Source organism: Pinus tabuliformis, chromosome 6 (assembly GCF_031772625.1).
Source record: "Pinus tabuliformis cultivar Carrire ecotype Pingquan chromosome 6, CPIR1, whole genome shotgun sequence".
In the NCBI taxonomy this organism is placed as follows: Eukaryota; Viridiplantae; Streptophyta; class Pinopsida; order Pinales; family Pinaceae; genus Pinus; species Pinus tabuliformis.
In genome coordinates, this window is record NC_142292.1 from 2,050,003,083 (window position 1) to 2,050,075,171 (window position 72,089).

Below are 72,089 nucleotides of genomic sequence, written 5' to 3' on the forward strand. Positions count from 1 at the left end.
AGCTCTGTGAGAAGGTCGGGATCGATACAAGGTCAATGATTTGCACTTGAAATAGATTACGGGATCAAATGACTAATTTCTTCTGTAGTAAAATAACAAAATCCCCCTCAAAAGAACGAAAGAGTAAAAAGCCCAACAAAATTACGAGACAGATCAAGCTTTTCTATAAAAGATATATATAGTTCACCGGATCGCCTCAAATGTTCAACAAACTGCCTCCGCTTACAGGATAAAAACTCTTACTTCCTTCCACTTCTTGACCTTGAAACGCTGTCAACGCTGTCTATGCATATCTCATTGATATATATATATATATATATATATATAGTTCTGTAATTGCCCAAGCAACGAGCTTCTTTCATTTGAATCAACAGTCCTCAAGCGATCGCCAACACGCCATTCAAAAAGAAATATTCAGATAACCAAGGCTTCGACTCTTTTGGATAGCATATAGACCGAAGTTACGCAAAGTTGCATGGCTTCAACATTTGATTGAACGCAGGGCTACACATTCCAGCTCCACTTAACCGAGGTTCTTTTACCAATGGACTCATCATGATACTAGGCTGTAAGATCACACATAGAAGATTCCAAGTCTCTGCAGACAACCGTTATGGCAGAAAGCACACAAAGCTTATCTTGGACAGCGCTGGTCAGGCAGAAAAAACGCAGACAATGGAAAATAACACTTCAGCGTTATAAATTCAGGAATGTGCAGATGCGTTGGAATATGGAGCAGCGAATTCAGGCAAAAAATGCGCAGATGCGTTGGAATATGGAGCAGGTTACTACAGAGGAATAATGACTGAGCAGACTCAGAATGGTAGGACAGAAAATGGCAGAGGCAGCATGTCAGGAGCGCTGGAATTTATGGGAGAGAGCGTTTCGATTCTAGAACTGATAGAATGTTTTGATTACAACAGCCACTGAATGGTCTCCAGCAGCGTAACGCACCATTACACTCATGAACCGCACCATATACCATTCAAATGATTTAAAAACAAGGCAATATCAAGCATCAACCATTCAAATGTTATTATTCAAAAGCATTCCAACAAACATATATACCAGCGTATAATCGGTCTTCAAAATATATTTGCCATCACCATCTTACATATACAACCAGTGTATAATCGATGCGTAGGTTTACACAGGCCACAAAAAACAAGTGGCTCACAAAGGATTGAGCAGATTATGAACGAACTTGCTCCGATACCATGTTAAACTCACATGGACAGCAAGATACATATGAAAGATAAATCAGTGAGTTCGTTTTTTTTATTAACATAAGATACACATTTATAGTACAATAGGTGACTCTTGGGATTCAGATCCCAAGGTCTCTTGGACTGCTTTTGTCCATTCGAATTCCACACTAACCCTTTAGGATTAGGTGTCCAACAGTAATGTTTGTGTTTTTGTGCATATAACGGATTATTCAGGGGAAATCTATCATTTTCGACGAAAAAAAACATTTAGAGTCACCTTTAAGCTCTTTTCTGACTCCTGAAACATGAAAAGATTGCTGAGTGTTTCTTTTAAACTCGTTAAAACGGAATTAAAAGATGGTACACTTACAGCTCTTTTCCGACCGTAAAAACATGAAAAGATCGCCAGATTTTTGTCGTTTCAAATTCGATATCGATTATAAAACGACGTGTCATTGATCGCTTTTTTACTTTTTCGGATCAAGGGCACTAATGAAGAAAAGTACTCCTTGGTCGTAAAAGATCAAGCGGTTCTCTCAAGTATTATTTTATACTTTTTCGGGCTTGGGAGACAAAAATTTACGAAAAAGGTCAACCCTGGAGTCTTCTTAAGTTTTTCAGACTCTCTAAAATTGAAAACGCTGAGTTTCTCCTATACTGGACTCGTTAAAATTTCACAGTAAAGGACCTGTTCAATTACAAACAGGAACGAACCACTCCTTCTTAGGGTTCGAATTTAAACTAAGTTGGACTCATCCGAAGGATGAGCTTATAATTAAGCAAATGTTATCCTCCTCAAGCTTGTCAAAAATAAAGAGGTACTTGCCAGAAATGGTGGGGGAAAAGAGAGAAAAATGAGTTTGTTTGTCATACTTTGTAACCACTCTTGAACACGACACTTTTATTCACTTGGGTTGGGAAATCCTTTTCCTAATAGTTGATCAAACCACATTGAAAGTCTTCAGCCGGTTTCCGAGTATTAACTTTGGGTCAATTGTCACCAAATCATCTGTCGTGTCATGATGTGTTCAAGAGGTCACTGCATCTGCAAAATATCTGTCATCCATCTTGACCATCCCTGAGTCAATCCTTGCAATTAAATTTCTTCGACTTGATCTATGATTTCGTTTTGTGGGCTTGCCTACGATGGATCGCTTTCTATCGACATCAGCTCATTATCTAGAAAGATGATCTAGGAATCGTCAGTACCTTGAGATCTACATGCCTCAATGGCAAGTTTCTCGCCTTTGATGACAGTTTACATCATTGACTTTCGATCAAAGGATTTTGTGACATGTTCAACATCAACACATTTATTTGCATCTCATGGATTGTACTGGGTACTTTGAGAGCCATTGACATCACTGGTGGTTTCTCTCACACTTGTTAACAGTTTACATCATTGACTGGTAATCAAGTGGTTTCTACCATGTTCGACATCAACACATTCATTCGCATGGATAGAATCGTACTGTTTCGGGAAGTAGAAATGAAGACCCTGGATCTAGTTTCCACAATCCAGGCTACGAGGAATTTTGTATTCATTATATAATGGACTATTCATAAACAAATGGCTGCATCCATACTGTGTCCACCTGAGTCTTTACTTGTGATGTTTTACAAGATCATTCCTATATCAGAGCAGTAGTTAGTTTTTCTAGTCAGTTTTGATCTGAGTATGGGAATGCCTACCTCAGCGATGATATGATCTCATATATATATCTTGCATTGAATGTTTTTACAGGTTCCAACCGGGCTCTCCACAAGATGATCCTCGAAATGATAACGTACTTCACTCTTCCTAAATGATCAATGAAATCCGCATCTACTACGGACTTCGCACTTTAAGGGGCAATCTGTTACACAAAAATATCGTCACCATGATTATTTGCAGTCAGTATGGGTCTATCATCACTTGTACTGTCCTCCTAAGCAAGTCTCAGACCTCAGCTCTTCAAGTCAAGCTTTGGAAATGAGAGAAAGACATTAAAAATCAATGTAACTTTGGTTCCGCACTTTCTCTCACTGTCACCTGTGGTCCCGCACCTTCTGCGTACAAAAACTGCGAACCTTCCCACTCTGTCCCTAACGGTGTAGGTGCGGACCCCTGTGAAAGTCAAAAGGCACAAGTTTTATCTTAAAAAGCTCACTTTGGGTTAATTCTAGAGGTTTCTAGAAGGAATTTTGACGTGGATTGTTCGCTCTGAGGTGGTTCATGCATCCCAAAAGAGAAGGAGCTAATCACTTGATGAGAGGATCTATCCCTTTGAAGGAGGACTTTATCCCTTTGAAGGAGGACCTAGTAACCTCCCTCCATTGCACTATAAATACAGGCATTGGGCTGGTTGCTGAAATGGTTAGAAGCTGAACATTTTTGAGGGTAAATGCTAGTGAAATCAAGACTTCCTAGTTGAGCTTAAGAGGAGAGATCACATACCTTTTTGGCTTCATTGGGGAGTGAGTGAAACTTGTCAAAGTAGAAGAGATGTTAAGTTATGGTATGTTCTATGCTTATAACAGTTTAATTCTTTTTCTTATTATATTCCACAGATTAGCAATCACATGTACATAAAGTAAAGTGCAGATAGAACATTAAACGATCGAAAGAAAACAAGACAAGACAAGAGACACAAGATGTGGCGGCTAGCCAGGGACAAACCCCACAATGTGTGGGGAAACCCTTTGATCAAATCTTCTTTTATCTTCAATAATTCAGCAGAGAGAAATAGTACAATAAATCTGATTCATATCATCAGTAGCAAACCCTAGATTAGTAGCATCAGCATTAGCGGCTTCATTATCAAACTAGGGCAGACCATATCTCACAAACCGACAGTTGGATTGACTTCATTCCACCACCAAAAGTTTTGGCTTCCAGAGGAGGTTCAGATGAACCTACAACGCAGTTCAGATGAGGAGATCTTCTAGGCCACGCAAGTCAATCTTTACTTCTGCAGTTGCAGCTTCAGTTTCAGCAGTTTCCAGCTTCAAACTAGGGCAGTCGATATCTTGCAAATCGTTCGTCGGATTGACTTCATTCCACCACCAAAATTTGTAGCTTTCAAAGGAGGTTCAGATGAACCTACAGCACAATTCCAAAGAGGAAATCTTCTAGGCCACACAAGTCAATCTTTACTTCTGCAGTTGCAGCTTCAAATTCAACAGCTTCCGGCTTCACATGTGTGAGAGAGAGAGACCCATTTCAGCGCAGTAGAGAAGAGACTCATATATGCGCAGTAGAGAGAGAGAGATGTGATGAGATGAGTGTGTCTAAATGAGGAAAAGTCCTCTTATATTTATACACAACGTTGTTGGGTGAATAGATGCAATTGTTGGGCTTCTGAGCCTACATGAGTTGTAGGTCGGCTTGATAATAATTCCATAATCAAAATAAATTCATATCTCCATGAATACTTATCGGAATTGGATGATATTTATATCAATCCTACACCTCCCGATGAGAGGAATCTAATAAAAATATTATTAGCCATGAATAAGGTGACCCACATGAAGTTTTTCCCTGGTTGCCAATTTTAACAGGAGACTTCTTGCTGGACCCTGGGAGGAGCTTGTACAACATCAAGGCAAAGGTTGTAAAGTTCTTCTTCTTTTGAATTAATACAATCAAACTCATTTTTCTCAACAAGTATCTCATGTTATTTGTTTCATGGACTCCTTGACTTTCATGTTAAATATGTTTTATGCAATTGGCTTTTCAGGTGCTATTTAATTTGTTTTCCTTGTTTGTGTTTGCATATTCGCGACAAAGGAGCTCATTTGGATCAAAGGAGCGAGGGCATCCACAAGCTTGCGTTGGACCCAAGGTAGGCCCTAAAAACACTTGTTTGCCATTGTTTATCAAAGCATATTTAGAGAAAGATAGTGTTTGGTTGGTTTTCTTGTCATTAGGTCTTCTTTAGATTCTAGGAAGGTCTATCTTGTCCGCAAGATCGACTTATTCCGTGTGACAGGAATGGTTTTAAATTTACATGTATGATTATTGCAAATGTCTACGTAACATTCGAGAAGCAATTTCATCTGCTAATGTATTTAAAGATCTTGGAATATGCTGATATTCAATATAATCAAATTCACGTTCCAAGAGACGCACTCTCAAAAATAATCTTAATAGCACTGGATTTCTAATGGCATACACTCTATTAAGCTTTAATACAACGAGTTCAGAATCTAACCTCACTATCAAACTCCCAATCCCAAATGAAATAGATTCAGATAATAACTCAATCACTGCACTATACTCGGCAATGTTGTTCATTGTTTGACCGAGGCTTACCCCATGCATAGATACTAACTCGTCAAAGGGCGAATAGATAACCTAAGTTGCGGAAGAAATGTTCCGTGTATTATGACAAGCACCATCAGTGAAACCAATGTATGTTTGGAGAGGCATCGACATCTGCAATATCAAGAGTAAAACCAAGATAAGCAGGAATAATGACGAAAAAACACTCTCTAAGCTAAAGCACATTGTTCAAACTAAAACACACCAGCTAAAATCTCCACACCCATTCTTTAAGCATAATACCTCTTCAGGTAAAGACCATTTCTGGGTTTACCTAAAGAGTCCCCGTCAAAGTCCACCAATTCATAGGCCCATTTTGCTAGCTTTCGCTTGACAACATAGGGACCATGCCACATAGGAATGAATTTTCCACCGCCTAATTTATCATTAGCTTGATTGTAAACTAAGACTAGATCTCCTTTCGAAAAATTTCGAGGGGTCACATTTCAATCATACTGAGCTTTCATACGTTTTGCGTGAGTTTTGATCGCCAATGCAGCATCACGTCGATTCTCATCTAATTGAGCCAAGTATAACAAACGCTTTTCCTCTTTGGAAGTGGCTGGAAGTAACTCGATGGCCATTTGCAATGACGGGATTTCGCATTCAATGGGTAACACAGCTTCCATACCATAAACTAGTTGGAAAGGAGTGAACCCTGTTGATGTTTTTACTGAAGTTCGGTACGCCCAAAGCGCTGAAAATAGCATGTTATGCCAGTTGGACCAATGAATCCCAATGATTCGTCAGATCATGATGACTAAAACTTTGTTGATGGATTCAACCAGACCATTAGCTTGTGGATAATAAGGAGTTGAACTATTGTGATGCAAACCAAGCTGGCCTGTAAGTTCGGTCATCATAACGTTTCGAAAATGACGCCCATGATCAGTGATTATCACTTGTGGGACACCAAACCTAGCAATTATATGATTGAACATGAAAATTGCAGCTGTCTTGCCGTCTGCCTCAAATGTAGGCATCGCCTCGGCCCACTTGGTAAACTAATCTACCGCAAGGAAGATATATGCATGCCCCCCGGCCGAGTGAGGGTTACATGTAATAAAATCGATACCCCATTTGGCAAAAGGACCAATGGAAATTATAGGGTGGAGAGGAGCAGGTGGAGTGCACATCTTTCGATCAAAAATTTGGCAGTTATGGCATTTTAGGACCGCAGTAATACAATCTTTAAACAAAGACGGCCTGAAGTAGCCAGCGTGCAATATCTTTTGGGCTGTGGCATACCCAGACATATGACCGCCACACGCTCCAGAGTGATAGTCATTTAGAACCCTTTCAGCTTCCTCGTGAGTTAAGCAACATCGAAAAACAGAGTCTGCCCCATGGCGATAAAGAGTATCTCCAATAATCCTGTATTGTTGGGACTGGAATCATATTTTCCGACGTCCTGACCTTGAAATTTCCAGCCGAAAGGATTGGGTCTCGAGATAAATGATGATATTCCCATACCATGGATCTAAAGTGATGATTAGAAACAAGGATTTGTCCGCAATGGGCTCCTCCGCCACAGTTTCCGTGTCAGCACGCGGGAAATCACACATTAATTCCGCAAAAACTAAAGATTTCTTAGACTTAGATTTTTCAAGTTCCAAGTCGAACTCGTGCAGGATGACAATCCATTTAGAGTACTTTCCCCCTAGCAATTGCTTGGTCAAAATGTAGATCATAGGGTTGCAATCCGAAATCACTGTAGTTTTACGTAGTAAAATGTAGTGACGAAAACGTTGGACAACTTGAACAGTTGCCAATGCCAATTTCTCCACATGTGAGTATTTTAGCTCAGTTGGATTTAAAGTTCGACTAAGTTAATATATCACATTCCCAGTTTTTAATTTATCTTCTTGAACTAAGACCATTCCAATGGTGGAATGAGAGGCGGCGAGATACAAGAAGTAATCCTGGTCGTAGTTGGGAGGATGCAATAACGGTGCATGAGTCAACGCGTGTTTAAGTGCATCAAAAGACTTCTGAGCTATCTCATCCCAATAGAATGGAGTATTCTGTTTCAACAACCGGGTAAAACCCTTTGTAACCTCGGCATAATTAGGAATGAATCATCGTAAAAAGTTTGCTTTCCCTTGCAAACTTTGGAGTTGGTGAAGACTCGAAGGAGGAGGCAATTTGACGATAGCTTCGACCTTCGAGGGATCGACGCGAATGCCAGCTTTCGAAACTACAAACCCTAGCAATCGACCTGTTTCTATACAGAAGACACATTTGTGTGGGTTCAACCAAATCCGATAATGCCTACACCTCATAAATATTGCTCGTAAATGGACAAGGTGATCAGCTCGATGTAATGAATGAGTAGGCAAATCATCGAGATAGCATTGCACAATGTGCTTGATGTCATGAAATGCATAAGACATGGCCCTTTGGAAAGTTTCTCCGGAATTCTTGAGCCCAAAAGGTAGTTTGCAATAAGAAAATGTCCCCCATGGACAAATGAAAGCCGTTTTTGGTTGATCGGCAGGTAGAATATTGATTTGATTGTATCCAGAAAAACCATCCATGAAGGAGAATATTTCATTGCTGGCACAATCGTCAATGATTTGATCGATATAGGGAGTTGGGTAATTGTCCTTTGGACAGGCTCGATTAATGTCCCTATAATTGATGCATATTCTTATTGTTCCTTTCTTTTTGTTAACTGGAACAATATTCAATACCAAATCCGTTAACGGGATCGGATAAATGAAACCTGCTTTGAGTAATTTTTCAACTTCTGCTTTAATTGCAGCAGCTTTTCTTGGGTGAATCTGACACAAATGTTGCCGGACGGGTTTAGCGTCCGCGTAAGTCTTGATCTCATGAACAACAATCGCGACATAAATTCTTGGCATTTCCTCATAGGACCAGGCAAACATGTTGCGGAATTCTTGAAATAGGGCCTTATATATTTGAATTTCGTTGTCTGTACACGATGCACCTATATGAATGTTCTCAACAATTCCAGGCTTAACCGAAATGTCAATAGGAATAGTTTGAGAAATGTTTCCCAAATTTAACTCTGAATCAGGATGTTTCATTGGATTCTTAGGTTCCTTGACATATTCAGTCGTAACGATTGATGAAAAATCATTTTCAAAACGATCATTCTCGGGTAAAAATGAAGATCTGTGATGGAGATCTTCCCATGGTAAATCATCTACACATAGGATTTCACGAATTTGTTCATCAGAGTGAACAAGTTTAGAAAACGTGATTGAATCCGAGCTTGGTGTGAAAAGTGATTCTTCACGGACCACATTCATTAAGTCAATTTCGGTTGAAGATGGGTCGGTAAATGATTGCACAGGCCTCATACGCAATTTCATATGGACTCAAAGGCATGACATCACCAAATGAGTCTATCTCAGATTCAGAAGGAATGATCCAAGGATCATCATAAACAATGGTGTCTGACGTAATCATATGAATGGTTGCAAATGAAGATGATGCGTTGATCGGAGGAAAAGGAAAAGTTCCCAGTAAATCGGCATCTTTAACTAGTCCTACTCCAACATCCTTATACGGGATAGTCGTTTTACCGACATGCTGAATACTTTCAGAAGAGGCCGGGTCGGATGAAAAGTAAGCCAGGTGATCTATTGTTATGATCTTTCCATTATGAGGAAACTTTATAACTCGAAAGACTAATGAAACGACCGCTGTCATAGCGTAAGACCAACCTCGACCCAAGAGAAGGTTGTAATCTAGAGGGGCATCAACCACCTCCACATCTAGATTAACAGTTTTTCGTTCAACCCTATAGGCAAATCCTATAAAATGCCAAAAGGATGAAACCCACGGCCATCAAAGGCCTTTAGAATCATCAGGGATTGATTTAGCGAAGGAGAACCAAGCGATCTCCAACACTGTATCGACATAATACATGTTGAGGCTCCCTCATCAATCACAGTCCGATGAATAGGCATGTTTTTGACTATCACTGGAATCTGAGAAGCCATTTGATGAGGTAAGCGCGGTGTACTATTTTCTAGATCGAAAATTATTAGGTTTGAATCTTGAACGTCAACAGCTCCTATAGCCGACAAAAGTAATTTACGCTGTGCTGGACATGATTACAGCACCTCCAAAGCTGACATTGCTGAGGGTGAAACAGCTAAATCCTCAACAATGTTATAGTTCTGAGCCGCTCTCGCATGTGGATTGAAAGCTAACTTTCGAAGTATGCCCTTGGCCGGCGGTTTGATTACCAAGTCTGGATTAGGTTTCTCGATCTGTAGTGGATCGAACCAGGAGCTGAGGTTGATGGATTAGAATGAGAAGATTCTGCTTCTTTACCATCAACAAGACTTTTACTACCATAATCATGCGATCGAGTCGCAATCCTAACATGGGACATCATCAGGATGGGTTCTTCATTGGAACTCGAGGAAGAACCTATAATCTTACTGTCTTGAGCTGGAAAAGGATCCTTCAAAACAACGGGCATTTGGGAACCTTTGACAATCTTCGCAACCTCTGCATGATGAGGGCAGTCTCTTGTAAAATGTTCATCGTCACAAATGAGACAAGGATAACGAGGTTTGCGTTTTTCATCATTGGATTCCGATTTTCAAGTTTCTCCTTTGAATTTTTGTTCGTTTTATTCTTCTTCTTTCCTTTCTTCTTTCCATCGGATTTTGATTTGGCTGCAGATGACTCTACAATGTGAATATCAGCGGAAATCTCTGTACAAGAATCTCCTGTTGGGGAATCAGGCAAGGTTATGATAGGAGAATAATTCTTGGAAGACTTCTTCTTACTTTTAGTGTTAACCGCACCAATCATACCATCGACGGCATGAGATCCCGAAGGAGCTGCAGCGATTTGATTTTGCTTGGGAAGATCGGGGATTTTCTCATGTAACATACCTGACTGAGTATAGACCAAGTCAAGGTATTGTGCTTGAGCAATTACTTGCTCCTTAGTAACAACTCCGGCTTTAGCTACATCTTCAGTGATCTTTGGCAACAAAGACTTTACAAACCACTCAGCCAAGATCTGATCAGGAATAAAAACCTTCACTAAAAGCCGTCGACATCTCCACTCATGAATATGATCTGAAATGTAAGTGGATGTCGATTGATTTAACAAAGTTAGTAATTCCGTGCCATTGTCATATCGGACTGGCAACTGAAAATAAGTTAAAAACGAGGTAGCTAACTGACTAAAATTATAAAAAGTGCCTCGTGGTAACTCAATGTACCACTTGGCCACAAGACCAATTAGAGTGTGCTGGAAAAGTCTTAGATGGATTGAATCATCTGAAATGGAGTTAGATGCACACCAGAGGTGATAAGTCATCACATGGTTCGACGGGTCCTCTCCTGATTTGCCTTCGAACTTAGGAATATCACTAGGAAACTTATTCAGCATTGACGGCCAAAACGGAAGATAATTAATGGGATCGTTCATTAGGCGCGACAAGTCAGGCAAGTCCAAAGTTGCGATAAACGGTAACTGACGATTAGGGTCCCTAAAACTCTAGGTCATGAGACCAGCCCCAAGAGGAGGATATCCAGGATGACTAGGAATAGGAATTGCATTTGGGATATTGTATCCTCCCAGAAAACCAAGATTAACCAGACCATAATGGGGTTGCTAAGGTTGTTGATAAGTGTACCCCGGGTACGGTTGACACTGATAGTCTGGTTGCTGCACAGCCGGACCGAATTGGTACTGTCCCTAGTACGGTTGATAAGTAAATTGTGGTTGACTTGTGACAATCATACTTGAACCAGGTTATCCTACAGGAATTTGAACCGAAGTTTGAATCGTGGATCCAGACGGTGGTAAATATGTCTGAGGAGTAGATACAGGAACAGTAGAAACCGGAGCTGTCGATACTCCGGAAGTAGGTGGGGAAGATTGAATAGATGTTGCGGCAGTTGTAGCAGTCGTTTGAGGCGGAGTATGAGGCGTACTAGGCCCAGGCTGAGAAACTACTGAAGGTATAGAAGTTTGAATGTTAGACTGGACTGGTTGCTGGGGTGTACCAGAAACTAAGGGTTGTCTAGTTTGAGATGACAACTGTACATTTGGCTATAACACCTGTTGAGTTTACGATGGATCCCACACTATATTCATTCCGGGGTACGGACCCATAACAGGTTGAGAATATTGAGGACCATAACCGGGTTGAGGGTAGGATTGATAATTCAAAGGTACATTTCCCGTTCCTTGAACATATGATTGACCGGAGGGTGGTTGGAAACCTTGGTTCGAGTACTGACCTTGGGGTTGATACCCTTGAGGCACATACTGATACTGGGGTTGACCTTGGGGTACATATTGAGTCTGGGGTTGACCTTGAGGAACGTACTACCCCGTAGGTATGTACTATCCTTGAGGTTGGCCCCCAGACGCAAATTGGGTACCTTGAGGTTCCCCCCAGGCGATAATTGAGGCTGCCCCCCAGGCGGTAACTGGCCACCTTGAGGTTGAGGATTGGGAATAGAACCTGACATCATTAGAATATCTTCTACGCTCAACGGCTTAGTACCATTGCTTCCAGTTAATAACCCTTGCTCAATGGGTTGAGGAGATGCTCCCGAAAAAGTACCAAAAAGAGACTGATACCCAGAGGGAACAAAAGGACTGTCGTACAAAAAGGATTCGGGTGATTGAGTAAACATGGATGAATGTCTTGACATATTTAACGGAGGCTAATAACCTCTAGGTGTTGGGTAATAAGAAACACGAGGTGGTGAAAAACTTAACCCTGGGTTTTCTAAGAAATTAGTCAAAGAAATATACCAAGTGCTGCTCCTAGGTGGACTGTAAAAAATTTATTCACACTCCCTTAGATCAATAACAGGTTGATTTTCAAGGATAGGGATGCCTACTTCTTCTTCCGGAGTAGCAAGTTCTTCAATAGCTATAATCCAGAAGGAAGATCTTGGGTGATTACTCTTTCTACCCTAGGTGAACCAGGACCACTAGAAACTGGAGAAGCAAACCCCGATGTCGGAGTAGTAGCAAATTCACTTTCAGGTTCGGATATTTCAGGTTCCTCACCTATATCACTAGTAGATGAAAAGCTACCAGTAACTTCGGAAACAGACACTAACTGCGGATTATAATCTACTACTAATGCTTGAAAATTAGGATGTACCACCAAAGAAGACTCTCCTTCTTCAAGTGACCCAACTCTACTGTCTCTAGGAGTTACGAGGACTTTCAAGCCTTCAAGCTGGCTCGGTGAAAACTTAGGAGGTTGGCCCCGAAGTCTACGGGAGTTCCTCAGTAATTCAGCCATGGTTAAAAACTTTTAACTACTTCACACGCAAACAAAGTAAAATGTCAATGAAAACCACCTAAAGCCTCTAAAGAACCAAACAAATTTGAATCACACACCTAAAGAATCTAGGAGATCAAACACACACAAACAGTAACTTTCCGTACTGAAAACACTAGTTGGTGATGAAATCCAATGTCGCAGAGTTCAATACAGAAATGGCGGTTGGAACAGTTACCCCGGAAACCTGCTTAATGAATAGACTGGCACAAGTTCCTCCACTTAACCATCTCGAGTGAAGAGAACCCCCCAGAAAATCCAAGTGATTCTAGCCGACGTCTGCTCCAGGTACAATGGGATCTTCCCACCACTGTCACCTTAGGAAGAATCCTAAATAATATGGCCACTAAGGTTACCAACTGAAACAAATATACCTGGGGGAACAATCTATGATCCGATACGCACGCAAGGGCAGAGTAGCAAGCTCAATCCCCTTGAAGGCTCCTTGACATAATCCAAGGTTTACCAACAAGTGACCCTAGGCTCCTCAGCAATGGTTAATCCGAGGTTTACCATTTTTAATACATGAATATCTAGCGTCGTTCCCAATGAGGAAGGATTGATTCCCACACTGGTTCAGACACGATCTCGTGCTTCTCCTTTAAGAGGAGCTTTCCCAGAGCATAAATGAAACAATTGGATTTCTTCCCTACCACAAGATACAGCTACTTGTTTGTTTTTACTGTCTTGGAGAGTTAATTACTCTCCTACTCCAAGACACTAGCCTAAGCTAAGTTGGTGTATCAGAGCCCTAGAAATAAAAATGTTCCTAGATGAATTTTACTTTAAGCGTTATTTTTATTGGTTTTTGTTTAATTAAAAAGGTGCGGAGATGAAACGCGTGGTATGAAGACTCGACTCAAAATCACTAAAAATGCACCTAAGATGATTTAAACAATCTTTTCTCTTCGATGAACTTCTAGCTAGGAAAGAGTTCAAACTTTTTTTTTAAAAGAGATTTTTCATTTTTTATAAAACACTCAAAATTATGGAAACAACTAACTTTGAGATCTATAAACTATAAAAACCTATTTGAAGTCAAAGCCTACAAGATGTCTTTTTTAAGTATGTTTTACTTAGCTAGATGTAAGCTAAGGACCAATTTATGCAGAATCACAAATCAGTAAAAAACAACCAATTTTGTTTTCTTTTTAAAAATGAAAATCCAAACTTTTAAACACAAGCTTTTCGAAGTTTTTTAAAGAGAAAACACAAAGCAGATTCCTCAACAAGGGGAGATTTCATAAATGGTCAGACTCATAAGAAGGCTGCTAGACACCAAGGTGATTTGAGGTCCCTACAGCTTCTAAGCTCAGAGCTATTACAAGACCAAAACGAAAAACAAACCCAACAAGCAAAACTCCTAGGAATCTCACCTAAAACCATAACACCAATGAAATCAACCTAAGGAAAGCCTCTGACAGGTTATATGCAGGTCTAGGTAGTAGATAATAACTTCTAAACAAAAACTAAGCTGACTAACAGAGGAAATCTTAGGTCTTTCAAAATTTTGACAGGGTCCGCAGGCCCACAGTTAACACAGGTGCGGTCCCGCTCTGTGCTAAAAGCAAAAGTGTGGATAAGTACGCACTGTGTTAAAATGATAGGGTGTGGTCCTCCCCCAAAGCTATGAAAAACAAAAAAAAACCCTGGATCTACAAACTCTACCCAATTCCACATACAACAAGCCAAAAACAGAAACAAAAAACACAGTTTCTCAGGTCAAAGTAAAAACAAGGAAAAAAATCAAGTCCCCAGTGGAGTTGCCATTTTGTCACACGGAATAAGTTGATCTTGCGGACAAGATAGACCTTCCTAGAATCTAAAGAAGACCTAATGACAAGCAAACCAATCACACACTATCTTTCTCTAAATATGCTTTTATAAACAAAGGCAAACATGTGTTTTAAGGCCTACCTTAGGTCCAACGCAAGTTTGTGGAAGCCTTCGCTCCTTCAATCCAAATGAGCTCTCTTGTTGCGAATCTACAAACACAAACAAGAAAAAAAATTAAATAGCACCTGAAAAGCCAATATCATAAAACATATTTAACATGAAAGTCAAGGAATTCATGAAACAAATAACATGAGACACTTGTTGAGAAAAATGAGTTTGATTGTATTAATTCAAAAGAAGAAGAACTTTACAACCTGTGCCTTGTTGCTGTACAAGCTCCTCCCAGGGTCCAGCAAGAAGTCTCCTCTACTTTGACAAGTTTCACTCTCTTCCCAATGAAGCCCAAAAGGTATGTGATCTCTCCTCTTAAGCTCAACTAGGAAGTGCTAATTTCACTAGCATTTACCCTCAAAAAAGTTCAACTTCGAACCTCTCTAGCAACCAGCCGAATGCCTGAATTTATAGTGCAATGGAGGGAAGTTACTAGGTCCTCCTTCAAAGGGATAGCTCCTCTCATCAAGGGATTAGCTCCTTCTCTTTTGGGATGCATGAACCACCTAAGAGCGGCCAATCCACATCAAAATTCCTTCTAGAATCATCTAGAATTAACCCAAAGTGAGTTTTTTAGAATAAACTTGGGCCTTTTTTACTTTCACAGGGGTCCGCACCCACACCTTTAGGGACAGAGCGGGAAGGTCCGCAATTTTCGTAAACATAAGGTGCGGGACCGCAGGCAATAGTGAGAGAAAGTGCGGAACCAGAGTTTTATTGATTTTCAATGTCTTTCCCTTAATTTCAAAGCTTGACTTGAAGAGCTGAGGCCTGAGACTTGCTTAGGAGGACAGTACAAGTGATGATAGACCCATACTGACTGCAAATAATCATGGTGACGATATTTTTTTGTAACACAAGTGCTATGTTCGAAAGAATTCTTTGTATTATTGTGATTGCGATGAGTGATGAGCTAGCACATAGATTTGGCAGGTTCCTTTCCAAACTTGGCAAATCATGTTTTTCCTTCATAAATTATGTTTTCCTTTATAACTGGTTTAACACTATATCATGATTCTTCATAGTATGTATTACTTGCTTCTATTGGGAGCGTGATATGCGATATGTGACCGTGATACTTATATCGCATCACAAACCTTCAATGGAATGGTTTCAATGTTTTCCTATGGATCGACGATATGCGATCTCGACGGTATTATCGCATCACAAGGTTTCAACAAAGTGGTTTCAATATTTTCCTATGGATCGGTGATATGCGATAGCCTTATTGCATCACAAAGATTCAATGAAATGCCATAACTTAATCCTGAGGATTAACGATATGCAAAATGCGATAGTTATATCACATCGCATGTTTATAAATGGATCATTTCAATTTAAAACTTTGCAATGAGGGATTTGAGATGACTTTGATTGCATGGAAACTTTTCAAATGGATGTTCATTGGTCTTAAGAAATTGTGATTTGTGATGAGCGGTTCTAAACACTCATAAAAAAACTTTTGTATGAAAAGTATGGAAAATCTATTTTTACTCAAAAAGTTTTATTGCTTTTTATATCTTGAAGGGGACCTATTTCTTATTTAGCATCTTTAGACTAAGATTAAAAATTTGAAATGAGGGGTTTGTTGTATAGCACAACAATTGGCGATTCACTGGAAGAACCAGCTATCTCTAAATAAAATAATGAAAATTTCTAACACTTTCTTAAGTAGAATCAATTGAGGAAAAGGGAACTATCTTGGAATTGGTTAGATAAAAAAATTTACATAGAATAAAACAAAGATATCAATTTTGCAATTTCTTTTACAAACCCTTATCATAAATAAAAACATTTTTAGTTTCTTCAAGCTTTGATTGGTTGTTAACGATAAAGTAGGGGGCTCCTCCAACTTAGCTTTTAAATTTACTCTTTTATCACAGGTAGTGCCACTGCTGCCAACAAACATCTACAGTCTCGATAGGGTTACCTTTTAACCATCAATTATTCATTGTCCCATCGATCTAGGAGTATAATCTTTTAAAGATAAATTCAAAAAGATATATATATATATATATATATATATATATATATATATATATATAGATATAGATATATAGATATATAGATATATAGATATATTCATTATTTAATTTTATTATTTTATTTGATTAAAAGCCATTGCCCTGGTTTGGTAGCCAGAAGATGACAATCCCATTCACTGATTGTAATTAAATTGAACAAGCTAGCTCGTGATGAGACCCCTTGTCTTTTGATTATAACCCATTACCCTGTTTTGGTATGAAGTATTGGTAATGTCAGCTTAATTAGTTCCCTATGATCATGGTAAGCAGGCTCATAATGAGACCTCTTATCTTTTAAATCAGATATATTCTAGAATTACACTCTAAAAAATTATAAACCTAGTGGATGGGGTGAATGCTTGACTCTTTAAGAGTTTATGGATGACAATTATAGAGTTGTACATGCTTAGTTGGAGAAAGTCTTTACCTTTTTATAAATAACCTTTCTCAACTGATAAAACTCAAAATGATTTACTGTGTTTTCAAGGTTTGAAAGATTTCACAAATTTAAAGAGGATTTCAGAGTTTCATGTTTTTTATCTAATTTCGAAAACTGTAATCATTTCCTTGAAAGCTTCTACTTTTTAAAAGAAAGTATTCACAATATTCCTTCAAAGATCTTTTCAAAACGGTAAAAATCCAATGATAATTATTTACAACATTATTTTGAAAAGGAAACAAAATTTGCATTAAAAATATGTACAGATAAGAAGGGGTTACCTCCTTAGGAAAAGAATTTCTTTAAGACAAGCCCATTCACAAGAAGAGAACCTCTCTTTCTTGATAAGTCTTGCAGTAGAAATTTTGATGAGCCTATCTTTTCAACGATCTGAAATGGTCCAAGCCACATCTTCAGAAATTTGGTATGCTTACCTTTTTCTTCATGTGCTTTGTCCCATTTCAAAACGAGATCACCAATCTGTAATGTTTTTTAGAGAAATGAACTTGCATCAAAAGAATATTTAACGACTTGCTGATGTTTAGCATGCGTAATTTTGGTCTTTTCTCTTTCCTCATCCAATTTGAGAATTTGATTAAACCTTAATTGAATAGAGGAAGAAGGAGTTTATTCAATGAATTGTACTAGGGCTAGAGATGGGAGGGCTAAATTTGGTGTAATTATAGCTTCTCTCCCATACACTAAGATAAAAGGAGAAGTACCTATTGAGGCCTTCTGCATTATACGATCTGCCCATAATGCAAATATTAAATATTTATGCCAATTCTTTTGGTTTTGATCAACTGTTCTTTTAATAATCCTGATGATATTTTTGTTAGTTGACTCTGCTAAGCCATTTCCTTGAGGATAGTAATTTTCAGAGTATTTTAACTTAAAACCTCTCTTAAGAGAAAATTCAACTATATTATTTCCATAAAAATAAGATGCATTGTCAAAGATAAGCGCATTAGGTAAACCAAACCTTGTAATGATGAACTGATCAATAAATTCGATAATCGCATCAGAATTGGCTACCTTTAGTGGAATTACTTCTACCCACTTTGTGAAGTAGTCCATGGTTGTGAGGATGTATCTGTGTTTCTTAGAAGAATGTGGAACAATCTCTCCTTTAATATCAAGCCCCCACTGTCCAAATGGTTGCTCAATGTTAACTAGTTGTAAAGGAAAGGTTAGTTTCCCTTGTCTCCCGCTAGCAGTTTGGAATATCTTACATTTCCTCACGTAGTCATGGGCATCTTTGAACAAAGTCAGCCAATAATATCCAGCATGTAGTATTTTGCAAGCTGTAGTGTCTCCTCCAAAATGTCCACCTAGTGGGCCATCATGTAGTTCCTACAAAACCGTTTGTGCTTCAACTTTTCCAAGGCATCTTAACAAAACAGAATCATAGTTTCTTTTGAATAACAAATTATCAATGATTTCATAGTGTTTGGCTTTTAACCTTAAGGAATGTTTGCTTTTGTAGCTGAATTCAGGGGGATCATATCCATTTTTTAAGTACAATATTAGATCAGCATATTGATATTTGGATTCAATGATACTTATCTCGTTTATTTGTGCAGTACTATCTAAATCTTCATGATCTGGTATATTGGAAGCTCCTACGAGTAACCTGCAAAAACCTTGTCCTCTAACAATTTTTGTTGGTTTAATATCAATGTCATACTCTTGTAAAGTTGTTACCCAGTTAGCTCTTTTTTCTCCTACTTCTCTTTGAACTAGTAATTGCCTCACTGCAAAGAATGGGACTATTACTTTAGTGTGTGTTTTTAGGAGGAATGGTCTAAAATGTTTAACAAAGTTAAACACAGTGAAGGCTTGTTTTTCAACTTTAGAATAATGAATCTCAACACCCTTCAAATTAGAACTAAAGAAAGCTATGGGTGCTTCTACTTTTTGATCGTTGATTTGTGTTAAAACAACAGCATAAGATGTTTTAGTGGCCAAAGTATACAAAATAAAATGACTAAAAAAATTCAGAGTACTCAATGTAGGAGCATTAATGATTGCTTGTTTGATCGAGTCAAAAGCCTCTTTTTCGTTATGTCCCCATTTGAAGACTGAATTTTTATTAATCATGGATTGCGAGCGTAAAACAATATGAGAAAAATCAGGAACAAATCTTTTCACAAAATTTATCTATCCTAAAAATGATTTCATAGATTTCTTATTATGTGGCAAAGGGATATCAGAAATTTCTTTTATCCTATCAGGATCAATGTATATGCCATTTTTGGATACAATAAACCCTAAAAGTTTACCTTCATTAAGAGCAAAGAATGATTTCTTGGGATTTAAGGAAATCCCATATTTTTTTCAACGTTCAAAGATCTGCTTTAAATCATGCAGATGATTTCTCTTTTTCTTAAAATAGACAATTATATCATCTAAGTAAACAATGAATGTTTTATTGATTAAACCTTTGAATGTTATATCCATAGCTCGTTGGAAAGTAGCTCCAACATTTATCAAACCAAAAGGCATTTTCTGATAAGAATATGTTCCCCATTTGGTTCTGAATGTAGTCTTTAATCTATCATCTGGATGTACCAGGATCTGATTATATCCTAAAAAACCATCAAGAAAAGACATTAACTCTGAGCCAACTACTGATTGAAGTATCTGCTCCATTGTTGGTAATGGGAAATTATCTTTCTGACATGCTTTGTTGAGATTCCTAAAATCTATGAAAATCCTAATATCACCGTTCTTTTTCCTCACAAGTACTAAATTTGAGACCCATTTAGAATGTCTGACAGGAAAGACTATTTTGGCTTTAAGAAGTTTATTCAACTCTGCTTTGATTTGACTTTCAAGATTTGGGTGAATTTTCCTTAGTTTCTGTTGTACACGTTTCTCATCAAAGATCATTGGAATTGTGTGTTGGATGATAGAGGTGTCATAAGTTTTCAGATCTTCATAATTCCAAGTAAAAACATTTTTGTATTTCTTCAATAAATTGATGAAATAAAATCCTTCATATGATGAAATTCCAAGTCCTAGATTAACATTTTGTGGTTTGGCATCGGTGCCTAGATTTACTAATTCAAACCTTAAAGTTGAACTTTGAAGTTTTGCATTAGTGACCTTTTTGAATCTATCCTTAATATCATAAATATCTTCTAGCTTGACCACAGATTTAGGAATAGGATTTTCATTGAGTCTCTACTTTAATTGAAGATCATGATCACTTTCATCGATAATTTGATCGTCATAAGATCCTTCAGATGTTAAGAAATTTAATATATCCTCATCATGATTGAAAACATGCCAATTGGTGACATTATCTGGGACGGATGGCCAAAAAATTAATTAGAAAATCTATCTAGACTATAATCCTCAGATGGAAGGAGTTTAGAAGCAACATTAGCCAAGAGATCTGCTACTGCATTCTGTGATCTAGGAATAGGAGAAATGTCAAAAGCTAGAAAATGAGTTATAATATATTGAACAAGTGATTGGTAATGTTCCAGATGCCTCGAAAGACAATGGATAGTATTTTTCACTTGTTTAATGACAATTTTGGAATCACCAAATACTTTCAGATATTGGATATTCAGGCCTATTGCTTTATAGAAACCTTGAATCAATGCTTCATATTCTGCAGTATTGTTGGTACGCTCAAATTCTAATCTACATGATAACAACATTTTTTCTCCTTTAGGACTGACTAAAATACATCCTGCTCCTGCACCATCATTAGATTTAGATCCATTAAAATACAAAGACCAAAATAAATGCTTATTTGCAGGTTTATCTACAAGTTCATCTACAACACTAACACACTTGGAAGTATCGGTATGGGAGAAATTTTTGATTTGTGATATGACACTATTAACACGAAAAGGAGATTATTGAGCATTGAAATTCCTTTTCAGCCGAATAGTTTCCAAGAATGTTATTATTGAAGGCTACAAGTTGATTTTATTCTTCAAACTCAGTTACTGTGTGAGTCAAATGTTTTTTGTGATCAATTCTAATTTGATTTGGTTTCCCATTATAGGGAAGCCACATGTGAGACCAATCAGTTGAAATATAACTATGAAGTTTTTCAGACCAATCTCTACTAAGGATCAAACCATAAAATTCAGGGATGTCAGCAATTAATATATCAATTCTTTGGACAACCCTAGGATTAGCAGATAATCTGATAGTATCTGAATTTATTTCTCCTAAAACTTGAACCTTAGTTCGATCTAATTGGACAATATGAGTTGCAGACTTCTGGGGTTTAACTTGGAGAAAACGGATGTTGGAATTATGTTTGATGAAGCCCCTGAATCAATCAAGAAGTTATGAAAATTTCTATTGTAGATATCATAAGTCAAGAGATAAGGAGGAGTATGAGAATTTGACCTATCCCTAATAAAAATGGCATTAGTAGCATCCACCTTATCAGATGGTGGCTTACCTGATCCTCTAGCAGCCTTTGATAATACACTAGTTGGAAGAGGAGAAGAAGGTACTACATTTAATTCTTTAAGCAACAACTTTTTTTGATGCTTGAGCTTGCTAAGTTCATAAGTTCATGCAGAGAAATATTTGCTCGAGTCTTCTTCATATCTTCCACTATGTTATAATCCATGGAATCTGAAACTACTAGCATTTTAGATGATGAGGGAGGGTTGGACGAAGACAGTTGATTGTGGGGAGACACAACTGGAGCTTTATTTGTGGGAACTTTCTCTTTATTAATAGGATTTGAGTTTTTCTTCTTTTGATTTGATTGATTAGGCTCTACTATACTTTTACTTCTAGTGTTTACTAGCAGAGATTCATGTTCATTTTCATTATCAAAATTGTGTAGGATAAAGTCCCACATTCCATGACATTCAACTGCTTCATCTTCTTCTGTTTCTTCAGTTGATAAAACTGTATCTTCTTATTCATCATCATCCAGGTCAGATTTTGCATTGGATATAGAATTGGGTGGTTTAGGATCAGTTGGATAATTTATTTTAAAATTCCTAAATGGTCTTTTGGTAGAAGTTTCAGCTACCTGCATTTTTATTTCAACCATTTCATTAAACATAGTTTTAAGAACTTTTTGTAAGCCTTCCATGTCATATGGATCCTTGGTTGCTTTCTTCTTTGAATCATCTCTAAAGATAACTTTCTTGGATTTCCTTTCTTCTAGAGCATTTTTCTTTTCCAAATAAAGGATACGTTTTTCAACAGTTATTGCTTCCTTCATATTTTCTGCTAATGTTGGTTTGGTAGCCCTATCAACGAAGATGGCTATGTTTGAAGGCAAAGGAGAAATGTACCATTCGTTTCGGACCTCCTCACTAGGCTTAGATGCCGCAGGTATTTTATTCAACAACTTATTGAAGCGTGAGTTGAAGTCCTTAATGGTATCTTTTGATTCGGCTTTCAAGTTGGAGAGGTCATTAATCAAAGTTGTTGTAGACCTATCGTCTCTAAACTTAGTTAAAAATTGCTCTTGGAAAGCATCTCAGCTATTAATATAACCGGGTGGTAATGAAAAGTACCATGATCCTGCTGCTCCTTATAGAGTGTATGGAAATAGTCTAACAATAGCATCTTCTTCTATTACTCCATTCAAGTTAATGATAACATGAAATTGTTTATATGTTCTTCCGCTAACAGGCCATTGTCAGGATTAAATTTAGGTAGCCATTTTTCAGGATGTGCTGGCAATTGAGTCAAAGGTGCAGGCATTCTGACAGCTCCTAGGTTGGTCCATGGCCTTGGTTGAGGTTGATTATGTGCCATTGTTGAACTGTTAGTAGAATATGGTGATGAAGCAGTTGAAAGTGATTGGGTAGAGGATGTTGAAGCACCTGTACCTATTTGGACTATCATTTGAAGTTGGGAAATGGATGTATGACCTTGCAATGGTATGGATGGAATGGACAATGATGAGGAAAAAGTATCACTGTTAGATTCTGATGGTGTCTTTCTAGCTCTTTTTCGACTTGGTAGAGGGAATTCAACTGGTGGAATGCCAAGCATTTTACTCTTTGCCCTAGTAAGTGGTTGCGATGGGATATATTGGAAAGTAACACTGCCTTGGGATAACTCGGACTCTTCTTGCGATATTGAAATCCCATGAGGTTTATGAATCAAATATTGTACTTCAAGAGGTTCAGGAGAAGAACTATCTGGCTTGTTTACGGTTTCAATAGTGGGTTTTGTATTTTTCTTTTCAACTTCTCGCTTAGGAATAGGAGATTTAGAATGCGAGGTGATGGTGAGGGAGTTTTACTCATAGAATGGCCTATAGATTTACATTTACTCACCATTCACATTCAAGACCTCCTTCTAGCACAAAAAATGTTTATGCCTTTAAAATCATAGCACCAACATTGGGGGATAACCACCTGGTCCAGACCTTAGTGCAGCTCCTTTTCCGTTTGGTATGGTGGCTCTAACTGGATATTATGGGACCAGTTTCCCAATAAAGTATGATTTGATGAATGGGTGTTTTAAATATATAAAAATATGATGGGTGGTTTAATCTATAAGCTCTAATATATATATATAACCTAGGTGATCTCATAATAATGTGATTCTTGATGATTCCTAGCAGACAAATGATAATATAGATTATTCACTTATCCACAGAAAGATGCATTTAAATGATGATTACTTTGTATAATAAATTAAACAAATTAATGTGAAAACATATCGCATAACATACTAATATTTATCGTTGACATATGTATACAATATAACAACTCTAGATCATTCAAAAGTGAAATAATACAGAGTTGTTTGAAACATGAGAATATATCAACAATAAAAAATCAATGAAATGATAATTACATAAAAAAATACAAAAAGACAATGACAGAAGTACCACATGCATTTGAATCTCGTTATGCAAGTAACAATATGGTTCAATCTTCTTATTTGAAAACTCCAAGAAGATACAAAAATGCAAGAAGCTCTTTCACAACAAGTCTAAACCTCGATCAACGACTTATAAAAAATAAATTAACAAGTGCAAAAGTGCAAACTTCTCAAGTCTATTTTTATACAAATTGAGGACCTCTTCTAAAATAACATGAAAGGGTCTTTATAGTAAAATTAAAAACAATTTGTCCATAAAAATTGATGAGAGTTGTTGGAACTACCTTCATCAAAATATGGGATTTTAATTTCAAAAATATAATTGTGATAACCTTTGAAGAGATTCATCGCATCTATTTTTTCTCTTGTATTTTTAACCGACAAATCGAGATCATGCTTTAGATTTCTGGAGGATGACTCAGCCTAGCGTGTAACTATCCTGCGTATGTGGCATCTGAGAACTCGGGCATCATGCAATCAATGGCATCAACAACGCACTTAATAGTCATTTGTTGGTTGTGTGGCCTGACAAAAAATGACCAATGCGCATCCCAGTTCAGACTTTGTACTTTGTTGAGTTGCTCCTCCTTGGTGTCCAAATATTGCTTTCATTGCTTCTCTAAAACTTTTTCCTTTGGAAGATTTCCTAGGGAACAATCAAAAATTAAATTGGAACCATATAAGTTATCATTCACCAGCTCAATAACATTATTCATTATAGCCCTAGCCCTATAGGTAGCTCTTTCTTCTTTTATCAATTGTGCTTCCCATTCTGAAAACAATATCTCTTTATGAGACTCTTCAATTTTAGGTAATTTAGCAGATCTTCCATCTTTTGTGCTTTGCAAGGAGAGATAATTTATGACTTTATGATCCGCATCTTCGAATTCTAACCTGGTATTAATTTCTTGGTCAATCAGTGATCTCGTTGTGATGCATAATGGATCAATAAGAGATATTTTCAAGCAGAGTAGATTCAGCTGTTGAGATAAAACCTTATTTGCCTCTAAGGCTTCCTTCTTAAACTCTTCGACCTTGGGATAATCCTTGAATTGTTCTATAGAGGGTGGTAATTGCGTGATTTTCTCTTCTTTAGATTTAATCTCTTGCTGATGTGTCAATTTAAGCTGCTCTAGCTCTTAAGATAGTTGTTGTTGTCTTTGAATGGCCTGCTGATCAATTTTCTGCTTTTCTAGGTTAATTTTTCTTTGAGCTGCTCATTCTTTTGTTTCTCTACTGTTAGCTATTCGTCAAGCTGATTAATATTTTGATGCTCTACTACCGACTGTTCTTCAAGATGATTAATCTTTTGATCCTTTTCTTTGATCAATTGATTAACTTCAATTTCCTTACCAATTGTAGCAGTTGTGTATGCCCCTGCAAATTGAGATAACTTAGTCAAATCCTCAGAAGGATTGACCTTTGAATCTTTCCATGTGACATTCATAAATTCAGATTGAGGAGTTGTGGATGATGTTTGGTCTATTTTCCTCTTTTTCCTCTTCCTCTTGACTACAGCCCTGTGTTTTGGGCTGTAAAACACATCCAAGGGTGGAATTTCCTCAATGTTCAATGTAATCTCTCCTGAAGGATTTTCAGGGATTATTTCTATCTCTTTTTTAGTTGTGTCTTTACTGGGTGTATCTTCAATCACTATATCAGAAATGAAGGGCCGTTGTGTTTTGGGAGGCACTGATGTGATAATGTTTTGAGGATCATTCTGACTTTTGATCTATTGATCAAATTGCTCCCATTCTTTAATCAATATGGGATCAATGTGAACATCAGTGTTTAGTTGTTCACTGGCCTTATCACTTGTTTCAACTTCTCCAGAAATCTTTTCTATAACCTGCTCTCCGTTGTGCTCTTCTTGTTGAATGATTGGTGTAGTACTTAATAAATCCAGAGGTACTATCAGTAATCTCTGTGTTCTGTATTCAATGAATTTTTCCATTTCCTCAGCACCTAATTTGAATTTTTCTAGATGAATTACTATTGAGAATAACTCTGCTGAAGCAAATAAGTCATCAAACTCATCTTTCTCATGCAAGAATTTATTAACTTTCATCTGAGTGGTGAAATTGAAAGCAACCTTATTTGGGTCATATTGTATTTTAGGGATAACAGCTAGACTCAGATCCTTTGCCTTGTCTACTTCTTTCTTGGCATGTTTAAAATCATGCAATGAGTAGGTGTCGCAGCGAAGAGGAAAGGCAGGCCACAACTATGTCTTGGAGTCTTTAAGATTTCTAGACATCCCTTTTTCCACTGTCTGGTAAGCTACTTCCCTGGCTAATAGCTTATCTGGAATGTAAAGTGGAAGGACATGAGGATCTGTGATGCTACCAAAAACCCTAATATAGGTGAATCTCTCTTCCTTGAATCAACTGTTGATTGAGGTTAAATCAATGCTAGCCTTGTTAGACAGCCGAGAAGTAGGTTTATTAAAGATAGATTGATGGAGAGGTAAAATGAAACCATGGCAAATCCTGTATAAATGATTCTTGTATTCAGACTTCCATAAGTATTTGTGGTAAATAGGAATGGGGGTTGGATCCTGAATAGTCCATTTCCAACCTAGTATGGGAAAGTCGAAATTAAAACAAATTGTGTCAACAATGTAAGCACTCATATAGAATGGGCACAACTCAGGTAATGAAAAATATGTTCTTTCTATAATCTAGTATCTGACTAGCCATTTTATCCAATAGGATAGTTTCCCAATCCATCACGAAGGATTTTATCGCTGCTTCTATCAATGGAACCATCTCAATAGAAAATCTAGCAGAATCGGGGCTTCCAAAGAGTCTACACATCATAGTAGCAACATAATAATATGGAGATGCTAAGGAGTCCATGGAATACATAAAGGATGATCCATGTCTGTGCTTGTTAGGAAAGTGTCTCCATTGCTTGATAGGGTCTGATTCAACCTGATTCTCCTTGGCAAAAGCTTCCAAGAATGATTTGTTGTAGTGTCGTTGGGGATTTGGCAAGTGATACATTCTCTTGACGTCTTTAGGTTTGAAGGATCTGAACATCCTTCCATCAGTTGTGAAGAAAGATCTATCCATTATGTTAATGCTCTCGATTACCCATCTTACCATATCATTATATGGTAAAATCTTTTCACAGGCCGCTATTTGATGGAGGAAAGAGCTTGCTAAATCATTAAGCGTGTTTTCTGATTCATCAGTTCCATCAGTTGTTGCTTCTTCTTCTATCTCCTTTGGATTAAATTCCTTTTCAAGCAAAGCATATATGCCTTCCCACAAGATCTTACCAAAGCCTTGACAGGTAGTATCTAATATTAACACCAATTTTCGTTGTCCTTCTTCCACTGTAAGGGGAGCCTTTGTCTTTCGAGCTTTCTTAGACATCTTGAGTGACTACGTGATTTTGGATTTACACTGCAAAATGAGAAAGTGGAGCGTGATAGGCGAAAAACTTTGAGAGCAGCTAATACAACTAATTACAGACTTAAATCAGTGTATGCGCATTAGATGAAAAATATCTCATATAGTACATAGTCACAAAGGATGAAATCCTTAAAGGATTGTAACCATAACTACCTCTTAATGCTTTACCGTAACCTCATGATGAGAAACTTCAATGCCAAATTAATATATATCGCATCGCAAGTTTTCCAATGGTCCTTTTAGAACAGGTGCCATAACTCTACGATTTTTCAATTAGCAATTGTATTATTTTAATATTTGTAGATCCATCACATATCGCAAATCAGGAGTTACAAGCGCTATGTTCAAAAGAATTCTTTGTATTGTTGCGATTGCGATAAGTGATGAGCTGGCACATAGATTTGGCAGGTTCCTTTACAAACTTGGAAAATCATGTTTTTCTTTCATAAATTATGTTTTCCTTTATAATTGATTTAACACTACATCGTGAGTATTCATAGTATATATTACTTGCTCCTATTGGGAGCGCAATATACAATATGCGATTGTGATAGTTATATCGCATCGCAAAGTTTCAATGGAGTGGTTACAATGTTTTCCTATGGATCGATGATATGCGATCACGATAGCCTTATCGCATCGCAAAGTTTCAACAGAGTGGTTTCAATGTTTTCCTATGGATCTGCAATATGCGATATGTGATAGACTTATTGCATCACAAGGATTCAATGAAATTCCATTACTTATTCCTTAGGATTAACAATATGTGAAATGTGATAGTTATATCACATCGCATGTTTATAAATGGATCATTTCAATTTAAAACTTTGAGATGACTTTGAACGCATCACAACTTTTCAAATGGATGTTCATTGGTCTTAAGGAATTTTGATTTGCGATGAGTGGTTCCAAACACTCATAAAGCAACTTTTATATGAAAAGTATGGAAAATCTATTTTTACTCAAAAAGTTTTATTTCTTTTTATATCCTAAAGGGGACCTATTTCTTGTTTAGCATCTTTAGACTAGGATTAAAAATTTGAAATGTGGGGGTTGTTGTATAGCACAACAAGACCTTACTCTCGTCAATGTCCTTTGGTACCTTGGTCTTGCCCTTGTGCGGTGGGACGTACTCAGGCAACCTAGTGATAGGATCAGCACCCTGGACTTCAACTTCCTCCACTTCTACCCCCAAGTCCTCATCATCCATTGGTATGTCTTCCTTTTCTTCCTCCTCCGACTCTAGGTTAATGGCTTTGCCCTTTTCCTATGCAATGAGCTTGTCCTTCGATGGATTTCTTCGCGGCGATGCACACACCGGTATCGAAGTCTGCTTTCCCTTTTTGTCCTTCGCACTCTCCTTGGTTGGGGTCATCTTCGGTATAGGTTTCCGTGGTGATTTGGGAACTTCAGCTAATACCTTGACCACCTCTAGAGCAGTTCCATCTACCTCACTAACAACCTCTGGCATAGCCCCCGCTGCTGTCACTGCTTCGGTGTCCATAGCTTCTATAGGTGTCAACATGATGCTATGCAATAATTCATGTGTATCCTTTAGTAATGTCTCAAATACTGAACTGGTTAGCAAAGCTTCGAATTTCTTGTGGTTCATGTGCACCTGAGAGCTCGACAACTCAATTCTCAAAATGTCAAGTGTTTTTCTCTGGGCAGCCACCTATAATTTATAGGGCATTTTGAATTCAAATGCGACCATTCCCCCCACATTTAGTTTACTAATGTTGGATTGACGGCATATTTCCAAGGATCTTACCCATAAATTTCATCTTAAATTCTGGCCTTCCACTCCATTTGGTCGCATTTCTACCGTCAAATCATGAACAGTCACTTTAACAGTCACTTTCTGGCTGACCTGTGCAATTTCTCCCTGGGTAACACAGTTCCCTTCACACTGTCACAAACCCTGTGACATTTCTTTTCTCCACACAATCCTCCAATTTCCTAGTTCCCAAACCTAGGTAGTGTAGTCTAAAGTCAGGTGCCTCCTTTCAGATACCTAGAGCACTAAGACTATGCTACCCTCATATAGTCACCTAGCTGGATCACCGATGTATGGCTTCAATTGGCTGCCATTCACCTTTCCTGGGAAGGGATCTCCATTAAATTTAACCATCTAAACTGATCCACCATCGGTAATTTCCTTAGAAATTTATCAAACTTGCTATCATATAACAAAACCAAGTAATTTACCTTAAAGGTGTGGAACTTAATGTGTCAATCATGCCATGCTTTTTCACATTTCTTTTGGACCTATTGGTGAAATCCAGCTAGAAATCACTCTTCCTCAAGCTTAGCCAGATGCACGAGCCTCTCTTCTAGGGCTCCGCGATCCGTCATACCCATTAGTGCCACTATGCGCAGACTAGGCACAATGTATTCCATGGGCATCACTGCTTCAACACCATATACAAGCCTAAAGGGTCTCTGTCCAGTCGACTTTTTGCATGTCGTTCGATAGGCCCATAGTACTATAGGTATGCGTAGGTCCCAATCACTTTGCTGAGCATTGTAAACCTTGGTCAGCGCATTCTCCAACACCTTATTGAATGCTTCCACCATCCCATTAGCCCATGGGTGATAAGGCATGCTTTTCTGGTGATATACCTAAAATTCCTCCATCAGCGAGCTAATTGTTTCGTTCAGAAAGTGCGTACCGTGATCGCTCATCAGAACCTTTGGACACCCAAATCACATCAGTACATACTCAAAGAGGAACTTTGCAACAGTTGCACTTGTGCAATCCTTCACAGGTCGTGCCTCCACCCATCAGATCAAATACTCAATCGCGGTGATAATGTACCATGCTCCCCGTTTTCTTCCCTTGAGGCCGAATGGGTCCCACAAAATCTATTGCCCATTTCTCAAAAGGTTGTAACGTTATCTGTGGATTTAGAGGCAACTCATCCCTTCGCGATGGTCTACCAGTCCTTTGGCACACATCACATGCTTTGCAGTAAGATTTTGAATGTTGATGGACGGTTGGCCACCACAACCCTGCACGTAGACTCTTTTGTGCATCGCTCTAACTACATAATGGCCTCTCGCGGTGGCCCCATTAGCATCTGCGAGGATACTACTCCTTTCAAATGTTGGTACATATCGTCGTAATACTTTGTCAGACCCCATTTTGTACAAATTCTCGACAAAGATATAAAATTCTGTCGCACACCACTAACTCCTTCTGCTAGACAATGTAGCCTTCCAAGGTGGTTCCTGTCATTAGGAAGTGTATGATGTCTTCAAAGTGACCATCCGCGATGTGCACTGCAAATAGTTGCGTGTCAGGAAATCCCTCCTCCAAATTAGTGGGCTCTTCCCCTATTTCGATGCGCGACAGATGGTCTGGTCCCGTGTTCAGTCATCCAGGCTTCATAATAACTTCAAAATCATACTCGTGGAACAATAACAGCGACCTACAGATTATCCCCCCCAACATAGGCTTATAGACTAGGAATTTCAATGTGGAATGATCTATATACATTTTAAAATGTCCACCCAACAAATAGCGTCTAAACTTCTAGAGCGTGTATACCATGGCTAACCCTTCGCACTCAGTGGTGGAATAGTTCTTCTCAACCTTGGACAACCTCCTACTTGTGAATGTTATAGGATGGTATAATTCTCCTCCGCCAACCTATGTTAGTACTACTCCCAGCGCTATACATGACGCGTCTACATGTACATGAAACTCCTTCTTCCAATCTGGGAAGACTAAAATCAGTGAGGTGACCATTTTCTCTTTCAATACATCCAATATTTTCTTACAGTCCTTTTTCCAATAGAACGTGACATCCTTTTTCTACAACTTTTCCATAGGCGTAGTGATCTGCACATAGCCCTTAATAAAATTCATGTCATACCCAGTATGTCCTAAGTTTGTGTGCAACTGTTTCACACTCCATGATGCCTCCAAGTTAAGTATCACTGCGATCCTTGCGGGATCTACCATCAGTCCCTATCTACAAACCACATGACCCAACAGAGTCCCAAAAGGAACACAAAACATGCATTTCTTCAAATTGAGCACAATTCGGTACCTTTGACAAGTATATAGCATCAGGCGCAGACTTTCCACATGGCGTTTTTCCAACCCAAACATAGTCCAGTCATCAAAGTACACCTCCATAAACTTATGAATGAATTCCTTGAATGCAGCAATGACTACGCACAAAAAAATCACAGCCGCATTCTTCAATCCGAAAGGCATTATAGTCAACTAAAAAAATCCCCATTCAGTCGCAAAGTTCATCATTCTTCTATCCTCCAGCACGATTTTGTTCTGATGGTATCCAGTGAACCCATCAGTGAAGGAGTACACTTCCTCACCACCTACGTTATCCAATACCTCATCCATGAACGGAGTCGAGAAAGGATCATGTACGCAAGCGTCATTCAACTTCTTGAGATCTACACATATCCTTATTTCATCTTTTTGCTTCTTTTCCTATACCACCATTGGGTTTACCCAATCAGATTCTTCTACCGGCGCAATGATGCCTTCTGCGAGCATCTTGTCTAGCTCAAAGTAGACCTTCTCCTTATACTTCGGATTGAGATGGTAAGGTCTTTGCTTGACCGGCTTTGCGTCGTGTTTTAACGTGATCTTCATAACGCCTAGGTCTCCTATTATCCCCTTTAGCTCCGTAAACTTGGTAGGGAACAAATCCTGGTATTCGTGGAGCAATTCAGTGACCTTATCTACCATCGTGTCATCCCAGTAATCTCCAATCTTGATGAATTTGGGCTTTGCCTCCGTACCAATATTTACCTCTTTCATTTTCAGCGCCGCGTTTATATCAGGGTTCTCAATTTTTTCTCGCTCAAACTCACGGTGACCCTCTATTTCAGGGATATTAAACTTTCATGGATCCTCGTCTTCCTCTTCAATAATCACGTTATATAATTCCAGTGCGTGGCTCAGTTGAGTAGTCCAATCGGGTTGGATTAGATCCAAAGGATCCTGTGATATCCTAAATATTGTTGCTTTAACTTCTTATAGCGCTTCATCAATACAGTCAAACCCCTATTTGAAGTTGAATGTCATTATGAATCCTTCATGCAGAATATCCCATTCACCTGTACCATGTGATAAGCCTCAGTATTGCAACAAGAACGCTACAACTCCCAAAGCTACCATCTTTAATTATCAACCGGGGTTTGTACAAAATTAAGAGGTGTCGACACTATATGTGTGGCATACAATGTGTCCTTCCTTTGTTGTCATTATGTAATGAAGTGAATGTACTAAATTCAAATCCTAAACTAATTGCAAAAAATGAAATGTTCGAAATGGAACCTTAACCTATTGCAAGAAATAAAGTACAAGGAAAGAGATGGAAATTCAATGCTAAATCACACCATTTCCTTATTAACTGCCAAGAAAATATGCTTTGCAATAATGCTAAATTACCATGAACCAAATTTTACTATCTAAGCATGGAAGTAAGAAGCATCAAACATCACTAATGTGCAAGTAAAGGGACTAAAATAAATTTGTTTTTGTCTTTTTGTCTTTTCATGCAAAATCAAGTATGCAAACTAATTTCCTTTGGTGATGTGGCGGGTGAATTAAGGATTTTGGAGGTTGGATGGAAGGGTTATGAGATGATTGGATGGTGTGGAGACCCTTGGGAGGCTTTTGGTGACTTCCTATAGGTTTTCCATCAATTTGGCCTCAAAACAGGCCATTTCAGGAAAACCTACAGGATGTACTAGAGACCTACAGAATGATCCTATAGGAATTACAGTGAACCTACAGGATACAGCCGAGAAAAAAATGTGAAGTGATATAGGTTATGTAAGGATTAGAGAAGGTGGAATATGGGTGGAATGGAGTGAGAAAATTCCTAGGATCACTCAGAACTCAAAACCAAAGTTGGGAGATGGATGGATTTGCTCAAAAAGCATGGAGAAGTTTCCTTGTGAAATGATGAACTTGGTGAGGGTTTAATGACCAAGAGAATCAAATTAAAATTGTATGGGACAAATTTTTTTTATTAACTACGATTTCTTAGGTCCCTATTCCAAGTGGAATCACTCAAAAAGACCTCCGTTAACCCATGCAAAAAAAAAAAAAAAACATTACTAGTCGAAAATCTAGAAATTTGAGAACTAGTGAGCTAGTAAATCTAAAGAATTCCTAACCAATTCAAGTGCAAATGCAATGGGGTTATTTTTTTTTATGAACTAGAATGTTTTTGTGATCTAATGCAAGTGGAATTAATTCAATTGAAGATCGTTAGCATGCTCTAAAAAATAGCAGAAATTTATTGTTCTTTGCTAAAAAGGAGGTCCAGCAATCTAGATTTGGGAATAAGAAGACTAATCCAAGCTACTCAATGATTCCTATGAACTTCCAAAGCTTTTCCAAGAATTAAATAATGCTTGTGATCCTGCAAAAGAACTTATATCAACCATTTAACTCAATCCTACAACAAGAAATCATTAATTCTAAATGCAGAAATAGAAAGAAACGAAAACAAGAGATGCATGTGAATAAGCAATGAAAAGAGGGAAAAAAATGATACAAAAGGGCTCTGAGGTTCCTGGGATTGTAGCATATATTGTCATTTGAATTTTTTAATATTATCACAAAAATAAAAAATAAAATAAAATATTATGTCTCTTTGAAAAATCAAAAGAGAATTTGAAAGTCCGAAGTAGTAATTTGATCTATGCTATCGGCGACATTCAAGGCAATATAAAGTGCGCCCGACCCATATACTAAAACTTGAGAGGTTCTATGAAGTGTGATCAAACGATAGCTTAGGAGGCAAGCAAAGCACTCTGCGAGGGAACAATGAGCCTGAATTATAATTTAGGCTCAACCCCCGCAGTTGACCATGACTTCAACACAGTTGACCAAGATCTACGATCTATGATCACTGCGGGGGTTCAAGCCTGATGAACCTCCCATACACTCCATACCCCCATAGTGGGCCACCCACACCATTTCACTCCACCTCACCTTCTCCATGCCATCTGTCACTCCCATTCATTACCGTCCACCTCACCCACCATACCCCGTCACCTCATCTGCCACTCCATTAATTCGTTACATTAATTGCAGGTTTCCCCCCGTTTTGCTTACCATATATAAAACAAAAGTAAGAAACCTCATTGCATTAGTTATTTGCTTTCGGTATCGAGCAGCCTCACCTCCAGTTCATTATTCCGAGTCAACAACTGTCATCCACAGACGCCATGGCCAAACAAGTAAGTTCTTCCTCAGTCATCCATACCCCATTAAAGGATGTTGAACATGATATTTCTGATACCCTCTGCACAATTAAGCACCTTTCACTATATCAAGAAGTCACTCTGAACCATAAAAATTCCCCTATATTCATGGCAATGGTTAGGTCAGGTGTTTTAGTAGTATTTGTCCCAAAGACTCACTTGTTCCCTGAATTCATTCAGTGGTTAGCCATAGCAATGTACCCCAGGAAGTGTTTTGTAATGAATCAATTTGGGGAGAGTGTTTTCCAAGTAACCTCTCAATTAATTCACCAAGCTTTGAATTACCCTGTATCTAGAACGTACACCACCTTTACTGAAGAGTCTTTGGTCTCATATTATGATAACTTATCATCCCAGGAGTTTTCCTATGATACCTCATTCCTAGGTTCTAAATCTAGACAATTCTCTCTAGATGGAAATCTGTTCTCTTTAGAAATCTTTGCAGTAGATATAAGACCAGTCTTGCAAGTAATTTCTAAGATTCTAGGGAAGGACGACTCTAGGCAGGTTGATAAGGCAGTGCTGCGATTTTTCTCTTTAATGATGAAATCAGAAGTAGTACTAGATATTCAAACATTTTGGGTAGAAACTATCAATACTCAATTCATGACTCTGCCTCTTACTGGGTCCTTTAAGTTTCCTTCAATTATTACTTATTTATTTATGTACCAGAATGCTGAACATTTTACAGGTTTGGAACTAAATATTGTTGACATAAATAAAAATAAGTAGTTAGTGGTATTCTAGACAAACCTGATAAGGGGTGATCCAGGAGATGGTGGCTTGTTTGAATTCACTTCTTTATTCCTTCCAGTGGCCTACAAGATCTTGAATGGAACCTTTCCCCCAACATTTCTTCCTAAAGCTCAAGAATTCCTTCAATTGAGTAAAGATGTGAGGTGTGGAGACTGGTTCATATTTGAAGAACATGTAGAGATCAGGCTTTATGGAGCCTCTATCAAACCATATAGGTTACCGAAATTTGTGCCAATGAGGCTCTTTTCTCTTGAATTTATCAGATAGAGCTTGAATGTGGATCAGGTTCATTTTGTTCCCATGAAGAAAGGCTATTTCTTTAAATTTCCCAGAGTAGTAGGACCCTTCATTGTGAACACTAGACAGGCTACTCAAGAGGTCAAGAAATTATTGAATGACATGTGTCTTTTACAGGTGGTTGAGTGGGCTTATGACCCTCATAAAATTATTTCAAAGAGGAGGTTAAAAAATGGATATTCAGCCTTTGTGCATGAGAGTAGACCAGAAACAGAGAAAATGGAAAATGGAGGTTTACAGAACACCTAGGGGACAGAGATTGAAACCCCTAGTATTTTAGAAAAGGGTGTCAAGAGGGTTAGAGAAGATGTTATTGATTTGGATGAAGATGAATCAGAAGTAGTAAAAAGAGCTAAAATTCTGGATGCAATGTCTTCAGCACAACCTGGTTTAGTAATCCAATTGGGAGAAACAAAGGGTGCACCAGCTTCTCCATCCTCCATAGAACCTGTTCATGATCAGGTTCCTTTGATTCAAAGTATGTTTGCTCAAATAGCTGAGAGAAACCAGAAAGTGAAGTTAAATATGGAGGCTCAAGCTGAGTCTCAAGTTGTTCCTGAGCAAACCAGATTGTTATCTGCTATGGATTTGGAGAAAAGTCAACTTAAAATTGCTTTCTCTCATCCTACTGAAATGTCAGTTGGGTCCACCAGTAATTTCAAAATTGTTAATTTGACTGTTGATACTCATAAGCTTCCAATGCTTGACAAGATCAATTTGCACATGCAAACTGGGAAATTGATTGTCAATGATTTACATAAAACAAATGCAACTGCTATTAAAGCAAAGAAAATGTTAAATAAAGTAATTCAGTAATTAAAGTTGGAGAAAGCCAACTCCAGGGCTCTGAATGCCCAGGTAGATGAATTAAAGAAGATTATTGTAAAAATAGGTGTCAACCCTGATGATCAACCTGCAACACAAAAATTGTTTTAAAGAAGAAATTGGGGTTTTAAAGAAGAAATTGAATCTGCCTACAGGTGAGCATCCCATTGCTGCAAAGATAGTTGAAGTTAAAAATGAAAAGGAGAAATTGTTACAGGATGTATTGCAGAAAACAAAAGAAGTTTCTTTACTTAAAGAATCTTTGGATAAGCTGCAACAATAGGCAAATACTCATGTATGTACAATAGTAATTCCAGCCAATACAAAGGATCCAGCAGCACAAGTATTACAGTTGGGAATGAAGTTAAAAATGGCTGACCATAATGTGAAGAAAGCACAAAAGAAATTGGAAACAGCCTATAAGCTATTGAATATTAGCGAAGAAGAAGCAAGAATGGAAAAGGAGAATGCAAATAAGTACAGAGAAGATATTCTAAGGGCTAAAGAGGAAATTAAAATATTGAAGGAGAAAATGAAGGGCAATATGTCCTTAATTCAAGCCAGGGATATTCTATGGGATGAAATCATTGAAATTATCAAGAGCATCAGGGAGTTCCTTGTTATTATGTCTGATGAGAAAGCAATTGTCTAAGACATGGAAAGTGTGGTTATGCAAGGTAAGCAGAAAGATTTAGACAGATCAAAGTTTTCAAAGAGAATGATAGATTTTATTAATTCTAAGTCTGCTTCAAAACTAAAGGAGCATGACACTCTAGACAGAACGCTATGTGCAATAGATTTTAACAAGATGATTGTCAGAAATATTTACAAAATTACTGCTAAGAAGAAGACAAAGGAGATAAAGGAAGCAATTTCCAAGTTTAACATCTTGTTTCATAAAAGGGTTAGAGTTGGGCTTCCCTCTTGCTGGGATCTACAAGGAAACTTTCTTCCATGGAAAACATATGAGATTTTTCTAGTTGAGGCAAAAAAGCAGAGTTTACAACACTCATGAAAAGACAGCAGTATTGAAGGGTTGCACTATTGTGAATTACCTTAATAAAGATTTTAAGCTTTTGTGGATGGTGAAGACTTTTTTTACAGATTCGCCTACTTATAGTAGGATTACAACATGCAAAATAGCACTCAACAAATTGGAAGAAGCACCAAAGTCAAATGTACCATTGTGGAGAAAATGCAAAGAATGGATGATAGAGCAGACAAAAGATACACTAGCAGGACCACCTACTCAAGCCACAGATTCAAACAGTGATTAGAAATCACCAATCATAGTTTAATTCATTTTTACTTTATGTTATCTTATTTCCTGAGGAAAATGAGGTGTCTTTTACCCTCCAATGTAATGTTCTGAAATGACTTGTTACTTTAAATAGCTAGAAAGTAGTTAAGTAGTTTGACAGTTTTGGTAGTTACCAATTGTCTCATGATGTATAAAAAGAGGGAAAATTATAGAAGAATGGTCCAAATTTTGAAGAATCTAAAGACTATACTATTTTGTACTTGATAAACTAATGATTAATGAAAGAATGAGGAGTTTTCCGTACAGTGTTGGGTATGATTTTGTAATTTCTCTATTATGTGTCATTATGTCTCTTCCTCTCTTTAAATATGGTAATGAAGCTACAGGTCTTTGTTTTCTTATGTGAATAAAGTTAAATTTCCTTAAAATAGCGCTCCCATATTTAAAACTCCTTTCCCTATATTTCTTCTAAGTTACAGATAATAGGTTCTCTCAAACATGGCGTATTGTCTTTAATTTCTCAAAATATTCTTCACACAACATTTATATTCAACATCACATGGCATCTTGAGACTCATATCAGCTAAATACTAAGGGTTTAAGATCAGGTACTTCAGACCTGTCAAATGAAGATACATTATACAAATAACTGACATGCATAACAAAATTTAATGTCTTAAGCACAATTTCTCCACAGCCTAGAAATTAGTTTCTTAAGGGACAACATTAATTAGCATCGTTTCCGGGGAACGAAGGCAAGAACGTTTTTTCCCTGGGTTTTTAATATTTTCCTCTGGTTGATCAGTGAGGAGGAAATATTTGGCTGTATTGAACAAGAATAACAACTCTAGCTTCAAAAAGGCCTCATACGAGGTCAGATACCTCGCAGCAGAAAGCTCAAGTCCTTTCAGACCCTGAGAGATTAGTTTCTAAGATGGCTGGAAAGAAAAAAACTCCATTTATTTCAAGCCCTACACTATTTGCACCTGGCAGCAGTTTTGCACATCTTTCATCCAAACATTCACCTTTTATTGATCAAGAATTACCTTTTACATCCACTTTATTTCAAGAACCCAACTTCCAAGAATAGTCTTTAGAGTCTGTCTCTTTTTCAATATCTAAAAATATATCTACTATAGTTGTTCAACCTGAACCTATATCTACATTACCCCCTTTTCATACTCCATTTACCCCTCAGATAGGTTCTACATCTGTTGGTACTCAAGGTTCAGTAAGTTCAAGTGCAAACATGGCAACACCTGCATTCTTGTTGAATAGGTATGCACCTATTCAGTTTCCTCAACAATTAAATCCAATGCCTCAAGAATACCTAAAAATTCTTCCTCGTTTCTCAGGGGAAGATGAACAAACAACAGAGAAGCATATAGCAGTGTTCTGTAATTTTGCAGAAAATCTCAATGTTGAACACCTGGATGTTGTTTTAAGACTTTTTGTGCAATCCTTAGATGGTGAATCAAGAAAGTGGTTTAAAGGGCTTGCTAATAACTCTATCCCTACATGGGAAGATATGGAGCTCCATTTCACCTAGAGATGGAGAGAGAAGTGAGATCATGGATACTCACTTATAGAAATCAATTCTATTAAAAGAAAATCCGATGAAAGCATTGTTGAGTTCATTGGAAGGTTTAATAAGCTTTACAACAGTCTTCCACTAGAGATCAAGCCCCCTCCTACTGGTGCATAAGTGACTTTTGTAGGGGCATTTGAATCAAATTTGGATTTACATTAAGGGAGAGAATATCCACAACCCTTGACCATATTCAAATTGATGCTCTAGAAATAGAAGCAAATCTGGTGGCTGCAAGGAAAGCAACACAGGCACAGCCTACCCAAGATAAGGGAAAGGCCAAAGAGGAATCCTCTCAAATTCAAGCATTAGACAATATGAACAAGGTGATTAAAAATTTGTCTAGCAAATTGAATAAATTGGAGTTGGAGAGTAAAAATTCTCAAAGGAAAGTACAACAAAATAGAAAATTTAATCCCCAATATAGAAGACAACCTTTGCAGATTTTGTAGAAGGAAAGAAAAGACCAAGATCAAGTTCAAGCACCACTTTACTTAGAGGCAGATCCTGGTGAAGTATCAAAAGAGTATTCTAAAGATCATGATGATCATATTTCCCCATTGTATGCAGGAGATGAAGATGAAATAGGTGTTGAAGGAGAAGAATATACTAAAATAGATGCCACTTATGATGAAAATGAAATTGATGAGTACTAGAAGCAATTTACTGATTTTATGCAGGCAAAATTGCATAAGAAATATGACTTGAGATCAAGAGAAAGATCTAGAGTTCAAGAAAATGAAGGTGACCAACAAGTTCTTGCTCCCTTACAAAAGGCAACTCCATAGGAAGCACAGCTTGCAAAACAGTTGAATAAAGGAAAGCAATAGTAGATTACAAATAGCAAAACTCAGATGCATCAAGGTGAGTCTTCCCAGGATAAAACTGATAAAATTCCTTTAGAAAAAATTGTTTCCATTCCAATAGAAATTCCAGTTATGAGGAAAAGAGAAGAAGAAATAGAAAAAATACCAAAAAGGTCCATGCATTTAGTCTTGCTAAAGAATTGGAAAAAATAAAATTCAAGTACCTCTCACAGAGTTGGTCAAGACACCAGTTTATAAAAGGGATATTGTTGATTTTATCAACTTGTCCCAGAATGTGAATGTAAATGACACTGTGAATCTACAAGAAGATAAACCAGTAGTTGTTTTTGGCCCACATGTGGAGGAGGTAGATTCTTCAACACCCCCTTTCTACATTTCTTTATTGATTCATGACTTCATCTTGCATAATTGTATGCTTGATTCTGGAGCTTCACACAACCTTATGCCACTATCAGTAATGAAACAGTTGAATTTACAAGTTACTAAGCCTTACAGAGACCTATATTCTTTTGATTCAAATAAAGTCAAGTGTCTCGGTGTCATTAAGGATATGGTGGTGTCATTAGCCCAGATCCCAGCCAGAAGCTTAGTAATGGATGTAGTAGTAGTAGATATCCCTGCTAGGTTCGGAATGTTGCTATATAGGTCATGGTGGGTGTCCTGAAGTTGGATTTTACTTATGCTATCATACCAATTTTTGGTGGAGAGGAGAGAAGGTTGTACAGAGAAACAAGGTTTGTTAAAACAATTACAAAGAACGAAGCAAATAATTCACCTGTGTACAGCCAAGAAAAAGATGACTTTTGTTGTTTCATGCTGCATGAAAATGCAGAATTGGTTAAAGATAATCAGAGGCAGCTCACTTCAGCATGTGTAAATATAGAGCTGCAAATAGAAGGGGTATGGAAGTGCTTCTTTGATGGTGCCTACTCTAAGGAAGGAACAAGTGCTAGTTTTCTATTAATTCCACCTGGAGGTAACATGATCCCATTTTCTTTTAAATTAGAGTTTGAAGCAACTAACAATGTGGCAGAATATGAATCCTTAATCATTTCTCTTCAAACAATAAAACAAATGGGGGTTCAGTCTATTTCTGTTTTTGGAGATTCAGAATTGATTATAAAGCAGATAAAAAATCATTGTCAAACAAAACACCCTAGGCTTAGGGCATATAGAAATGAAGTTTGGGATTTAGTCGAGAATTTCTTTGAGGCTTTCAACATACAGTTCATTCCAAGAGATGGGAACAGGTTAGCAAACTCCTTGGCTGTGGAAGCCAGTACCTTTAAGCCTCTTATAAGTCCAATACTGAGATATGAGGTAGAAATGAAGCACAGACCATCTATTCCAGATAACATAAACCACTGGTAGGGTTTTGAGTGTGATTAGCAAATTAAGGAATTCTTGACAATGATTGAAGACTTTCAAGGCAGCGAAATTGATCAAGATGGGGATGAAGTAACAGAAGGTGCAGAAGTAAGTGATTTTAAAAATTCTATAGCTAATCAAAAAATCATTCAATTGAAATATAATATTCTGCCAAGAGGACTTGTCCCTCTTGAAATACTTTTTAATTCTAATGATGTAGTTGTTAGTTCAGAGAAATTTTCACAAGATGAATAGATCCAAGATTACAACATTGGAACCCAGAAGGAGCCCAAGTTAGTCAAATTGTTTAAGGGAGTTCCATTTAATTATAAAGAAAGGTATATTGAGATTTTCAAGAAGTACATTGATGTTTTTGCTTGGTCCTATGAGGATCTCAAGACATATGGTGTGAACATCATTTAGCACAAGATTCCCTTGAAATACGGGATTAAACCATTTAAGTAGAAACTCAGGCAGATGAACCCTTTGCTTTTGCCATCAATTGAAAAAGAAGTTAAGAAGCTTCTTGATGCCAAGATAATAGTTCCACTCTGATACTCTGATTGGGTGGCCAATTTAGTACCTGTAAGGAAGAAAAATGGAGAAATAAGGTTATGTGTGGATTTTAGAAATTTGAACAGAGCCTCCTTAAAAGATAACTATCCATTACCTAAAATGGATTATGTTTTGTAGAAGGTAACTGGATCATTCAGAATGTCAATGCTTGATGGTAGCTCTAGATATAATCAGGTGGATGTTGATAAAGAAGATCAAAAGAAGGCCGCATTCACAACTCCTTGGGGAACCTTCATGTATGATCGAATGCCCTTTGGGGTAATGAATGCAGGTGCAAAATTCCAAAGGGCTATGGAAATTGCATTTGTGGGTGATACGTTTGTAGTAATATACTTGAATGATATCATTGTTTTCTCTAAGTCGGATGAGGAGCATTTGGAACATCTTAAAAGGAATTTCGAGAAATGCAGAAAATATGGGCTTTATTTGAATCCTAAGAAGTATATTTTTTCTCTAGAAGAAGGCAAACTGTTGGGGAACAATGTTCAAGAGATGGAGAAAATATAGATCTAGCAAGGGTGCAATCTGTACAAAACATACCCCTGCCTAGAAGTAAGAAAGACATTCAAAAATTTCTGGGAAAAATAAATTTTTAAAGGAGATTTGTGTCCAATTATGCTGAAATTGTGAAAGAAATTACTAATATGTTGAAGAAGGAAAATGAAGTACATTGGACCAAGGAGGCCAGGGAGTCATTTTCCAAGACCAAAGAACCATTACAAGCAGCTCCAGTTTTGAGTAGTCCTGATTATCAAAAGCCCTTTCAAATATTTTCATTTGCATCACCAAGTTCAATAGTTGTTGTTTTGTTACAAAAAAACGATGAGAAGCCAATTTATTTCTTTATTAAGGTTCTCAGAGATGTTGAACTCAAATACAATATTCTTGAAAAGCAGGTATTCCTTGGTAAAGACCCTAAAAGCATTCAGGACGTATGTGTTACAATCACAGATCATTGCTTATGTGCCAAATTTTGCAGTGAAGGATGTCTTAGTCCAGGGTGATGTGGAAGGTAAAAGAGGAAAATGGTTAGCTAAGATCCAAGAATATGACCTAGACATAAAGCCAACCAAACTAGTGAAAGGGCAAGGATTGGTGTTGGCCAGATAAATTGATCTTGCAGACAAGGCCGACCTCCCTAATATTAGAAGATAGTCTAGCAACAAACAGACAAACAAATCTATCTTTCTCTAAACATATGCGATTTATAAATAAAAACTATAGAGGTGTTAAGACCCTACCTTAAGTCCAACACTAGTTTGTAGCAGCCATCCTTCAACCGTTCGAAAGAGTTTCCTTTTGAGAACCTGCAATCACAAACAAGCAAACATCAAATAGCACCTGCATAGCAAATATCATAAATCATGTCTATCATGGTGATCAAGGAATCCATAAAATAAACCATACATCAATAGCTTATTGAGAAAAACAAACTTATTTGTATTGACTTTGAAGTAGAATAACCTTACAACCTTTTCAACCTTGATGTTGAACAAGCTCTTCCTGTGGTCCGAAACAGGAATTTCCATTAATTTGAAAATCCTTGCACTTCTCCAAATGAGATCTTAGAGGTATGTAATCTCTCCTCATAAAAATTCAACTAAGAAGACTAAGTTCCAGAAACATTTCACCTCAAAAATATTCAGCTTTCAACCTCTCAGTAACCAACCCAATGCTTCATTTTCTAGTGCAGAGGAGGATGTTACAGGTCCACCTATGAAGGGATAGAGTCATCCTTCAAAGGGATAAGCTCCTCACATCAAGGGGTTGGCTCCTTAAGGTATGGGATGCATAAACCTTAAGGGAACGAACTTGCCACCTCAAGATTCCTTCCAGAAGCTTCTAGAAATGACTGAAAGTGAGTTTTTAGAATATACTCATGCCTTTTTAACTTTTACATGGTTCCGCACCCATAACACAGAGACAGAGTGGTCAGGTGCGTAGGAGACATGACCACTAGGTGCGGGACCGCAGGTAATGCAAAGAGAAAGGGCAAAACCAGAGTTTTAGAGACTTTTGAGGGCTTTCTCTTATTTTCAAGGCTTGATATGAGGAATTGAGGCTTAAGACTTGCAAAGGAGGAAAGTATGAGTGGTAATGGAATCACACAAATTGCAGAATGTCAAGGTGACAATTTTTTGGGCAACAGATTTCCCCCTAAATTGCGAAGTCTGTAATAGATGAAGATAGAGTTTGTCATCTATGAAGAGTGAAGTACTTTATCATTTCTAGGATTATCGTGTGGACAGTCCAGTCGAAACCTGTAAAAACATTCAATGCAATATATATATATATATATATATATAGACATATCATCGCTGAGGTAGGCATTCCCATACTCAGATCAAAACTGACTAGAAAACTGACTAAACTATTCTAATACAAGAATTATTTTGTAATACATCAAGAGTATAGACATGTGTAGACACAGTATGGATACAGCCATATGTTTATGAATAGTCCACTGTATAATGAATAAAAAAATTCCTTGCAGCCTGGATGGTAGAAACTAGATCCAGGGTCTTGATTTTTGCTTCCCAAACTAGTATGATTCTATCCATGTGAATGAATGTGTCAAAGTTGAACATGGTAGAAACCACTTGATTAACAGTCAATAATGTGAACTGTTAACAAGTGTGAGAGAAACCACCAGTAATGTCAATGGCTCTCAAAATACTCAGTACAATCCATGATATGTGAATAAATGGTCCAATGTTGAACATGTCATAGAATCTTTTGATCGAAGGTCAATGATGCAACCTATCATTGAAGGCGAGAAACCTGCCATTAGGGCATGCAGATTTCAAGGTACTGACGATTTCTAGATCAACTTCCTAGATAATGAGTTGAAGTCGATAGAAAGCGATCCATCATAAGCAAGCCCACAACATGAAATTATAGATCAAGTTTTGAAGAAATATATTGTCAAGGACTAACTCAAGGATGGTCAAAATGGATGACAGATATCTTGCAGATGAATGGTTTGTTTGAACTGACCTCTTGAACACATAACGACACTGCAGACGGTTTGGTGACAATTGACCCAAAGCTAATACCCGGAAACCGACTTAAGACTTTCAATATGGTTTGATTAACTATTAGGCAAAGGATTTCCCAACCCAGGTGAACCAAAAGTGTCTTGTTCAAGAGTGGTTAACTGCTTTTTTAAAACACAAAGTGTAACAAACAAGTTCATTTTTCTCTCTTTTCCCCCACCATTTCTAGCAAGTACCTCTTTATTTTTGACAAGCTTGAGGAAGATAACATTTGCTTGTTTGTAAGCTCATCCTTCGGATGAGTCCAACTTAGTTTAAAATTTGAACCCTTATAAGGAGTGGTTCATTCCTATTTAAAATGAACAGGTCCTTTACTGTTAAATTTTAACGAGTCCAGTATAGGAAAAACTCAGTGTTTTTCAATTTTAGGGAGTCAGAAGAAAAACTTAAGAAAACTCCATGGGGGTCCTTTTTCGTAAATTTGTGTCCCTCAAACCTGAAAAAGTATAAAATAATACTTTGGAGAACTGCTTGACCATTACGATCAAGGAGTACTTTTCATAATTAGTGGCTCCGATCCGAAAAAGTAAAAAAGTGATCAAAGACACATCGTTTTATAACCAATATCGAACTTGAAATGACAAAAGTCTAGCAATCTTTTCATGTTTATATAGTCAGAAAAGAGTTGTAAGTGGACCGCCCTTTTAATTCCGTTTAACGAGTTAAAAAGGGAAAAACTAGGAAATATTTTCATATTTTACGAGTCAGAAAAGAGCTTAAAGAGGACTCCAATGTTTTGTTTTTTCATAAATTTTTGAAAGAGTCTGAAATAGTGATAAAAGTACTCTTTGTTGAAAAATGATAAATTTTCCCTGAAAAATTCAATATTCTGCACAAAAGCTCAAAACATTACTCATACCTGTTTAAGATAACTAAAAATGTATTTAAAATGTTACCTTTTTAAAGTGAAAAATAAATAAATTAAAAATTGATTTATTCAAAAAATCTTATAAAAAGGGCTTTTCAAGGTTCATTTTTACCATTTGATTTCAGAGTGAGAAGTGAGAGCTTTTGGGTTAAAAACTTCCTGTGAAGATTCTGGAAAATCCGTCTGTTGGAATCGAAAACTGTCAGCTCCAGGTAATCCACATCCTCTTTATCTTTCATTTCACCCGTTTACATTTGATTTTTAGGCTTTCATTTTGATTTTTGGGGGAGAAATTAGTTTAGAAAATCGCTCGCGGGGGTCCGCAGGTGCAACACGCGGCCCCTGCAGACCCCAACTTTTTCCTACAAAGAAAAAAGTCGTGGGTCCGCACGTGCTACTTACCACGCGTGTGGACCTACGCACTGCCTGTAAGCAGTGGGTGCAGACCCCGCGAAATGGATTTGAAAAACCTAAATTTCTCCAATCTCTCCTAAAACATTTTGAACTAAATTGTTCTAATATGTCTTTTTGCATGACAGGACACTCATAATGCTTATTTGGCGAGCACGCGAGCATGAGGATGTGGACCTTGCCATAATAAATCATTCGTCTACAGTGCATGCATTATGAGTATGCGGACTGTTTAAGTTCTGGGCCATACCAGGCATGAGGGCCCAATTAGACTTCTTGCAATGGCTGGTAGACAGGTGGAACATACAAGACCAGTGTTTCATGATTGGTGGCCACCAGCTCGAAATTGAGCTAGAGGACATATATTTTTTGACTGGTTTTCCCAAGAGAGGTGAACGATTATCTCTTTTTGGGACTAGGCCAAGTGGCCAGTCTATCACTAGTCTCCGATTCGAGTTTTGCAATGATCAAACAAAGGACAAACGAATCGATATTAAAACTATCAACCGTCCTGAACTTAAGGTTATTGAATTCACTGTCACCAGGTTATGCGGGAGTGTAGCATTGCATGTGGCTACTGGATCCCAAATGTAGATGGTTGTAGACTATTATCGAGGTACCATATTCAACTGGTGCGAGGCTGTGTTGGAAAATGTAAAAGGCCAACTAACCAGAGTAAAGAACAGACAACTGAAAAACTTTGGATACGGTTTCATCGTTGTGAGCTTTGGTCTAGAGAGGGTCCCTATGCTAGTCCCACAGCAGCTTTCTGTTGAGGCTGGTCTTCCTCGAGAGCCTAGGATAATGCGTTGGGTTGCTTTGATGGCCCGTCACCCTGAGGAGGGTTCAGAGGTTGTTCGATTTCCACCTGAGTATTTTCATTGGTTGAGCAACTAACTTTTTGTGATTCAGGATTTTCCATATGCCGAGATGGATTATCATGGTAACCCAGACATTATTTTTCCACCAGGAGAGCAGTGGGATGATTCAGGTAAAATCATTTTCAACACTTTCTAAGTTTTAACTAATTTTTTTTTGTTTTTTAAATCGTCCAAAACTGACAATAAAAGGTTTTTAAATGCAGATGTGGATCCACGTTGACCAACCACTCTCCAACCTTACAAGAGGAGACACCCAGCTACAATAGTACCAGCCCCACAGGACCAATCTACAGAGATCCTGACCGATTTGGAGAATCATCTAGAGTGTTTGACAACAGATATTCCAAAGACTGGCATAGATGATATTCCACTTAGGCTACAGTGATATGCGATTGGGGTCCTAGGACCTTTTAGGAGGTTCCTTTGTAGGGTGGCCTGAGCAGTAGTTTCTTATCATGATCATCACCAGGGATAGGATGATCGCTTTTGTAGACTCACACGACATTTTGTCTTTTGTACTACTATTTTTACTGATCATAAGGTGTTTTTCAACCTATGATCGAAGACGATGTATATTTTGACACACTTCTTCTATGCTATGATATATCATTATTACCGGCTATCTTGTGTAACATGTTATTAAATGTTTTTAAATTTACTGTTTTGATTATTGCAAATGTCTATTTATCATATGAGAAGCAACTGCATCTGCTAATGTATTTAAATGTCTTGGAATATGCTGATATTCAATGTAATCAAATTCACGTTCCAAGAGACGAACTCTCAAAAATAATATTAATAACACTGGATTTCTAATGGCATAAACCTTGTTAAGTTGTAATACAAAGACTTCAGAATATAACCTAACAATCAAACTCTGAATCCCAAATGAGATGGATTCAGATAATAACTCAATCACTGCACTATACTCTGCAATGTTATTTTTTGTTTGAATGAGGCTTACCCCATGCATAGATACTAACTCATCAGAGGGTGAATAGATAACCCATGTTGCAGAAGAAATGTTCCATGTATTACGACAAGCACCATTAGAAAAACCAATGTATGTTTGAAGAGATGTCGACATCTGCAATATCAAGAGTAGAATCAAGATAAGCAGGAATAATGATAAAAGCACTCTCTAAACTATGCACACTTTTCTAATCTAAAACACACCAGCTATAAAGAAAATAATCTAACAAAAATCTACACACTAAAATTTAAGCATAATATCTCTTCAGATAAAGCCCATTTCTGGGTTTACCCAAAGAGACACCATCAAAATCTACCAATTCATAGGCCCCTTTTGCCAACTTTCACTCAACAATATAAGGACCATGACACATAAGTACAAATATTCCAACCCCTAGCTTATCGTTTACTTGATCATATAGTAAAATTAGGTCTCCTTCCGAAAAATCACGAGGTGTAACATTTCGGTCGTACCGAGCTTTTATTTGTTTCGCATGAGTCTTGATTGCTATTACAGCAATGCATCGATTCTCATCTAGCTGAGCTAAGTACAAAAAACGTTTCTCCTCTTCAGAAGTGGCTGGGAGTAATTATATGGCTAATTGTAATGGCAGAATTTCGCATTCAATAGGTAACACTGCTTCCAAACCATAAACGAGTTGAAAAGGAGTGAAACTAGTCGATGTTTTCACTGAGGTTCGATATGCCCAAAGTGTTGAAAATAACATGTTATGCCAATTCGACTTATGAATACCAATTATTTTTTGGATCATAGCGACTAAAACTTTATTGATAGCTTCAACCAGACCATTAGCCTGTGGGTAATATGGAGTAGAACTATCGTGATGCAAGCCAAGTTGATCTATCAGTTTAGTCATCATGATGTTTAAAAAGTTACTTCCATGATCAGTAATAATAGCTTGGGGAACACCAAATCTAGCAATTATATGATTGAATACGAAAGTTGCAACAGTTTTGCCGTCTTCCAAAAATGTAGGCATCGCCTCGACCCACTTAGTAAAATAATCTACTGCTAGGATGATATATGCATGCCCGCTGGCCGAGTGAGGGTTACATGTAATAATGATCCGAATCTTGGGAGGGAGGCCCCTAAGATCTAAAAAAATTGAAATGGATATTGGGAGGAGAGACCCCCAAGATCTGAAAACTTGCATTGCCAGAAAAAAAATAGGAGAATGCCCAATAAACTAAACCATAAAGAAATTTTTTATTAAAACCCACTGATCTGGATTTAAACATGAATGCAACAAAATACAGAGGTAACCATAGAGACAGATATGCAGCGGAAATAATACTTCATTTCATGACTGTAAAATATTGAAATATGCTTGCAAACAGAAGTGGAAATAAACCATCTAGGGCAATGGTAGCTTATCTCTTAGAAGAGATGTGGTGGCTACATGCCTCTGAACTGTAAAGGCTACATTGTGGCAGACAATCTGTCCTTTTACAAAATGTGACTTGTTACTTATAGTATTTTTTAGTTACAATACCACGGGTCAATTCCATGGGTGAATGGATACCATGGGTGGATTTTACAATACCACGGGCCAATTCCATGGGTGAAGGAATACCATGGGCACTTACCATGGGTGAATGAATACCATGGGTGGATGTCACTTACAATACCATGGGTGGATGCCATTTACAATACCATGGGTAAATTCCATGGGTCGACGAATAATATGGGTGGATGAGTACCATGGGTTGATGCCATTTTCCATTCGAATCATTCCTCCCTCCTTAAGAAGCAATGGTCGCCATTGCGTAAATTTCCCTCCTGCGAAGCCTTTGTTGAATATGAAGAGCTACTGAAGATAAGGGTTTTATGTGGTTAACCCAAAACCCTGATAAACGAAGATCCGAGGATAGAGATACCCTGTAATGCTTGTGACCAACTGTGATTCTGACAGTGTGTGGCCTAGCAAATGGACTTTGATGACAAGGATTTTATGTGGTTGACCCATAACCATGATGTTGGTTGTTGATGAAGTAGCAGGTGCCTACATAGCCTGGGGTGGGAGGGCACGTCTCCAAATAACCCAAGCCGAATTCTACTATGTTGAAACTGATGAATGTGAAGCAGGTGCCTACTAAAGTGGGGTGGGAGGGCATGTCTCCAATGGGAACCCACTCCGAATGTTGCTCTAGAATTAAAATGGGCATAACTCAGTCAATATAACTCAAAATATTTATTATAACCTATTTTTGGAAGCAGAATGACCATTTTGCATCTTCCCATGTGTTGTAAATCCTTATCTGGACACTCTGAGATCTCAGATTTGCGCTGCAACAGTTCCACCGTCACAAAAATTCTAATAAAATAGCTGATTTTAAATCAGCGATATCTCCCACATCCGAACTCCGATTCAACCCATTTGTTTTTTGAAATTGGGTGATTTTTCGAGAGGAATCCATATCTGGTATATTTTTTTTTTATTTTGTACCAAATGTTTCAGATCTGATCTACAAAGTCGCCGCCCAAAAAAATTCCTGCAAAAAAATTGAGACTGAAATATGTATGAAACCTTCATTCCCATGGAATCGTAACCTACTCTGATACCACTGATCCGGATCTTGGGAGGGAGGCCCCTAAGATCTAAAAAAATTGAAATGGATCTTGGGAGGAGAGACCCCCAAGATCTGAAAACTTGCATTGCCAGAAAAAAAAATAGGAGAATGCCCAATAAACTAAACCACAAAGAAACTTTTTATTAAAACCCACTGATCTGGATTTAAACATGAATGCAACAAAATACAGAGGTAACCATACAGACAGATATGCAGCGGAAATAATACTTCATTTCATGACTGTAAAATACTGAAATATGCTTGCAAACAGAAGTGGAACTAAACCATCTAGGGAAATAGTAGCTTATCTCTGAGAAGAGATGTGGCAGCTACATGCCTCTGAACTGTAAAGGCTACATTGTGGCAGACAATCTGTCCTTTTACAAAATGTGACTTGTTACTTATAGTATTTTTCAGTTACAATACCACGGGTCAATTCCATTGGTGAATGGATACCATGGGTGGATTTCACAATACCACGGGCCAATTCCATGGGTGAAGGAATACCATGGGTGAATGAATACCATGGGTGGATTTCACTTACAATACCATGGGTGGATGCCATTTACAATACCATGGGTAAATTCCATGGGTCGACGAATAATATGGGTGGATGAGTACCATGGGTTGATGCCATTTTCCTTTCGGATCAAATAAAGTCAATACCCCACTTTGCAAAAGGACCAACAACAATTATAGGGTTGAGAGGAGCGGGTGGAGCACACATCTTATGATCAAAAATTTGACAATTGTGGCATTTCTGAACTGCATAGGTACAATCTTTGAATAAGGATGGCTAAAAATAACCAGCACGCAATATCTTTTGAGCTATTGCATACCCAGACATATGACCGCCACATGCTCTAGAGTGAAAATCATTGAGAACCTCTTCAGCTTATTCATGAGTTAGACAATGTCAGAAAATAGAATTTTCCCCACGACAATAGAGTGTATCACCAATAATATTGTATTGTTGGGATTGGAAACATATTTTCTGTCGCTGAGATCATGAGATTTCAGGCCGAAAAGATTGGGTTTGGAGATAAACAATAAGATCTCCATAACATGGATCAAGAGTACTGATAAGAAACAAGGATTCATCCGCAGTGGGCTCTTCCGCCACAGTTTCAGTATCAGTACGCAGGAAATCACACATTAGTTCTGCAAAAACAAAAAATTTCTTTGCCTTGGATTTTTCAAATTCCAAGTCAAATTCATGCAGGATAACTATCCATTTGGAATACTTGCCCCCTAGCAATTGTTTGGTCAAGATATACATCATAGGGTTACAGTCAGAAATTATCGTGGTTTTGCATAATAAGATGTAGTGACAAAATCTTTGGACAGCTTGAACAGCTGCTTATGCCAATTTCTCCACATGTGAATATTTAATCTCAATCAGATGCAGAGTTTGACTAAGATAGTAAATCACATGTTCATTGTTGAATTCATCTTCCTGAACTAAAACCATCCCAATGGTGGAATGAGAAGCGGATAGGTACAAAAAGTAATCCTGGTTGTAATTGGGAGGATGCAGTAACAGTGCATGGGTCAACGCGTGTTTAAGTGCATTAAAAGATTTGTAAGCTATCTCATCTCAAAAGAATGGAGTATTCTATTTCAACAACCTGGTAAAACCTTTCGCTATATTGGCGTAGTTAGGAATGAAATGATGTAAAAAGTTTGCTTTCCCTTGCAAACTTTGGAGTTGGCAAAGAGTCGAAGGTGGAGGTAATTTGACGATAGCTTTAACCTTCGAGGGATCGACAAGAATGCCAACTTTTGAAACGAAAAATCCCAGTAAATGACCCATTTCTACACAGAATAAACCTTTGTGTGGATTCAGCCTAATTTGGTAATGCCTACATCTCATAAAGATAGGTCGTAAATGAGTTAGATGATCAGCTCTACGTAATGAATGGGCAGGTAAATCATCGAGATAAGGCTGCACAATGTGCTTGATGTCATGAAATGCATAAGACATAGCCCTTTGAAAAGTTGCTCCAGCGTTATTCAATCCAAAAGGTAATTTGCAATAAGAAAATGTCCCCCATGGACAAATGAAAGTTGTTTTAGGTTGATCAGTAGGGAGTATGTTGGTTTGATTGTAACCGGAAAAGCCATCCATAAAAGAGAACATTTCACTGCCGGCACAATCATTGTCTTTAGGGGGTTGGATAATTGTCTTTAGGACAAGCTCGATTAATATCCCTATAATTGATACATATTCTTATCATTCCTTACTTTTTGTTAACAGGAACAATATTCGATACCCAATCTGTTAAAGGTATTGGATAAATGAAACCTACTTGAAGTAATTTCTCAACTTCAGCTTTAATAGCAGCGGATTTTCTCAGATGTATCTGACGCAAATGTTGCCAGACAGGTTTAGCATCTGGGTAAGTTTTAATTTCATGGACAACAATTGATGGATCGATTCCTGGCATTTCTTCATATGACCAGGCAAACACATCACGAAATTCTTGAAATAGGACTTTATAAGTTTGGATTTCATTGTCTGTACATGAAGCACCTATATGAATGTTTTCAATAATTCTGGGCTTAACTGAAATGTCAATAGGAACCCTTCGAGAGATATTTCCCAAATTTAACTCAGAATCAGGATGTTGCAATGGATTTTGTGGTTCTTTGACATAGTCAGTGGTAAAAATAGATGAAAAATCATTTTCAAAATGATCAAGCTCAGGTAAAAACGAAGATCGATGATGAAGATCTTCCCATGGTAAATCATCAACAGACAAAAGTTCATGAATCTGCTCATCAGTATGAACAGGATCAGAAAATGTTGTTAAAGTTGAGGTTGATATCGAAAGTGATTCCCCATAACCCACATTCATTGGATCAGTTTCGGTTGAACAAGAGTCAGAAAACCATTGTAGTGCCTGATATGCAATTTCAAAGGGACTCAAAGGCATCGCGCCACCAAATGAATCCACCTTAGAATTGGAAGGTATGATCCAAGGATCATCAAAAGAAATAGTGCTTGATGAAATCATATGAATGGTTGCAATAGAAGGTGATACATTAGGAGGAGGGAAGGAAAAAATTCCTAGTAAACCAGAATCTTTAATCAAACCTACCCCAACATCCTTGTAAGGGATGTTTTACCAACATGCTGAACACTAGTTTCAATCCCACTTCTTCACCCCTGTGAGCATCACCCGATGCAATGAGTGCTAAGTGAACTATTCAAAAATCATGAGAAATTAGTCAGTTACGACTACCTCTCATGGAAATGGTCATACGTTTGAATGACTTACTTAACGCAGTTGAATCCCAAAAAAATGATATCTAATATAATGCACTGCGTAAATCCCCCATACTTAAATGCTGAACACTATCTGAAGAGGTTGGGTCGGATGAGAAATAAGTCAGCTAGTCTATCGTAACAATGTTTCCATTATAAAGAAACTTGATAAGCCAAAAGACCGATGAAACAATAGCAGTCATAGCGTAAGACCAACTGCGACCCAAGAGAAGGTTGTAATCTAGAGAGGCATCAACCACTTCCACATCTAGATTTACGATTTTTCCTTCAACCCCTATAGGTAAATCCTGCAAAATACCAAAAGGATGGAACCCACAGCCATCAAAAGCCTTTAGAATTGTCAGAGACTAATTGAGTGTGGGAGAACCAAGCGATCTCCAACACTAGATTGACATAATACATGTAGAAGCTCCCTCATCAATCACAGTCCGAAAGCAAGGCCTTTTTTTTACTAACACTGGAATCTGGAAAGCCATTTGATGAGGTAGGTGGGGTGTACTATTCTCTAAATTGAAGAGTATTAGGTTCGAATCCTGAATAGCAATAGCTCCTATAGCAGACAATAGTAATTTACGCTGTGTTGGGCATGATTGCAGCACTTCCAAAGCTGACATTGCTGAAGGGGAAATAGCTAAGTCTTCAACAATGTTATAATTCTAAGTACCTCTTGCATGTGGATTGAAAGTTGATTTCGAAGTATACCTTTAGCAGGCGGTTTGATTACTAAGTCACGGTTAGGTTTCTCGATCTGTAGCGGATTAGAACCAGGAGGAGCTATAGTTGATGGGTTTGAATTAGAAGATTCTGCTTCTTTACCACCAACAGGATTTTTACTACCATAATCTTGCGATCGCATCACAATCCTGACATGAGACATCGTCATAATGGGTTCTTCTGAGGCATTCGAGGAAGAACCGATCATCTTACTATCTTGATTAGGAAAAGAATCCTTCAAGATAGCAGGCATTTGAGAACCTTTAACGATTTTCGAAACCTTTGCTCGATGTGGGTAGTCTTTGGTAAAATGATCCTTGTCACAAATGAAACAAGGATAGCGAGGTTTACGTTTTTCATCAATAGATTCATTTTTATCCGTTTTCTCTTTTGAGTTTTGTTTGTTTTTCTTCTTCCCCTTCTTTTTACCACCGGATTTTGATTTGGCCATAGATGATTCTACGACATGGATATCGGCAGGAATTTCAGCAGAAGAGTCTCCTGTCGGGGAATCTGGTAAAGTTATAATAGGAGAAGAATTATTTGAAGATTTCTTCTTGCTTTTAGTACTAACTGAACCAATCATACCATCAGTGGCATGATACCCTAAAGGAGTTGTAGTTATTTGACCGTGTTTTGGAAGATCAAGGATTTTTTCATGTCAAGTACCTGACTGCATATAGACAAGGTCAAGGTACTGAGCCTGAGCAATGACTTTGTCTTCAGTAACAACTCCTGCCTTAGGTACATCTTCATTGATTTTAGGTAACAATGATTTAACGAACCATTCTGCTAAAATTTGATCCAGAATGAAAACTTTCACCAAACGTCGTCTACGTCGCCATTCATGAATATGATCAGAAATATATGTGGACGTGGATTGTTTTAGTGAAGTTAACAATTCTGTGCCATTGTCGTATCTGACAGGCAACTGAAAATGAGTTAAGAAGTGGCTAACTAACTGAAATTATAAAAAGCGCCTCATAGTAACTCAATGTACCATTCGGAAGCAAGACCAATCAGAGTTCGTTGGAAAAGACGTAATCGAATTGAATCATCAATGATGAAATTATATGCACGCCAGAGGTGATAAGTCATAACATGATTTGACGGATCCTTTCCTAACTTACCCTCAAACTTTGGGATATCATTGGGCAAATTATTAGGCATTGGCGGCCAATACAGAATATAGTAAATCGGATCATTCATAAGGTGCAACAAATCAGGTAACTCCAAAGTTGCAATAAATGGTAACTGACGGTTAGGGTCGCGAAAACCTTGGGTAACAAGAACAGCTCCAGGAGGAGGATATCCAGGATAACCTGGAATTGGATTTGCATTAGGAATGTTATAACCTCCCGAAAAACCAGGATTAACCAGACCAAACTGTGGTTGTTGAGGTTGTTGATAAGTATAGCCAGGGTATGGTTGATACTGATAAACTGGGTTTTGTACAGTAGGACCGAATTGATACTGTCCCTGGTATGGTTGATAAGTGAATTGCGGTTGACTTGTGACAACTATACTTGGACCAGCTTGTCTTGCAGGCATCTGGACCGAAGTTTGAACTGTAGGTCCTGACTGTGGTAAAGAGGTGTTACACAGTAATTTGTCACTGTCTTCACTCTAGTCTCCCTACTGTGTCATGTGTCCAAGTTGTACATGCTCATGTTAGACAAATGCTCTCTGATGCTGCCAAATGACCCACTTTTCCAAAGGTTTTCTGCCTCATCACGTCTGTTGGCTAAATAAACGCACTGATGGGCGCTCCGAAACAGTCCAGAAGCACTGCCATCGTGGAATTACACGTGATTCCCACGATGTCCGGATTTTATGTGCCAGCACAACTGTCGCTTGTAATCTTCCGTGCTGACATCTCTTTGTTGCTGCTGTGTGCTTCCTATCAGCGCTTTTTGCTTGTATATCACCTGCGCTGATTGCTGTAGAATTGAAATTTTCAATTCTGCCTCCTGAATCCGTTAGTCTTTCTAGTCCCTTGTTGTTCTCACTTGTTTGATGACTTGTTTTTCACTGTTTAGAGGTTGAGGCACTCTCTTGTGAGCTTTGTTAAATGAATCTTGTTTTTCTTGCTTTGTGACCTAGTTTCATTGTTTCAAGTCTTTTGGATCAATTTCGCTTGGTTTCCTGTTTGCAAGATTCGTTTGCTGCTTGTTCTTGGTTTGATTAAGCCTTCCCCTTTGCTTACTTTTGGTTGATTGTTTAGTGATTGTTATTGGACCGATCTCGGCATTGATTCGATTTCTCTTCACTACCCGGACATAGATTACAATTGTTTGGATCAACCGTTTTTACACATTTGTTTGTTGCTTATTGGTTTCTTTTAGATTAGAGACATCAAAATCAAAAAGATTTCATTTCATTTAGTATGCGAAAGTGAAAGTGAATTTGCATTTCAAGTTGCATATTGAAAATCGAATGGTTATATCTCTCATTAGTAGTATCCGTGCACTTTAGGAATTGGTGTCTGTTTGCATTGAGTGACTGTTGTGTTGCCTTGGTTTTCTTGGTTTGGGAATGATCTCCCTACCCTCCCATAGGTAGGTGTTCATCGAAAAAAAAGGATATTTCATTCATGCTAGTTGCATCCTAGGTTCTATTATATACATACGGTAAGGCCTAAAAACTGAAACATAATCCAAGATCAAATTTAAAATAAACTGAATAAATCTAACAACGCATTGGAACATAACACACACATTTAGAGGTCTAGGCTAGAGACGTGCTCCGACGTCGTTAAACCTAGTCACTTTTGTTTTCACTCAAGGTTGGGTGATTCCTCCTTCGGTGACTCAATAGTGGTCTAGCACGAATTTGTGCTCTCATGTACCGTCGAGCATATGCTGGGAGACCCCACTAGGTTATCATCCTTTATCCATAGGAAGCCGTGTCTGCCACCTTACAAGCCGTAACACACCTAACATAGAATTTGAGAAGATTGAATGTCGTACAGAAAGTCCTTCGTTTTCATATGACTGCCAAGGTGTATATGCAGTTTTACGAATTTTTTTGGTAAGCCTTTTGCCTAGTTATCCAGAGTAGTCACTTTCGTTCCTTTTTGGATTCCCTAAAAGAAAAGGTCCATCTGAGCACTTGTCACTTCAGGCTCATTAAATATTCGAAGGCGACTAGAGTCATCTTTTGTCCTTTTCTTGACTCTTTAAAGATGAAAAGGTCAATTTTTGTTCCTGTGTCTTAAAATTTATTCGGCCACGATTCACATTTACCTTGTTAGATCTTGTTTGTGTTAGCTTCAGTAGGTTCCTTTCTCATTCGTTTGCCTAGGATCTTTTGAAGCCATCATCCTGGTGGAATCACTGATCCTGTCTCCCGTTCCGATTGACTAAGGGTCTCCTTCTTCCGCTGCCCCTGAAGTATCGGTTGTGAGTGATACTCTCCCTGTTATTCCGAGTATCCAACCAGTTAACTCTCACGCTCCAGACGACGAGACTTACAAGATTCACTGGAACCCCATTTGGGAACCTTCCGAAGAAGATATTCCCGGTACTCCTCGAGTGTTTCGATCCCAGTGTCTTCATCTGATATGGAGGACACATCCCCTGTCACAAGTGAAAAATCCGTTGCGACGAGCGGTGAAATTCCCACCTCAATGAAAACTCCACCTTTTCGTATCACCCCTCTTGGTGTTACGTTACCTTTATGCTACAAGGCATTGAGGGATGTTATGTCTTCTAGGACTCCCCCTACCAGTTCTATGTGGTCACACACCTTCACTCCGACCTCGGAATCTTTTATTCCTCAAATTCACAATGTGCCTGTCACTTCCGTCCTGACTATTCCAACTGTCTATCTGGCTTCTTCAACCCCCATTTTCGGTGTCGTTACTGCATCCTCAGTTGTGACCACTGCTACTGGACCTTCTTCAGGGTTAGCTAATAGTGGCCCATCGGCATCCGTACTCGGATTTGTTGACCCTGCACTAGGTGCCCCGCCTTCTTCTAATACCATTCCAGCAGGGGGGGCATACGATCAATATTTGCATGCTCTTCAAAATGCAGATCCTCAAAATCCATTTCATAATTATGATTCTAGAGGGGCTCACATCTATTACAGCGGACCTCTGTCACCTCAGCCTACGGTTGAAGTCACGGTCCCATTATCCATTGCTTGGACCACCACTGGTTATGGCGGTGGCCAAGTATCGCCTGCACATCTTCAAGGACCACCTCATCAAGGCCAACCATATTACATGCAAACCTCTTATGGGAAGCAGTATTACAGGCAGTCTTATCCAGAGCAACCTGGAGGCCCACAAGGACAACCCTTCCAGGGACAACCTTCAGCCTCTGGTGGTCCGTCTTTTACCTATTTTACGCAACCTTCTGGTAATCTGGGACAACCTTACATGCAACAAGGCCAACCTGGTGTCCAACAAGGCTACCCTTTTGGGCAAGTCATTCAACCTTATGGTCAGCAGGGCCAACCCACTGTCCAGTATGGTCAAACATCTGGACAAGTCGGTTAGCCTCAAATCCAATCAGGTCAACCAGCTGTCTAGTTTGCTCAGCCATCAGGTCTATCAGGACAACCCTCAGTTGTGCAAGGACAGCCCAAGACCCAGCAAGCTCAACCTTCTGGGCAGATGGGTCAATTTCAATCTTAACTGGGTCAACATTCTAGCCAGATGGCTCAGCCTCAATTCTCTCAAGGACATCCTTCTGAGCCTGCTCAACCAAGCACTTAAACGATTGTTGCTTCTCAAGCTCAACCCAGTTTTCAGCCCCAGGCTGGGCTCCAGACCCAATCCGGTCTTCAAATGCAGGTTGGATCTCAATCCCAACCAGCCTATCAAATGCAGCCTGCCTTTTAGGCTCAGTTTGGAGCCTAGCCACCTTATGGTTTCTAGCAATCCCAAGGGAAAATTCAATTTTCCCCATATGAAAATTATCAACAACTGCAAATGAGTCCTTATCAGAATTACCAGCAACCTTATGTTGCTCCTGCAGGTCAAGTTGGTAGTCAATGGAATGTTGGGGGGAAAATCTAGGGTCAGCCATCCTATAACTCCTATGGACAAAATCCCTACGGACAAAACCCTCTGGGGCCAAATCTGTCTGGACAAAATCAATGGGGGAAACCGGCAGCTAGTTAGAACTCTGGTACTACTTCCTACCCACAGCCTCAGATGTCCTTTAACCCTAAATTACCCTTTTTAGCAATGTTGGAATTACCAGATGTGTCCAAACTAACAAATGATCCTATTCTTCATAAGCCGTATTGGCCCCCGATTCCAACTAAGATTCCCAGTGATTGTCCCAAATTCGATGGTAAAGCTGGAGAAGATCCCCAAGCTCACGTCATGACTTATCATCTATGGTGTTCATCGAGTTCGTGGCTTGATGATTCAATCTGGCTCCGCCTTTTTCAAAGGACTCTCACTGGCTCTGCTGCTAAATGGTATATTGAGTTATCTCACGGATATTTTCAAGATTTTAACTCGTTGGCTATGGCACTTTTAACTCATTTTCAATTACCGATTCGATATGAAACGGGTACACACCTCCTGACATCCTTAAAACAGACAACGGCTACGCATATCTCTGATCATATCCATGAATGGAGATGGCGTTGTCATTTGATTAAGTTTTGGATTCCCGATCAGCTTCTTACCGATTGGTTCATGACCTCATTCGTCGGTCCAATAGCACAGGACATTGCTATGGGGGCATGTGTAACTGAAGAGCAGGCTCTTGCATGCGCTCAGTACCTTGACTTGGTTTACTCCCAGTACGGTACGCTATATGATTATTTTCCTGATGCCCCAAGACCCAGAACTTCGAAATCCCCGTCAACACCATCTATTGATGGTATCATTGGTTCCGTTAATCCGCCCTCAAAGAAAACTTCCACAAACCATGGGAAGCAAAAGTCGAATGCTCCGAATGAAAATACTTCTCAGGCTATATCCAATTCTGGTAGTACTTCCGAGGTTAACGTCGTCTAGTCCACCATGGCGGACAAAGCCTCGAAAGGAAAGAAGAAGGGAAAGGGAAAGAATAAAGTGGATCAACCTAAGCAGGATTCCCCTAAAACTTCACTCGAGGAAGGCACCAAACGCAAGCCCAAGTACCCTTGTCTTATTTGTGATGAGGATCACTGTACCAAAGACTTCCCAAGGCAGTCCGAAGTTAGTCTTTTGTTGAAAGGTGCTCCTGGGACTCCTGTTGTGCTCAAAGAGCCTTTTCCCTCACAGCAGACGCAAATGGTGGCTGATCCATCTCAATCCTCTTCTCCCTTTGGTTCTCAAGTATTTATGGCTGGGACGATTCCCGTCCACATCAGTACTTAAGAAAAAGAGTATCTGTCGCCTACTGGGAAAGAGCCTGAAGTCCCCTCTAGCGCTCCTCCGTCCAGTTCTAGTCTGCTCCATATCGAGAGACCTAGCACTAAGACGCCCGTCCGACCCCCTTCGAAAGGTGTACTCCGAAAATCTTCTTACAATCCTAATGCTCGTGTTGCCCAGCACTACAGCATCGTTGAGGACTTAGCCCAGGCTCCGTCGGCTATGTCTGCCTTAGAAGTACTCCAAAGTTGCCCTTCTCAGAGGAAGTCCTTGCTATCGGCCATTGGTGGCATAGACCCGGCTGACTCGGATTTGATTACTTTTGACATGGAAAGCCATATACCAAGGTTGCCTCACCGAATTTCCTTCCTCAGACAGGTCATCATCAATTGCAAAACAATTCATCGTACAGTCATTGATGAAGGCGCTTCAAGTTGCATCATGTCTGTTGCCTATTGGAAGGCTATTGGTTCTTCGACTCTGAGCCAGTATCCGATGACCTTGGAAGCCTTTGATGGGAGAGAGTCTCACCCTTATGGTATACTCCAACGTTTGCCCATTACTTTGGAAGGGAAGATGGTCAAAGTGGAAGTTGAAGTTGTTGATTCTAATATTACCTACAACCTCCTTCAGGGACGTAGTTGGACATATGCCATGCGAGCTGTGGCTTCATCTCTATTTCGTGTCATTCGTTTCCCTCATCAGGGGAAGATCGTCACTGTAGACCAGCTGTCCTTCTTCACTTCCTCTTCCGAAGGCAATGTGCCTTTTTTGGAGCATACCTCCATCCCATATGAGAGTGTGGGAGCTAGACTTTTTAAAGATCCTGCCCTGATGGGTGTTTTTTCACTCCCACCTCCTAATGTCGCTCCTATCAATATGATTTCCATTTGCTCTGATCTGTGGGTTTTTCCCCCCACTGATCAGGTAGAATCTTGGGGCGATGAGATGCTGTTGAGTCCCGCCAAGCTCAACTATGTCGAAATTGTTTCTGCATCGGCTCCATTTTTGAATCTGCTCCTTCGAGCAGGGCTCTCGACTCGTACGCTCATTCCCCTTGGCTTGGAGATGACGCTTCTTCAGATCCTTTACAGGAAATATTTCCTTATGATGAAGCCATTATCGAGACCATGTCTCTCAAGGAACCCCCTTGGTCTGATCATCACCATCATTCCTCGTTTATCTCTTCCCACTGGGAAATGCTTCCTTGTCTTGAGCGCTTTGCTTTTGGTTCCCGATTGCACCCTGTTGATACGGTCGGCCCTTTTGCTAAATGGGGCATTGATTATACAACTTGTAACCCTCGCTCGGCCAGGGGGCATGGGTTTATCATCGGTGCCATTGATTATTTTACAAAATGGGCCAAGACGAGGCCTAAATTATCTAGGACGATCTCACAGTGGCACAACGGGATAAGCCTCGAAATGGGCTTTACTTGAAAAAGTACTATGCGTGAATTCCATGCACTTTGGTTTGTACATACGTGTGTTTTTAGCAGGTGTTTGTTTTCATGTTTTTGGCTTGGTATGAAGGCGTGATTGCCGCTTATTATGTCTTTTGCTTCTTGTGTAGATGTCTGGTGCACCTTACATTGGTTTCGCTGATGATCCCTGCCGCAGTACCCGCAACTTGTCCTCTGCGGCGTGGGTGATCTACAATCCTCATGGTGAGTTGATAGAGCTTCAAGGTGTGTGTTTAGGTTGTACCACAAACAATGTCGCTGAATATAGTGCTGTGATTGAGTTACTGGCCGAGGTGATTAATCTCGGTATCCATGCATTGGTTGTGAACTTAGACTCTCAGCTTGTCGTCCACCAGCTCAGTGGGCGATATTCTATCAGAGACCAATGGATTTTAAGGTTGTATTTACGTGTCAAATTGTTAGAGAGGAGTTTTAATTTCATTACATATTAGCATATTCCACGATGAATAAACACGTTATCTGGTGCATTGGCCAATCATGTATTGGACAGACATTTGCGTAACATGTAATCAAAACATCATACAAGAAAGCATGTAAAGCACAATAGTATACCATAGGAATATATATATATATATATATATATCGTGTGGTACACCAAGGCACTCAAAAAATAAGTGTACATGTCCAACTAGAGTCTGTGTTCTCCGTACATCTGAGGCACATGTCTCTCAAAATCACCAGCAGGAAATAAAAACCTAGGTTTCTACTGCGGTTGGTTGTGCTCCCTATATTACACCATCGCTCATGTCACCTGCCTCAACATGCAGTGCATCCTGGGTTCCACTCCTACTTTGTGGATTTGGGATGCTCTGGGGACCTCCTCGATCTCCATGTAATCTGGAATCACTGCTAGCAGACCCTCAAGGTTCTGGATCACTATCTCCATGGTATCATCTTCTGGAGGAGCCAGGGCTAGTGCTGCAATGCCTTGCGCATCCCTCTGCACCTCTGGAGCCAGCCCGATGGGTCTCACTGGTCCTACATCTGCATACCATAGCATTCATCATTAGGACATGTACATGAAAAAATAAAAAATAAAAACATCATGAAAATAAAATGCAAAAAATGTGATGAAGTGTCTTACCACTGTCATCCCACTACTCTCCAGCGGGCAGCTGCATGTCAGGATCTCCGCGGAAGTCCATGCCGGCATATGGCCAATCCTCCACAAAGATCGTCTGGTGCTCCAGCCACTCTCAGAAAAATGTCCCTCACACCACTAGTCATCTGTCGCCTCCTCATGGCATGATGTGAGCCCATCGCATGGCCCTCGTCTCACGTGGCCTGGGTAAGTCCAAATCCATGTCCTGTAACTGCAGTGCCAACACCCGCTCCAGCATGAGCGGGACTAAGATGGATCCATAACCAAACTACTTCGTCTCTCCTCGACGGCAGTTGGTGAGTTGCCTCTTTATGTTCGTCGTCACCATCTCTGCCTAGTTAAACATGGTGGGATTGAGACACTCGAGAGCCAGCCAGAGCTGGGTCTTCGAAGCCTCATGTTGGGCTTGGGAGCCTGCTACCCATGTCACCATGAAAAGCATAGCATGAAGGACTACATCATCCACTGTTGGGATTGACACCTTCCCACTCCTTGTCTTGCATGCCCGTAGGCACACTTGAGCTATCAGCATATCTAAGGAATCACCCCCAGGTCACTGCCCCTCCAGAATGGGCCTCTCACCTCGATGGGATAGCCTGGTCAAAAACTATATGTTTGTAGAGTCAAACTGGATATCCCGGCCTCAGATGATGAATTTCCTATCTGTGGGATTCCAGTCCCTAATTAGTAGCTCTAGCAAGTCAGGTTGTGACCGCAGGTGTGGAGTTAGGAAGAATTTGAGCAATCCACATGCCCATAGTGCATTTCGGCACCCCACATCGGCAAAAGCTTCTATATCGTTGTTATCATGTGTACGTTCTTGCCAGACGAATGCCATTATAGCCTGCAGACGAGAAAAGTTGGATTAGCACTTCATTTGGAAATTTCAACATGGAATTTGCATTAAAACATAAGTTTGCGACGTCATCGCGTCTGTTTTAAAAATAGAAGCAATGGTGTGAGGTCGCTAGTTCAAATTTTTCGCGATCATCGCGGAAGTACACCACTTTTCCACAATGATCGGGGCGCACCTTGTGTAAAAAAAAAAATCGGCCATCGCGGACCCGATAGGGTAAACCCGCGATGACCGAGCGGCGAAGCCCGATTTGAAAATCCGCCTAAACTAACACATGGAATGTTCAAAACACATGAAAAAGGTATTAAATTGAAGTGCAGGGCAACGTGTGTCTACCTGGAACAAGTTTTGGGACGAATGATGCACATACGGGGCCGAATTTCGCTCGCCAACTTCAGTGCTCCAAGTTGCTCCACGGTAAATTGAACAGTGCTATGGTAAAAATGAATGGGTTATTCCTTTTTTATAGTTCTTTTTGCAAATTAAAAAATTATATTTTATAAATGTGGGTTTTTCTCATTGTTTTGCCATATGGATAGTCAAAATATGGTTTTTACCTATGTTTTTATGTGTATTGTTCATATTATCTCGAACGGGTTTACGTGTGACGTGTTTTTGTGTAGAGCTTCAAGCAGTGGAATTATAACAGTTTTATGAGCACTTGATCCCGAACAGTCGTCTTTAAGCTCTTTTTCGACTTGAAAAATGAAAATATAGCCGATTTTTCCTCTTGGCTCGTTAAAAAGAAATGAGAGACGGTCGCCTTTAAGCTCTTTTTTTGACCGTTTAAAACACAAAAAGATTGCCAGGCTTTTGTTGTTTCAGGCTCATTATTGGTTGCGAAACGACGTGCTTCCGATCGCTTTTCTAATTTTTCGGGTCGAAGTCACTACCTACAAAATGTACTCCTCGATCATAATGGTCACGCAGTTCTTTCGAGCATCGTTTTATACTTTTTCGGGCTCGACAGACACAACTCTACAAAAAAGGACCCCCCTGGAGTTTTCTTTTCTGTGTCTTTTTTAAACTCTCTAAATATGAAAAAGACTCCAAGTTTTACCTATGCCGGACTCGTTAAACCCTGACGACATTGGACTCGTCACCATGACAAGACTCGAGCTTCTCCTTCCTAGGGCTCGTTAAACTATTACTAGGTTGGACTCAACAACAGGTTTATCATTGATTGTCTATGGTAGCTAGTCACACTTGAACATCGACACTTTTGCTTCTTGTCAGGCTGGGACATCCATACATCGTCATTTGGCCTTCTGCAGGTTTGGGTTATCATTCTAGCCTCATTCCATTCGATTCATGCCATTTCCATCGAGCCTCTGATCCCTTGGTACCTGAATGCTACCACCCTCCAGAGTCGTGTCGCCGACATGGTCAAGAGTATAATCCTTCTGAAGCTTACACCCTTGCCTTGTCCTCTGATGCTCTATTTCGCCATCTACCACTTGTTCCTTATCTCATGTCGTTGATGGGGGAAATATTATGGCCCTCCTACAACGGGTCATCTCCTGTCGACATTAGCTCATTATCTAGGAGATTGATCTATAGATCCCCTTTGGTACCTTAGAGCTTGCATGCCTCAATGGCAAGTTCTTCGGACCTGATGGTCGACTTTCATCATTGGTCGTCGATTGGGTGATTCCATGAGTGTTCGAATTTAGCTCCTTTTTCACACTTCGTGGATTGTGCTAGACAGTACCTTGAGAGCCATTTTCATTATTGGTGGTTTCTCTCACACTTGTTAACGGTTTTCATCATTGACCGGTAATCAAGTGATGTTCTATCATGCTCGACCTCAGCACATCTATTCGCATGTTAGAATTTGTAATATGATCGGATGGGTTCAAGACCCCGAACTCAGATCACACATGTTCGGGCTACGTGGATTGGTTTATAATTACATGACTCATTGATGGATGGCTGCAACCATACCTGAGTCTTCATGGATAGCTGCAACCATACCTTTATCATCATCATGGTCTCATTAGATGGATGGATATGTCCATACCACAAACCTATTTCATATGTCTTTTGGATGGCTGCGTCCATGCCTAGACTACATGTACTTCATTATCAGAGATACCAGTTGTACTTGCGTGCAGGTTCTTCCAGATGGTGTTCCAATTCAGTTAGCTTCGTAAAGCATTTCACCCCTCCCTCTCTCTCGGGCTTCATACTTTAGGGGGTCATCTGTTACACTGTAATTTGTCACTGTCTTCACTCCAGTCTCACTATTGTGTCATGTGTCCAAGTTGTACATGCTCATGTTAAACAAATGCTCTCTGATGCTGCCAAATGACCCACTTTTCCAAAGGTTTTCTGCCTCGTTGTGTCTGTTGGCTAAATAAATGTGCTGATGGGCGCTTCGAAACAGTCCAGAAGCGCTGCCATCGCGGAAGTACACGTGATTCCCACGATGTTCGGATTTTATGTGCCAGCGCAACTGTCGCTTGTAATATTTCGCGATGGTCTCACTAGCTATGTTATTCAATAGCGATGTCAGCATGGAAGGCCAGTTATGTGCCCGCAATGATCCAGATTGGGCGAATTTGTTCCAATAGTCGGCCTTCCAGATGACTCCAAACCTGGTTGTTGGCCTAGTTTATGTCATCCTCCTTTCTCTGGCGTGGTTGTTCCATCTTTTGTGCTACCTTCCTTGGAGATAATTTCATCTTCCCACCTTTCATGGAGACTCCATCTCCTATTTAAAATCTCACCATTGCTATGTGCTACTAGTTTGGAATTATCAGTTCTTGGAATAGTTGTTGATAGTTCTATTAGTGTTTGTGAGTTTGCTAGATAGCTGGTGTGAGTGTGACAAGTGTGGGATTGTTGATATCTTGAGGATGGTTGTGAAGTGCCCTTAATCTTGTGTAAAACTTGTGAGTGAGAGAGACTTGTGTGTTGGGAGATTCATCTTCAAGAGTGAATGCTTGAGGAACATGCTAGCTAGATCCCTCTGAGAAGGCTTGTGACGTCAAGACTTTGGTTGTAAGCTTACTCTTATTTCATAATTAATGCAATCAATGATGTTTTCCTATGTCTTGTATGTAATGTACTTGATAGCTCATGACTTCTTGACTTTGTGAGTAAATAGATCATTGTTGTTCTAGTTACGTGCTTTGTTGTATTTCCTTTGCATTGTTTCAGGTTGATTACTCATTAGGAGAAGGAAGTGGAAGCTGGAGCAGCGCAACGGAACTCCATCGACCACCGGTTGAGGTAGGCCTCCAATTATTGTTGTGGGGAAAAATGCCTATGCAGGACAATCCTATCCACCTAAGGTGTGACAGTGCCTTAGCAACAAACAGAGACAACTATTCTAGTATTCTTCCTTTATGAATTAAGAATGAAGAGAGATGGATGGACTAACTGGTGTCTTCCGTTTGTCCCTCAATCCGGCTTCTCTTCTCTTGGAGAGTTCCCAGCTACTTGCCTTCTCGCTCGCCCAGCTTCAAGAGGTTTCTGCAAGATCACAAGAAGAGAACACTACACAAGACATGGATTCATATTCATAACTAGTTCAGGATTAGAAATAAACTAAACATACTAATGCAATCATACATCAAAAATACATCAGTATATAGGAGAAACCAAGATAGCTTTATTAATGAATAACAAGGTTCAGGAAGAGATACAACCCAGAGGGCTCCATTCCAGCATCTCCTTCCCAGCAAATAGAATTCCTATCTTCACCCCCTTCAAAGCATTAAGCACCCAATGATTCCAATCTCAAACCAACAACAATTCTTTGCAATAACAAAATTTCAGCCTCTAGATCTCATGAAGGAGAGATCCATATATAGATGTTTGGAGAGAGGATGAGTCAGCTTGAGATCTGACTAGTGTCCTCTCCCTCTGTCAGTTCTTGATTCCACTTGGAGATTTGGAACCTCTTACTCATCACCAGTCAAATTCCCTGAGGCAAGTGTCATTTTGGAAGCTTCCTGGGTTCTGACACCTTGAGAAATGAACTTGCCACATGTCCACTCTCGCTCAGCGCAGGTAGCCAGTGTTGCCTTTGACATTCAGCGCAGGTAGCCAGTGTTGGCTTTGACATTCAGCGCAAACAGCTAGTGGAGCCACTGAAATGATCCCGAATTGACTTGTTTTTGAGCAGTTTCTGGTGGAGAACTTCTGTGAATTGCTGTGGTTTGTTAGCCTTGTTCCTCTAGGGGTAGGAACAACATGTTTAGGGACTTTGGATCCCTTAGATTATGAACATTTCATGCTCAATGCTGTAAGGCACAAAAATGTCTATAACAGTTGCCACCTAAAGTATGAGGCTGTTTATCGGGTGAAATGCTTTATCAGGGGGATCAGAAGTTCATCCAATGCTGGGAGGAGACCTGTAATAAGATACAATACAATACATTATTTTTCATACTGCTTTCATGATCTAGCTGAGGCGGGCATTCCCATGCTCAACTTTATAAATTCATTTTTCTGTACATAGAACAGACAATCGTCTGATGATAGACTGATAATTTTGATGAAATTATCATCCTTTGAGTAGGATGATTATCTGGTGCAATGATGTACATGTCAATGTATTTATATTTCCTGAATATATATCGCAGCCCGGATGGATGAAACTAGATCCGGGGTCTTCAAACTCGTTCGATATTCACTCTAAGTACAAGTCGATCCATGTGAGAAATGTTCTGAAGTCGAACATGGAAAGACATCGCTTGATTACCGGTCAATGATGTAATCCGTTAACAAGCGCGAGAGGAATCACCGATAATGATAATGACCCTCAAGGTACTGCAGTACAATTCACGTGGTGTGAATAAAGGACTTGGCGTCGAACACCATGCAAAATCTTTCGGTCGAAGGTCATTGATGTATACCTTGTCGCCGGAAGTGAGAAACTTGCCATTGAGGCATGCAAGCTTCAAAGTACTGAAGGGGTTGTTCCTAGATCAACTTCTTGGATAATGAGCTGATGTCGACAAGAAGAGATCCGTCAAAGGAGGGCCTTAATGAATCCCACATCAATGACACGGAACGGAGCTAATGATTTTGATGGAGGTGAAAACGATCTGTGACATATGATTCAGGGTGGCGGTCATGAAAGGATGAAGGATAATGTATGGCAGTGCATGGGACATGGTTGACTTTTCTGAACGACTTCTCTTGAACATATGGCGACACTGATGCGATGGATCGGTAGCATTACCCCAAATATGGATGGTATGGTGAGACCATGGATGTGACCGGTGAATGAAACAACCCAACCCGATTGTGGTACGGGGGAAAAGTGTCATGTTCAAGAGCGACTTGCTACCATCAAAGTTTTCTTGAGTTTCTCCCAATTTTTCCCCAGTCATTGCTGACCAGTACCTCTTTATTTTTGTCAATTTTGAGGAGGATAACATATGTTTGTTCTATAACCTGCCCTTCGGGCAAGCCCATCGCTATGTTTTAACGAGCCTAGCGATAGTGAAACTCGTTCTCGTCTAAAGACAAGTTTGTCGCTATTTAGTGATTTTAACGAGTCTAACGACAAGGATAACTCGGTCCTTTTCATTTTTAGAGAGTCTGGAAAGGTACATAAAGTTAACTCCAAAAGTCATTTTTCGTCATCTAATCCCTTAAGTCTGAAAAATTATAAAACAATATAGAAGGGATGAGTTTTCGATAGTTTTAACGAGCCGAATAAAACAAGCGCTCGATCTTTTTATGCAATAATCCCTCAGGTCCAAAAAGATTACAATCTAGAGGAGGGATAGCTCTTCCTGTCCCTTTAACGAGCTAGAAGGCCAAGGACTCGACAATCTTTTCATATTTTACGAGTCAGTTGAAAAGAGCTTAAAGAAGACTCGTCTTTTGAGGAACGAGTGATAAACAGGGTTAGGAGCTGATTCCAGGTATAGGTTGGAATTTTCCAATCGCGGCAGTGTCACAAGGATGGCTAGGTGAAATCACTCTTCGCGGTTGTTCCTCAAAATGGGTAAACAATCATATGGAGGTGAACGATCGGCCAATGGAAAAGTGGAGGTGACGGTGCAAACACGACCAAGGCTTTAATAGTTGATGATATTACATTCACAGTGGTTATTTCCCGGGATAGTTCATTTTTTAACGAGCTTAAACGCGGGTGGAAACATTTGCTCGATCTTATGTTTATTTTTTAACGAGCATGAACTATGTGCTAAAACTGCTCGGATCTTGCGTTTACGTTTTAACGAGCATGAACTGTGTGCTAAAACTGCTCGATTTTATATGGTCAAATTTTTTATTTTTTACCATAACTAGCTTTGCCCTTTTCAAAGATAGTATTGTATCCTCAATTGCTGCATTAGTTAGAAATGAATAACATTTGCTTGAAAATGAGATTAGAACCCTAATATTTCACTTTGAACTACGTAAAAAGCAATTAAAATGTGTTTTTACCTCTCATTTTACCATTTCATTTGAACTTGGTTTGTTGGAGCTTTGGAGGTGCCTCTTCCCCCTTGATTTTCATCAGCTGATTCCGGGAGATTCTGCGGACGATTTTCGGCGCCGTCTGGACCAGGTAGGAGCTAGACCCTATCTCTTTCTTTTCATGGTTTCCTTTTTCCATTCTGTGCCTGTTTTCCTGTTCCCCTGAGCCCCTGGGGTTTTGTTACGGCGCTCTGCCATCAGCGCAGGTAGTTCACTCGAAACCTGCGTTGAATGTCAAGCTGCATAAAGGCAGTTTGACCTTCAACGCAGGTGGAACACTTGCCAGTTGCGTTGGGCATAGAAAAATAGTTCTGTTGCACAGTTTCTGAAAATTTTGCCAGTTTCTTATCAAATCCAGGATCTTACTCTTTCTCTTGTTTGTTTTGCAGGGAATTTTGAGCAAAATGACCCTTACATGGCGAGAACGAGAACATGAAGAAGAGGACATGATTGCCCTCCATGACCCTGTCACGGTGAACGCGTTGCGGAACTGTGGCCTGTTGAAGTTCTTCCGTATCTCTAGTATGAGAGCACAGATCTCCTTACTGCAGTATATGCTTGATGCTTGGGATCCTATCAACCAAGTATTTTAGATTAGGGGCAAATCTATCCCCCTGACCGTAGTAGACATTTACTTCTTGACTGGCTTGTCGAGGCGGGGTGCTCCCATTTCTTTATCAGGTTCGGCCCGAGGGAATGACTCCGTGAGAGATTATGTCCGCCAGTATTGCAGGGAAGGATCTCAACCGAGCAGAGACGGCAAGGTCGTTATCCGTGAGATTGCTGACAGATCTCTCATGTCCATTTTGTATAATATTGGTAGGATGGACAGTAGCGCATCTCTTCATGTTGCCAATA